Raw genomic sequence first — 63,239 nt, forward strand, 5'->3', positions numbered from 1 at the left:
GAATATCCATGTCGGAATAGCAGTCGGAATAACTATCGAAATAGCTATCGAAATCTGAGGGACTCAAACTGGTTGAGGGATTCATCCCGTACAATTAGATGAAGGATTTTCGATAAGAAATAGATTATAGGATGTAGATTAGTACCCTGCAATACATAATTTACATATGCATATATAATACTAAAATCCCATAAGTTACGGAGGAATCTACAGAAAATGTCAGGCAAAGTTTACAATAACAGATACGCTAAGATATGAATTAGCAGATATGCTAAGATATGAATTTTGTCCATACACTAATCATGCAATCAATGCAATAAGATGTGTTTAGACTAAGGATGATAAGCAAATGATCCTCTAAGAATGATAAGTAGGTAATTTTTGACACGAAGTGACAAGCAAAACTTTTGACATGCAGACACGGTCGAAGTCCAGACTCACTAATGCATCCTAACAACTTATCAGTTAGACACGCTATTGCAGACCTGGTTTGCTAAGACCATCGCTCTGATACCAACTGAAAGGACCCGTCCTAATCCATCCGGACAAAGTCCATATCGATTATAAACGATTCACAACAGTTGATTACATCGCGAGGTACTTGACCTCTATATGATACATTTTACAAACATTGCATTCGTTTTTGAAAAGACAATCTTTCATTTCATCAAAAGTTGACGGCATGCATACCATTTCATAACATATCTAACTATAATTGACTTAATAATAATCTTGATGAACTCAATGACTCGAATGCAACATCTTTTGAAATATGTCATGAATGACTCCAAGTAATGTCTCTAAGATGAGCAAATGCACAGCGGAAGATTTCTTTCGTACCTGAGAATGAACATGCTTTAAAGTGTCAACCAAAAGGTTGGTGAGTTCATTAGTTTAACATAAATAATCATTTCATAATTTAAATAGACCACAAGATTTCATATTTCCATTTCTCATAAACAAACTTCCCATGCATAGAGACAAAATATCATTCATATGGATTGAACACCTGGTAACCGACATTCACAATATGCATATAAGAATATCCCCATCATTCCGGGATCCTCCTTCGGACATGATATAAATTTTGAAGTACTAAAGCATCCGGTACTTTGGATGGGGCTTGTTGGGCCCGATAGATCTATCTTTAGAGTTCGCGTCAATTAGGGTGTCTGTTCCCTAATTCTTAGATTACCAGACTTAATAAAGAGGGGCATATTCAGTTTCGATCATTCAACCATAGAACGTAATTTCGATTACTTGTGTCTATTTCGTAAAACAGTTATAAAAGTTGCGCATGTATTCTCAGCCCAAAAATATAAAGGGTAAAAAGGCAAATGAAACTCACCTAATGTATTTTGTAGTAAAAATACATATGACAATATTGAACAATGCAGGGTTGGCCTCGGATTCACGAACCTATAACATTTGTATATATATTAAAATGTATAATCGTATTCGAACAAGTTTATATATTATAACATGAATTATATATTATACTTATTTAGTTTGTGTATATATTTAAAATGTTTAATATCTATATATTTGGTTATATTAATATATCTCTATATATGTATGGTTAATATTATAGGAAAATATTCTTAATTCGTTATATATAAGTATTTATATAAATAATGTTATTATATAAATAATGTTATTATATTTGATATGTGATATATAAACTATTAATAAAAAATATTTGTTTGTAACGAAAATGATAGTTTTGATAATAATAATTTATTAATAATAATAACTTTCTTAATATTGATAATACTAATATTAATAACGACATTGTTAAAATTGATACTTATGTTAATAATAATAATAATAATAATAATAATAATAATAATAATAATAATAATAATAATAATAATAATAATAATAATAATAATAATAATAATAATAATAATAATAATAATAATAATAATAATAGTAAAACTAACAATTACGAAAATGATATTTATACTAATATTAGTGAGAGTAATAATATCTTGTATTGTTTTATAATAACAATAATAATAATCCTAAACATATTAATAATAATAATAATAATAGTACTAAAAAATGGTACGATTACTAATATTTAACAATAATAATAATAATAATAATAATAATAATAATAATAATAATAATAATAATAATAATAATAATAATAATAATAATAATAATAATAATAATAAGCATAATAATAATAAGCATAATAATAGAAGAAAAAAATAAAAATAAAAGATTTATACCCTTTAAAGCTTTGTGTAAAAAGAATTGCCCACAACGAGACTCGAACCCGCGACCTCCCACTAATCACTAACACCCCTTAACCAATCGATCTATGTTGTTTTTCTGAATTAACTTCTATCTTAAAGTATATAAACCGTGGTTTATCGATTTCATCTTTCCTATTAATCACTTCATCATCATTTATCTCAACCCATTTCAAAAGCCCATCAAACGTTGCAGCCCAAACATATCTTTAGTCCATTAATTAAATGGCCCGACCAATTTTTAATCTGTTATGAGATTTAAGTGGTTCAACACGTTTACAGGGATCGTATGTTACACCAAACGGAAAAGATCACAGAAAAAAATGTTGGGTTCGGTTTCTTTTCCTGGCCGGACAGGAGTGGTAGTAACCCCGCTGTAACAGAAGAGAAAATGATCGAGATACAGTAGAAAGAGAAAAGAAAACAAATTTGCAGGTTGTAGGAGGTTTTCGATGAACATAAGTGGGTTTTGGTGAAAATGGTGATCTGTTATGTTTCTATCGGTAATGGAGTGGAATCAGGAAAAACAATACCAGGTTATTATCTTTATGATTTCATGTAACATTTTACTCATCATCATATGATTCATCAACTCTTCTATTGTTCATCATCATCACACTTCGTTGTAACGTATCATCATTAAAATCATCCTCATCATTCAAATCGTTACCACAGTAATCGAAATAAACGAGCAACAAGCAGTCTGGTTTGGTCGTTTTTAAATAGTAAAAGAGAGGGAAAATGGTACTGTAGCAACAGGAAAAAAAATTGTACAGTAGCAGTAGCAGTTACTCTGTTTACAAGGTGGTGTTTTGAGTGGTTTTGGACAGAAAATAGCGACGGCAGCAATAATGATCAAGAGTAGTGGTTTAGCAGTAAAGTGGTGGTTTACGAAGATGATGATGAATAGTAGTGGGTGTTTGATAATGGTTGAATCTGATCTTGGTTCGAATAGGAGCAATAAGGGAATGGTAACAGTAGCATCATGGTTTGGTTTTTAGTAGAAAACAGAAATATAGCAGCACGTAGTAGTAAGTTGTAAATGGTGGTTGATTGTTCTAAGGTGGCGATTTTGGTTGTTCACGGTGGTCAACATGGTGGTGATGTTGTGCACAAGCTAATGATGATGACAATAGGGGAAAAATTAAGGTGGTCATTCTTGATTGAAAAGAACCATGGTGATGGTGGTTGTCATGGGTTAAAGGTGGTGGTGATGCTTTGGTGTTGTGATTTATAATGAGAAAGAGGCACAAACAATGGTGTCTTCGGACAACTGCATCTCTCGAGTGGTTGGCTCGTTTGGATTGTAACCAAAACAAAAGCATAATAATGATCGTTTCCATGGTCGATGGGTTTTAAATATTGAACTTGAATGGTCATAAGTCAACATGCATATATATATATATATATATGTATATGAAAGGTTCAGTGGAGTTTTAAAGAAAAGAAAAGGAAAGAAACAAAGAAAAAAAAGTGATGATATGAGTTGGTAAGTTTCAACACTCATGTCATGTAGGCATATATAATATAATAGATATATAAATATCGAGTTTGTGAATCAATCAACAAGCAATCAATAACAGTGCAAAGGAACACTAAATCATATTATCAATCAATTTTGAACAGAAATATGTACAATATTAATAATTTAATAATTATAATATAAATATGTAATCGTGTGAACATACAAAGAAGAAAGCAGCCTCAAATTTTGTAATCTTTCTACCGACAATTTTCTCGAACTGTGTATATCGTGCCCCGTTGTTCACTCAGTGGCGAATAAAAAGTCTTCAGAAAAATTTCATATTTTTATAATAATTATCTTTATTTATTTTAGTCATTATAGAATAAAATTCGATCATTAACTTATTAGATAAAAATTACATCAACTGTCCCTCTCAATTTTTGGGTAAAATATAAAGAGTGTTAAAATTTAATAACTAGATCCTAAATACATTTTTAGTAAGCCTAAAATTTATAGAACTCATTTTCGGATCACCGTTTATTTTAAAATCACATAATTTCGAATTAAGTTTCTCTAATTAATAATCGAAACATCTAACGGGTATTACAATCATTTAATATTTATTTTTAATATACTTTATTTATATATATAGATATATTTTAAATAATAATCATTATAATATCCTATTTTTTTCTTATTAATTTTTAATAACAACATATAATACTTCAAATTATATTTCGAATTATTATTTATATATACATACACACATATCTATTTACAATTAATTGTTCGTGAATCGTCGAGGAATAGTCGAAGGGTAGTTAAACTCATGAACATAGTTCCAAAGTTTTCGAGACTCAATATTACAGATTTTGCTTATCGTGTCGGAAACATATAAAGATTAAAGTTTAAATTTGGTCGAAAATTCCCGGGTCGTCACATTAAGGCTAAATGAAGAACAATATTTTTAAGTGTAACTAGTAAAGACTTGTAATCCTAAAATATACTTAGATACATTTAGGATGGTCACTAAGTCCTAACTAGAGATTGCTCTTCCCTTGTGCATGTATTGGACATTAATGTATGCTTACACATTAATCATGAAATATGTTATATTGCAAGTAAGCTTGCTAAAGCTTAAACCATAGTGTTGTGCAAATATTCATATGATTGATTTTAGAATAACTATCTCTTGCTATGTGTGAGTATTACTTGCTACTTGCTAATATGTTTAATACTCATTAATTTGCCAGCTTGATTAACATGTGTAAGACCCTAATCAGTTTGTACAGCAGTGTAAATATGTTACATAGAGTGTGGGTGATGTTGTGCAGTTAAACAGAAGTCACTGAGTGAGCTGAGCCTAGTGCGCGCCGCGCACACTAAAGGGAGCGCGCCGCGCACCCTTACTGTAGCCGGGTTCCAGTTTTTTAAATCAGATATTTTGATGGGCATTTTGGTAATTCACTTATGGACGGGTTAAAGATAGATAGGTCAGTTTGTGGAGCACCATTACTCCATTATCAACAACCTTATCACTTTAACTTTAATTCTAGAGAGAGATTGTGATTTTTGAGAGAGAAAGCTTAAATCCAAGAGGAAGGAGCTTGTTTTGGGTTAAAGTTCAAGCATTAAAGTCATTCATCTTATCTCTAGCTTCGTTGTGGTAGTTGTGGTATGTTCTAATTTTATTTTCCTTACTTTGATTTAGTGTAAGGGTTAGGGTTTGAGTAAATGATGAACACAAAACCCATTATTGGTGATTTTGGGTGTTCTTGGGTAAAATTGAGTCTTGAATACTAATTGGTGACTAGTCTATGGTTTCAAAGTATTAAATGATATTTATGAACCCTAATTGGTGAGTTAATTGCTAACACACCTAGTTATTTAGTAAATGGGTGTTGGTTAGTTAGTGGATGACCCGAAATGGGTGTGTTGTCTTAAAATGGTTATTTGGGTAATAAATTGACCTAGTTTGGAAAGATGGGTATGAATTACCCTAATTATGTATTAGTTGGTGTTGTTGGACCTTAATCACTAGCTTTTAAGTGATTAGTGGTGGTCTTGACTTTAATTGGGTGGCTTTGGTATAAATGGGCGATTTAATACATTAAGTCATTAAATGCTCATGTGTAAGTGTTAGTATTGAGTCCACTTAGCTTGTGTGTTGATCAAGTACTTATTATATTAGGTACTTTGCTTTGAAGCTTGTGGAGGTTGAAATCGTCATCTAATTGTTAAGGTGAGTGGAATAATTATATGCGTATGTATATAATGTATCTATTTGTTGTAGCGTGAAAGGTGTAGTGTCGAGGTGTTAAGACATCACGTTTCACGTGAAGAGTGTAGCATCGAGGTGTTAAGATGCCACTCGGGTGTAGCATCGAGGTGTTAAGATGCCACCTAGGAGTGTAGTGTCGAGGTGTTAAGACACCACTCCGTACAAATAATGAGTGATGCATCGAGGTGTTAAGATGCCACTCGGGGTGATGTGCCGAGGTGTTAAGGTGCCACCCTAGGGGTTAGTGGTGCGAGGTGTTAAGTGCCCTAATGGATGTTATGAACACCGATGGCGTTTTCGCGAGCGCCGTTCCCTTGTACTATTGGTCGACCATGGTTACTTTTGTTGTAAGCATATTATATCATTTCGAGTTATATTATTATGCGGTTGTTGCTAGCTTGTGGTATTAGAGATTATAGCTTGTTAATGTGACGATAAGCTAATTGTGTTGCTAGCATGTTTGTGGTTTGTGTAAGTGTATGCAAGTAGGTATAATTATATATGTATTCGTATAATTATTGCATTCACTAAGCTTTGCTTACCCTCTCGTTGTTTACCATTTTATAGGTTCGGTTTTGGACAAGGGTAAGGGCATCGTATTGGACTAGAGATCCCGCTTGATGCTAGGGGACGCTTTTGGCTTTAGTAGCTCTTGGAGTTTGACCGGTAGTTGGGTATTTTAATCCCAAACGCCATGCTCATTGTGTAATTTGGAACTTAAACTTTTTGGTGGTCGAAACTCTAAACTTGTATTAAACTTGTATTTTGGGTCGTGTGGGCCCTGCTTGTAAAACATCATTTTTATGTTTGATTCGTGTTAGTTTTACATATATAAGTTTGTTGTGAAAAGCGTTCGGTCTAAAAATGTCGGGAAGTGGTCCATCTTTTTGTGTGTTAAAAACAGTTCGGATAGAAGCTGGAGTGCTCTGTGCGCGCCGCGCACTACAGGGGATGCGCGCCACGCACTCCCCTGTCCAGCAGCTTTTAAATTTTTTTTTTTTGGGACTGTTTATGGTCGGTTATCGGGTTGGGTTGTTACAAGTGGTATCAGAGCATGGTCTAAGGGATTTAAGCGACTTGAGATAGGTGCCTAGACTTAGACTTTAATGTGTATGTGCTTTTTGCGGGACTTGTAGGAGACGGGACGGACCGGGGATTTGGTTAGTGCTTAGGTCTATGTGAACTAACCTTGCACTAATCGTTTTGTGTTGTTTTAGCAATCATCAAGCGAGATAGACGTTGTACTAGCAAGTTAATGCGACGTGCTCGCGTAACAATGATTAGCTACCATTGTTACGGGTTCAAGACGTGTCAAACAAGCAATGTACAACGAGTATCAACCAAGATGGGGCGGTGTGGTATATGTATGTCGTTCCTTTTCGTTTCGTTGTTTAATCTATATGCATTCTTTAGAATGAAGACGGAAGATGGAACTTGAACGGACGCGCCTATTCATGAGGGGAAGGATGAGTTAACATTAAGGATTGAGGCAGAGTTCGAACGCTATATCTTGATTTTCACCAACAAGGTTAAGCAAGTTCTCCAAGAGTCGTTCGAGGGAATAGTGACCGAGATGGTTCGAGACCGAGTGCCTAAGGTCGTGAAGGAAGAGTTAGAAAAGAGGTTTCCTAAACCTCAAGGTGACGGTGACGAAGAAGCAACTATGGGGATTGAATCTCATGCTTCAAAATTTGCTGATCACTCTTTGGGTAAGAGAAAGTTAGAATCAAGAGGTGCTCCTAGTAAAAGGGTGAGAAGTACGCCCGGAGGTGTTGAAAAAGTGAAGAAGATGAGTAAGACAGGTTATGGGCCTACGTGCTTTCGGTGTGGAGGACGAGGTCATTTTGCACGGGATTGTACGAGTGTACCTTTAAGCACGATCAAGTGCTTTATTTGCCAAAAGAAGGGACATCGTAAGTCAGAGTGTTCCGAATCATTTGTAGATCGGGTTAGGAGGTTAGAGCGTGGCTATCTGATGATCAGTGGAGCGCAAGGGTCCAATGATGATGTTTCAGGTATTTTCGTCTTTGGTACAAATATGCCTTATTATTGTTTATTTGTGCCGATGGATTCGTGTATGTATTAGGGACTTAAACTTTGCTTCGAGATCTATTTAGACTCAAGTGAACTCGGTGAAGATTCGGTTTGTTGATGGTTTTGATGATAGTGCACCAGGGTAGCGCCTGAGTCGTTGACTCGTGGAAACGCGCCCTGGGGACGAATGCATAGTGGTAATACGTAGTATTGATGCGGGTGACATTCCTAATGGAAACACCCTATGATGACATTTGTATTGACGGACGAGGGCGTAAGACTTGGTGCAACCAAGCATTTCTTAGTGATAGGGTAAATGAATCCACTAAGCCATGAGAACGAACTTTGGCGTTAGGTTGTGAGCGCGTGTTCGCGTTTGTAATGAAGTGGGTGAAACCCTTGAGAGCATGTGTGTATCATTGACCGGATGCTTTCGTAGTGGTAACGGGTAGAAAGGATTTGATAGTTGGAAAAGTCTACCTTGCGGGTAGCGGTAATTTCGTTCTAAAAGGATACGTGTTATGTAGACATTGTGTCATCACTTTAGTGGCGCAATCGGGTGACGGTAGATGTTAGTATTTATTATTATCGAATTGAGCTCTCGAGAATTCAGGAAGAGGGACCGACGCCAAGTATGGTCGTGTACGACGGTAAATGGCAAAATCGTTTGACTTTGTAATCTTGACGATTTGATTTAGGAACGAGGTTCTACGTTGGGAAGTTGGTAGTGTTACATCAAAGAAGTTGTGTCGACTTTATTAGGATTTATATTCCTACCGAGGAAGCGTAATGGGATTTGAGAAAGGGTACGATGCCTCATTGTCGTATACTTTGGGTAGTAGTTACAAAATAGCCATTTTATGTACTACGAGGAAATTAGATATATGTGTTTATTTGGGGTCATCTCTCTGTTGACCGCATTTGACTTGTGATAGGTGATGAGGGATATCCGGAAGGATTAACTCTTCGTTACCACCCTTGGTTGTGATGGATGGCAAGCGGCTCTCGGGAAGAACCGTTACTTGTATATTTACGATTTTAATTGCCCGTAGGAATTGTGCACATAGACGTTTTGTGCACATGGTTGTGAGTAATAGTCAGTTTTACTCACACATTGGTATTAATAGTGCGGTAGCCGTGTTTCACACACATATTGTTGGTAGTGTTGCAATAGCCATTTTTGCGCACTACGGATATATCACGATAGCCGTTTTTGTACACCTTGAGTTTTGTATTGAATAACCTTCTTATTGTTAGTATTGAAAACTACTGGTTGTATACGCCGGTGGTTCGGTCATGAGGACCATGTTGTGTTACTAGTGATACAATAGCCGTGTTCTGATCAAATACTTGTGGTAGATGCGTATTAGCCGTGTATGCGTACTAAGAGGGGTGTTAGGTGGAAGGTGTTATCCGTAAGGATTCATTTTTACTTGGCCTTCATCTTTTGGGTTGTTGACATTAGGTTGAGATTTGGTGGTTTTTAGCATTGTACTTGGTAAGGGTACACTAGGGGATTGATATCTTGGCACGAGATCGGTTAAGTTCTTCCCGATATAAGGGATTGAGCAAACTTTGTACTCGGACTTGTGGACTTTAGTAAATTGCGGGTGACTATTTGGTTATTAATGTTGACTCTTAGAGAATGATTGCCTAGAGAAGTTGGAAGAATACGTGACGACTTCGCGTATTCTAAGTGATCATTATAGACTTCGGATGTTGTGTGTATTGCACGTTTCGGAATGCGTGCAAGTGTGCATTTAGTTATTGGAATAATCTTCGAATTAATGATTAATTGACGATTCGATTTCAATGGCGGTTTTGTGATTGTGTGGCGAGTGTTGTACGCTCTTGACGGCCACTCTTTTCTTTTATGATTTTGGGGGTGTACGCGGTGTGCCGTTCTAGAGGCATTTCCGTTAATCGCGTTCGTGTGCGAGTAGAGTCTTGGTGGTTAACTATCCTTATGTATGTAGGTAACCGGGTTAATGGTTAGGACCAAGTTGGAAAGGTGTAAGCCTTGGTGTTCCAAGCGCCTCCTTAGTGTTGAGATGGAATATAAGTAGACTAGCTATGCGGCCTAGGTGGATAGTGACTAGCAGGTGCCGCTAGGAAGTCATGGGTGTCGAGCCGTAAGGTTCGTTAGATTTGTGTGACCGCGTGTAGTTAGGTGACGTGTGACATCAGGAGTAGACCCCGTAAGGGTCGAGTCTGGGAGACTCGGTGTTAGTAATCGGAGTTGGATAACACAACGTCAGGTGCCTCCTTATACCTACTAGTGTAACTTTTGACCCCGATGATGTGATTGCTTTGATTTTGGGTAACGGTGAGAAACTCGAATTTACAACGGTGGTATAGTGTGATGTTTAGCGAGCGTTGACACTCAAATGATTTGAAAGACCGAGGTTTGAATATCTTATAGCGAGTCCTTGGAAGGATTATTTAGTATGACCAACGCCGGAGAATGCGGAAAAGTTCCTATCTAGTAGACGTGATGAGCGAACGGGTGTCGCTCATTTAGGAAAGGAAAGCTTCGATGGTCTTCGAAAAAGCCCCAAGTTGGACTTTGGAGTTAATTGCGAAGGTAGTTAGCGACGTGACACGGTATGGCGAAGTTCCCGATAGAGGGATACGAGAGATTTTCGAAAAGTGTCGGGATGATTCCCAAATATTCCACGATTTATAGGCTTGACGACAATGATTGTCGGTGGATTGTACTACTTTTAGGATGATTGTGGAGTGTAGGGTACGAGTTTGGATACTCGGCGTAAGAGCAAACGGTTGTAGTTATTGGGTCTCGTGGGTTGGTTACCCGATATCATGAAATGATGGAGTGCTTTGGCTTTTGGAAAGATATATTATGATATTTTCGCGGTGTATTTCCGAGTGAGTGGTGAGAATTTTGATTGAATGGAAGTGTGAAGTACGGTTGTTGTATTATGATGCGTTAGTGTACGAAGTGAGAACCCGGATGAGTGATTGCTACAAGTGTAATTCCGCATTGGAGACGGAAATGTTCAAGGTAGAGTGCTTAACTTCAAGTATTTGGTGCGGATCACGAGGACGTGATCCAATCTAAGTGGGGGAGAGTTGTAAGACCCTAATCAGTTTGTACAGCAGTGTAAATATGTTACATAGAGTGTGGGTGATGTTGTGCAGTTAAACAGAAGTCACTGAGTGAGCTGAGCCTAGTGCGCGTCGCGCACACTAAAGGGAGCGCGCCGCGCACCCTTACGGTAGCCGGGTTCCAGTTTTTTAAATCAGATATTTTGATGGGCATTTTGGTAAATTCACTTATGGACGGGTTAAAGACAGATAGGTCAGTTTGTGGAGCACCATTACTCCATTATCAACAACCTTATCACTTTAACTTTAATTCTAGAGAGAGATTGTGATTTTTGAGAGAGAAAGCTTAAATCCAAGAGGAAGGAGCTTGTTTTGGGTTAAAGTTCAAGCATTAAAGTCATTCATCTTATCTCTAGCTTCGTTGTGGTAGTTGTGGTATGTTCTAATTTTATTTTCCTTACTTTGATTTAGTGTAAGGGTTAGGGTTTGAGTAAATGATGAACACAAAACCCATTATTGGTGATTTTGGGTGTTCTTGGGTAAAATTGAGTCTTGAATACTAATTGGTGACTAGTCTAGGGTTTCAAAGTATTAAATGATGTTTATGAACCCTAATTGGTGAGTTAATTGCTAACACACCTAGTTATTTAGTAAATGGGTGTTGGTTAGTTAGTGGATGACCCGAAATGGGTGTGTTGTCTTAAAATTGTTATTTGGGTAATAAATTGACCTAGTTTGAAAAGTTGGGTATGAATTACCCTAATTATGTATTAGTTGGTGTTGTTGGACCTTAATCACTAGCTTTTAAGTGATTAGTGGTGGTCTTGACTTTAATTGGGTGGTTTTGGTATAAATGGGCGATTTAATACATTAAGTCATTAAATGCTCATGTGTAAGTGTTAGTATTGAGTCCACTTAGCTTGTGTGTTGATCAAGTACTTATTATATTAGGTACTTTGCTTTGAAGCTTGTGGAGGTTGAAATCGTTATCTAATTGTTAAGGTGAGTGGAATAATTATATGCGTATGTATATAATGTATCTATTTGTTGTAGCGTGAAAGGTGTAGTGTCGAGGTGTTAAGACGCCACGTTTCACGTGAAGAGTGTAGCATCGAGGTGTTAAGATGCCACTCGGGTCTAGCATCGAGGTGTTAAGATGCCACCTAGGAGTGTAGTGTCGAGGTGTTAAGACACCACTCCGTAAAAATAATGAGTGGTGCATCGAGGTGTTAAGATGCCACTCGGGGTGATGTGCCGAGGTGTTAAGGTGCCACCCTAGGGGTTAGTGGTGCGAGGTGTTAAGTGCCCTAATGGATGTTATGAACACCGATGGCGTTTTCGCGAGCGCCGTTCCCTTGTACTATTGGTCGACCATGGTTACTTGTGTTGTAAGCATATTATATCATTTCGAGTTATATTATTATGCGGTTATTGCTAGCTTGTGGTATTGGAGATTATAGCTTGTTAATGTGACGATAAGCTAATTGTGTTGCTAGCATGTTTGCGGTTTGTGTAAGTGTATACAAGTAGGTATAATTATATATGTATTCGTATAATTATTGCATTCACTAAGCTTTGCTTACCCTCTCGTTGATTACCATTTTATAGGTTCGGTTTTGGACAAGGGTAAGGGCATCGTATTGGACTAGAGATCCTGCTTGATGCTAGGGGACGCTTTTGGCTTTAGTAGCTCTTGGAGTTTGACCGGTAGTTGGGTAGTTTAATCCCAAACGCCATGCTCATTGTGTAATTTGGAACTTAAACTTTTTGGTGGTCGAAACTCTAAACTTGTATTAAACTTGTATTTTGGGTCGTGTGGGCCCTGCTTGTAAAATATCATTTTTATGTTTGATTCGTGTTAGTTTTACATATATAAGTTTGTTGTGAAAAGCGTTCGGTCTAAAAATGTCGGGAAGTGGTCCATCTTTTTGTGTGTTAAAAACAGTTCGGACAGAAGCTGGAGTGCTCTGTGCGCGCCGCGCACTACAGGGGATGCGCGCCGCGCACTCCCCTGTCCAGCAGCTTTTAAAAATTTTTTTTTTTGGGACTGTTTATGGTCGGTTATCGGGTTGGGTTGTTACAACATGCTTGCTATGTGTTATTAGTTAGAATACTGGGATTCAAGTAACTAGTTTACTTCAATGAATTAAGTGTAAAATGGTTCACAAAGAATAATGGTCAATAATCTATTTGGTCTTGTCTAAGTAACACATTATGTAACATGTCCAAGTATGACTTAACATTTATGTCTTTACACACTTAATGTTTAACTTAGAAAAGACATCTTTCAATTAATCTTTATTTAATCTTGAAATGAATATGATTTGTGATTAATTGAAACTATGAAGTTAATGACATGTTGACTAGTCTTTAGGGTTGAACCAAATGCATTAATGAATCTAACTAAGTCTTGACCAAACTGAGATTACCCAAAATGACAATCAAAACACTTCTCCAAGAATGTTGGGTTTCCCACATTTAGAGTGTTATGTCATTTTCACACAATAAGACCAAATCTCACACACTTAATGCATATAGTACTTGTATATGATATTGGGTCTCTTTTGCAGGTGCTAGATGAAGTAAAAATTCCAAAATGTGGTGTTCAAATCTGAGTCAAATGACTATACAACAGATACATATTTTGGACTGGAATACGCGCGGTCGAACCACGGTCGACCGTGCTTGTGACCGTGTGACAACGACTAGTTTTTAAATTCCACTATAAATAGCAAGCATTGGAGAGCATTTGAAGCTGACCCTCTCGCATATTTCAAAGGTTTATTTCCAGAGATCACAAGGGCTTTAATTACTACTCAAATGTGATCAAGCAAGAGAAGATTCTATGATCTTATATATATATATATAGAATTTGGTTGTTGTAAACTTACTAATCAAAATTGTTTATCTTGTGAGTTTACTTAGTGTGATGTATGTCCTAGAATTGTCTTAGGATCATCATTACTAATTGTATGAGTCTTGTAACTTCAATTAGTAGAAGCATAGACTAGCTTAGTGATCTACTTCCTTAAAGGAATTTAGGAAGTTGATTAATCTTATTTGAAGATTAATACTTGTCCAAGTTGAAGACAAGTTGAGCTAGGTTGGAGTTGGTCTTTCAAAGGGATAGAAAGATTAGGTTTGTTGTCTACCAAAGAAGTCGAAGACTTGTAAATCGGATCTCCACCGGGTTTGGAGAAAAGTGCTTAGTGAAGCAAGAAATCTCGATTAGTGTAATCGGGGAGTTGATTAAAGTGGATTAGTTAACATCTACCCGAACCACTATAAATCCTTGTGTCTATGTTCTTTACATTACTCTACTTATCATTTTGAACATATACACCACACACATCAAGTTTGAGTTGAATTGGTTGATCATAGTTAATCAAATTTGGTGATCAATCGAAATGTATTTTTTTTCTTTTTAGGATTTAAATTAATAAAATTTCTATGTTTTTAATTTATATTTGCTTATTTATTTTATTATAATATATAATGTCTAAGTCTATTGTTTTTATTAAATTTATAAAAAATGAAAAATAAATGACACATCAACACCTGACTGTTATGAAATGAAATCCCGTCCATCTTATTGATAACATTGAACACTATTTATAGACTACATAGAACCCTAAACTCTAATATGACCATACTGGACCAAGCCCGCTACACAATTGGGTCGGGCTATACTAATAATCTAACACTCCCCAGCAGTTCGAATGGCGAAATCGCGAAAGTTCAGACTGAAAGGAAACACAAATATCAAATAAATAAATAGAACATATTGTTATGAAATGAAATCCCGTCCATCTTATTGATAACATTGAACACTATTTATAGACTACATAGAACCCTAAACCCTAATATGACCATACTGGACCAAGCCCGCTACACAAGTGGGTCGGGCTATACTAATAGTTTAACACTGACAATAGCACAACACCACAGCGTCCCCTCAATCCCACAACAATGTCACGTCATCAAAAATCTCCCTACAACACAACAACACGACAACAATTCTAGTTAGCGTAGGGAATGGTCTAAATATTGATCGAAAGGTGGTACATTATCTAATTAAGATCACCATTTTCTACCCAACTCCAATTTTTCATTTTTATCGTGTAAATATTAGAGAGATCAAGAACAAGATGAAAAGTTTCTAGGCTCTCTATTATATAACCCTGATTAAGTTGAATTGAAGTATTTTAAAAGGAATTTTAACAATTAAAAATAGAAAGTACTATTTGTTGTCAAAAAGTAGCGTCATATAAAAAAAGTAGCACTTGAAAGCTACTTTCGGAAATTAAATAAATAAATTGATAAAGTTATAAATAAAGTGTGACAGACAATGTTGTCTTATCCTACCTGCTTTGATTTATTATGGCACCTCTATATTATTCTCCAAATAATTCTTTCAAACAAATCCTGAAAGTTTGAATCGTATTTTGACACAATGTGTCAAAATTCCTGCTGTTTGTTAATGCAAATCCAAACTCTAAATGCTAGTTGCATGTGTAAAGTTAAGTTAACGTAGAAATTATATTTTATTAATAATTTATTATATTAGTTTTCATAAATTCTGAAATCCTTCTATTAAATACTAGAGGAGTATTTAGATTGTTCTCCCGCAACGTAAAAAAATGTTATTTTAACATCGAGCCTTTGGCCGAGTGTTATTAAGGAAAGAGAATTTTGAAGTATTCATGCGGATTCTGGGTTCGAATTCTGGAAGATGCTGGACTTTGTGGAATTGCTTGCAGGGTCCCGGGTTCGAATCCCGCCAGGTGTTTTCCCTACTCGGTTGTCTTCGAGGATGGATGGGTTTCCTCCGGGAGCCTGTGTGGGTAGAATCAGGGGCAGAATTAGTAAAGGACAAGCGAGGGCACCCGCTCCCAGTGAATTCGAAATTTTTATTGTAAAAATTTTAGATTTTTTGATTTTGCCCTTAGTGAATCTTTTTTTATCCAAAAGTCTTCCTATTTTTTCCCAAAGCGTCCATATTTTGTTAAAGTCTCAGTATTTTGTCCAAAAACCTTCATATTTTGCACAAAAACCTTCATATTTTACTCAAAATCATCCATATTTTTTCCCTAAAAAAATTGTTATGCTTTTAAATTTTTTTGCCCCCGGTGAAAAAAAAAATTATATTTCCTCCACTGGTTGAATATGATCGGGTTGGTGGTCATTATCTCCCGGTTCAAAAAGAAAAGAATCTTAATTTTGAATAGTCTTCTCGAGTTAGCGAAAATAGATTTTTCATGTTTAGATTATCTTAGAAAGACTGGTAAGTATAATCAAATGTAGGTGATTAATCTAGGTTAATTTACTCTACCAATCATTTAAGATATTTTCTGTGACCATCTAAAATGTGTTACTAGTGAATTAAAAACTTAATAGATTTTATAATAATAATAATATCAGGTTTGTTAGTCTAACAAGGTTATCTTGTGATAGTTTAGATTAACGTGGAGCCGGCCCTAAATTTAATGAGATACCATGAATATTACGTTAATAACTGCTTTATAATTTGCATGGTCGTCTTTTTTTCTTTTTGTTCTTGTTGGTCAAATACGATTCGTTAGTTTACGTGGGAAAAGGTTTTTGTTGGTTATTGCATGTGACTAAAGTCTAAAGATTTGTGTTGGTAACTTGAAAAGTGATGGTTGTGTAACTACCAAAAAGTTTAACCATATGAAATATTATGTTTCCCCACGTTGTACGTTGGAAGCTATTTTCCCATTATTTAACGATGGCAGTTATAGAACAATAAGTTAAGTGCACTGGGAGAACATTAAATTATTTACTCCGTAATTAATAGTGATATATTGTTATGTTACTTGAAAATTTATCGAACGAAATGCCCGAAAGTACATGTAGTTTAACGTTCAAGTGGGATTTATAGGTAGATGATATAATGTTCAAAGTTACTGTACCAATTAAGTAATGAATTTGATATCAGGTTACATAATAATTCAAAGTGACTAGCTGAAATTTCATTTAATTCATGAAAGATAAAGAAGTACGCCGTAAATTGGTTAATTCCTTAAAAATAAGACATAAATTATGGAATAACGTTGTTTTTAAGAATTTAGTGAATAAAACGGCTGTTTTTTTTTTAGTGCCAGTTAGTATATAAGAGTAATAATTAATAATATAGTTGACATGATGTGAAAAAATAAATATGTAGAAAGCTTAAGAACTTATAATTAACCTATCTTTATTACGGTTTAAACATGTTTTTGTAAGGTTATACCCTTTTGGAAGTTAAGAGTACGTTATGACTTATTTCTCAAGTTCCATAACAAGTGTCATGTTTTGATATTTTAAAGTCTTTTTTTCTCAACTTTGATTTTAAACATATTTGTAGGTGTTTAGTCATCCAAAGAGTTGCTTGTTTTGTTAAAGGTTAGTTGTTTGCTCTTGATGAGCGAAACCATCCCGTTTTATTTTCCGTGTATTTATAAGACTTATTTTTGGTGTTATGTCATCCCGTTTTATGTTTGGCGTGATAAAAAGTCTATGTTTGGCATGAGAGGAACCGTCATCTCTTTAAGAAGGGTAATCGCTCTCCGGTGCAACTTTACGAGAGCATTTATTCTACAGCTCGTTTAAAGCTTATGAGTTTTAGATGGAAGTCTACTCCGAGTGCGCTTAGGCTCAAATCGGATTGGAAAAACTCTTGATTTGTTATTTTTTAATGTAGAGCTTCGGCTCATGTTTGCTTTAATTTTTAAAGCTTGGTTGTTTGTGAGGTTATAGGGCATGTCCTATAACTCTGCGCTTATTGTATCGATTGTTTATTCAATATATTCGTTGGGTAATTACCGTTTTACCCACACAAAAAAAGCTATTAGGGATATTTAAACCTTTTAGACACGTGCGTTTTACAAGAATTATCTCTTTTCCATTGTAATTTCATTAAAAAGTTAGTATAAAGTTATTCACTTTTTCAGGGATTAATTAATTTAATATAAAAAGAAAATATAGTGTCGGATAAATGTCAAGATATAAAACAGAGTAGTTAGGATATACAAAAGTTTAAAGTGTTATTGGAATCCTAGTAATCATCTTCAAGTGACATATGCTGCCCATGTTGCAATCTATATCAAGAGTGATTGATTTAAATGAGTAGACATGTGAGATATTTCTTTTGATGAGGTTATTCCTAAGAAAAGTGAGAAATTTTATTCAAATGTTTGTAGTCTATTTGAGTTATTTTTAGGTCGTTTTGTAACCCTTTTTATCACCTTACAATGTGATGCTAGTGATATTTGAATCAAAACTATTTCTATTAAGAGGACAACCGTTAAGTTATTTTATGATGATTTAAACAATAATATCTTGATGTAAAAAAATCGGAGATGAAAATCAAAAAATAGTGATACTAATAACAAATCAATATTCAAGAATATGAAAGTGGAGGACACATGAAGCTATATTTATTGTTTGGGTGTGTTTAACACACAAACTTAAGGTTAACTACTCCATGAGTTAGAGTGCGAATTGTGAGGGGAATCATATCTTTACCCATTGGTGAACGTCTTAAACTGGTTGAGACAGTTCTCATCGGGGTTGGTAAAGAGGTGATTTGTTGATCCACCTAAGAGGTGACGTCTCGAAGAGGATAAGAGATGATGCTTTAAATAGGTTGTCTCTTACGTTGTGAGAGAGCGAAGAATGTTCTAATCAACATCCCTCGTTATGATGTTTCTTGTCCAAAGTCACCCTTATATTGGGATAGATGAGCAAAACTCATTAAAGTGAACCTATTAATTAAGAGTAGTCTGTGTGCTAATAAAGATACACTAATTCGATTTTTTTCAAAATTGGTTTTGGTTGAGTTTCAATTTTTCAAAATCGGTTTATTCAACAACAACAACATCGGTTTTTTCAAAATCGGTTTTTGTTGTTGTTGTTGTTGTGGTTTATTCAGTTATCAGCCTGTTTTTATCGGTTCGTTTTATTCTTCCGTACTCGACTTCTGTATAAGTATATAACTGAATTATGCAAGTAAAAATTAAATGTAACTAAATACAACTTGTTTGATAAAAGCATGTTTTATTTAAACAACATTATAAAATACAAATACTCATTATAACTTTAACAATCATAACTTTTACTCCGTATTTAAAACCCCACCATCCAAACCAATGTTAGCTTGTGACGGTCTAATAAGTTCGTTTTTTTTTTTTTTTTTCCCCTAAAAAAATCGGGTTTCAATTTTTGGACCAGTTCAAAATACATTTTTCATGTGCATTCTCTACGTGATAAATGAGGATACTGAGAATGAGTAACCTCCTAAAGAAGCCAATTAAGGGTAAAATAAAGATTTAAAAGTGACCCACAATAATAATAGCCACCATAAGTACTATGATCCCTGTATTAAACACACACGGTAAAATTTTTGAAAAGGGTTTAAAGCAATTAACAGAGTTTTTACTAGTGTAGGTGATGCTCTCTAACTACGTGTGATAACTTATAATTAAATATTTAAATTTAATAATGATCTATTAAATTATTTTAAAATAGGAAATGATCAAATCATGCTTGATAGTAATTCTAAATTAAAATAATACACAAGATAACAACTTTATGTATATAAATACAAAAGCTGATAGGGTTATTGGTTCTCTTGGAGACCTAATTTGTTATAGATAAATGAAGTAGAATCACAATTCACAACCCCCATTACAAAGCAAATTTTGGGATCAGAGGAACAGAACTTCATACTTCTGTTAAGGTACTTACAGTTTATATCCTTTCACCTCAATTTTTCTTTCTATATATTCAGGTCAATTAAACAAAAAAAAAAAAAAAATAAATAAAAAAAAAAAAAAAAAAAAAAACAAACAAACAAGTTTTACATCATATCAAGTTGGATTTAGATCCAGATGAATTCATCTTGAAATAATCCAGATTGCGTTTTTGTACGTCTAAGTTATTCTATCATTTCATGCTGCTGATGAAACAGTACTTAATATATAGTGAAGCCAAAACACTATAATATTTCAAATCTGCAAGTATCATTTCAAGAACCTCTCAGATCACTTTCGGTTTTTCTGGATCCGTAATGAAATTACGATCTTTAATATTTCATTAAACTCTTTGTTGTAATTATTTCAGTTTCTTTTAAGTTACTTAATCTTTTTAAACTGAAAAACGAATTCAAAAGTTTATGGTCTAACCATTAGAAATCAATTAAATCGCTTTACAGTTTGCATATGGAGATTTGAATTTTACCTCATTGAAATATTTGAACTCTAAGTTCATATTTCTGAAATAAAATAAAAAAAAAATAAAAAAATAAAAAAAAAAAACATCATGCATCAGCCGATTCCAAAAAAAAAAAAAAAAAAAAAAAAAATTTACATCAACCAAGAAGATATCTCTACCATTAGCTAGTCATGAGATTCTAGAACAGTAGAACCTCATAAAGAAAAAATATATTTTTCATGTTTATAACACTTTGAGAAAGGTATTTTTTTTTTTTATGTGAACTTATGCAAGTCCTTGTTTACTTGCAGCCTAACTTGGTGGTAATCAATTAAACACATTTACCATTCACATACTATAATCCGCAATGGATATGTCTTCGGCATGGCTATCACAACTTGTAAGACATATATATAATTTATATTACCATAAACATTTATATTTACATATATTTATGTCTTGAATATTATGTGACTTAATTACAAGTTTTTGTGGTTTGAAAAATATGTACTTTAGGAAATGCAAGATCATCAAGGGCTCATGAATCAGTACCAGATGATCAAACCTTATCATGTTGTTGGTGACTTCAATAGTACTACACTTGATTCATTTACTTCAGATATCGACAACAAAACCCCGTCTTTATTAGATCAAACTTTTCAAATTCCGTCACGCGTTAAAGAAATGCCTAGTATCAGAAGGATACCTAGCTTTAAAACGACCAACAATGTTATGAAGAAGCTTACACAAGCTGATGAAAACCAAAACATAAAGCCGAATCCAACCCCTCCTCAAGATATTCCCAACACTTTCACCATATCTTTCGGAGATCTAAAACCTAAAGATGAGGATATTACACTAATTAGCGATTCATTTGATTATGCAAATGGCACCAAAAAGGGTCCAACCATGATTAGGAACCGAATCCAACTTCAAGATCATATGTTGGCCGAGAGGAAAAGAAGAGAAAAATTGGCTAGACGGTTTGTTTATTTGTCTTCTCTACTTCCTGGCCTAAAGAAGGTACTACTCATCATCTTACTCGTATAAAATTCGCCCTATTATATCCTTAGCAAGAATTGAAATTAACCTGTCAGTTAAATTAAATTAGTACTCTCTCCGTTCGAAATTAAGTGTCTAGGTTTAAGATATATCAAAATAAATGTTCACTTTCAGTGTCAACCAATCAGAATTAGCTTGAGTGGGTCAAAATGAAATTTGATCAGCCAACAATGAGATCTTTGTATTTTACTTAAACTGTTTACAATTTTCAGTAGACATTTAAATTGAGACGGATGGAGTATCTTATATGCTAGCTAACTAGTTCAATTGAAATTGTAGATGGACAAGGCGACTGTGCTAGAAGATGCGGCTAACTATATACAAGAACTTCAATGTCGTCTGAAAGAACTTGAGGGATCATCTAACTTGAAGACAGATATCTTGAAATCGGATATATCTAAAAAGAAACCTAAACGTAGTTGGTCTAATGATAACGATTTCTCAGTTGATGAACCAAAGTACGTCGAGACACCTAGCTCTAGTAGTCCAGAGATTGAAGTGCGAATGTTCGGAGTCAATGTACTAGTACGAATCTATTGCGAGAAAAACTATTTGTCGTTATTGAAAGTGTTTAAGAAGATGCAAAAGCTTGATCTTTCCGTTACCAGTAGCAGCACTTTGCCATTTGGAAGTTCCAATCTTGTTATCACCATTGTTGCTAAGGTATGGATATGTTGATACCTTTACCATACATGGAAATATGTTAATTAACTTCTAAGTCTGATTTGATCAATAAAAGGTAATTTGAATATCGTTATACATATTTTGTTTTTTTCTGAAATGAAATTAAACTATAATGGTTTATGCAGAAGAAAGATGACTTCTTGCTGACTTCAAGTGATCTTGTGAAGAACTTAAAACTAAGTCTTTCAAATCTAGGGGATGACTTACTATCAGAATATAAAGATTGCAACTCAAAGTTTGTTCACTAAGGCCTTATTTCCTCTTTTTTATTTTTAACCGATCCCAAGATAAGCTAGTGGCTTGAGGTCCTGATATCCTCATGTACAAGAGGTCAGGGTCGAAAACAGACATGGGATAACCCGGTTAGCCAGCGTACATTTGACTAAAAATGCTCCTAATTCTGATCCCATGTAGCGGGAAAAATTTTATCCATTTACCAATTTTATTTTTTCGACGAAATCACACAAAAAGTCTATATTTCTGATTGCAACTTCTTTCTGTTGATTTAAACAGCAAACTGGAAATTGAATATAATGAGCTAGACGAAAACTAGTTTGGAGGAACATAAAAGAAGACTACCTGATGCGGCTAATTATCATATAGAAGACCGAAAACATATTGTGTCCCTAATCTTACACCTGTATGTCAAAAAGGCAAATATTTCATCTTGGACACTACTGTGAAAAGAATACTGCATCTTCTCACCAATATCATTTGGTTTCTATGGGCTGTGACCCGGTCAATCTTACGTTTGGTTCTTCAGAATTGGGAAGTTAGGGTTCATGGAACTATACTAGTTAGGGTTAGATTGCATGTAATTTTATTTGATATATACCAGTTTTCTTCTTTGGTTGTTTCAGTTTCTTTTTGCTCATATTATGTATCAAGAAACCGTGTATTTTTTTAGACTTTTAGTTCAAGCTAGCTATTGTTGTATGCTAGGGAAGGATTATTGGCTTTTAAGAGTATGCTAGTTTTGTGCGTAGCAAAAATTAAGATAAAATGGAGTAGCCAGGGAATGATGATTTTATGTTTGTAACAGATTAAACATATACGATCAGTCTACATAATCAATAATTAAGGTTAAGCGCATGAACTTGGAGATTTAAACCCAAGATTAATTACTAAGATTGTTAAATCTCTAACAAAACTATATATACCCACGAACGATAGTGCCTTATTCTTATTAATCTTGTGTTCAATCATTTATCATTTATCAATATTATATACAGTATATATGTTTTTCACCTTTTAGAATATATATATTTTTTACTGTATTAGCTTTGATACATTAATAAATATATTTATAAAATAATACTGTAACAATGAACCCGTAAAAGCTACTTTAAGGTTTAAAATGTAAGAACATAAAAAGGAACTGTTATAAATAAGGGTTGTAAATGATAATCCCGGATTGATTCTTGAATCGTGAAACACTTTCCTAATTAAGTATTTCGACCCTACTTGCCTCGGGTTACACGAAATCTTAATTGGAATAAGACAAGAACGCAATTTGTCTCTAGGCAAGAAGAGATCAAATTATAGTATTAGTGAGAATGTGATTTTTCTTATTTGTATAATGAAAGCAAAGTCCCATTTATATAGAAAATGGAAAGGTGCAATGAAAGGACACAACTTTTCAATGAAAGTGTGCAACTCTTCATTGACACCTTTATGAAAATAACATCACTTTTCATGAAATGATGTAACCATTCATGGTTATATTTTCTAAGAATGATGTAATTTTCAAGACCTTATCGAATTAACCCGAACGAGCGTGCACTCCGCACTCTCCAAACTCGTCATTGAGCTTAATGCGATAAGCATTTTCTTTCTAGTAAATCTCAATTAACTAAAATGATTGTTGATAACACTAAAATCACCAACAATTCCCCCCATTTTAGTGTAATCCTTGATTTACTAAAATTTGAACAAACAAAACAAACCAACGCATAAATGAAAATGTTTCAGAAATTAAATTTTCATCTTAGTATATTACATCATCCAGAATTCGAGAATCGGGGTGTTTCAGAAATTAAACCCTTCAACCCATATGAAAACGAGAGAGTAATACACACATCAGTTTCTTACATTCGTCTAATACTAACTTGACACTATTATAAGCCATGTGTCCCAATCCTTCAGTGAACATATCGGCAGCTAAGTCCAAAGCTCCTTTGAAGCGGCAAAACTTCATGCTCACATAGGTAGTTCTTTTACATCTTGCACCCGCATATGCAATTTTTCAAAAGAACTATTAAGAAGATAAACTTCAACCTACCTCAACTTACGGGTCTAAACACATACTTTGGGATCAGAATTATTATGTGTTTCAATCTTCAGAAAGTAAGCTTTCCACATTGAAATTCAGCTTCTAGCGTTTTACTAGAAGGAAATTGGGTGTCTCACTTTGGAAGATCTGGTTGGACTTCAATCCCACATCATTAGCCGACTTGTGCGCACTTAAGTCTCGGGCTAATTCCTTTCGTCAAGTGATCCATTCAAATTTTGTTTGAACTCAACAAAATCTATAGATATCACTTCATTCGTGATCAACTCACGAAACACAACATGTCGGGCGCACAACATGTCGCGCATAAGTGTCTAGACTTTTCCTAGTACATTTAACTATATGCCTTAGTCATAGAACATTCCATAACCACGGATCTCCATGAACTTTTAATCTTATTCATTATGACTTCAATCAATTTCACTTTCCAACCCTTTTATCCAAGGAATTATCAAATTCTTATTTTACCATAAGAAACACGCGTGTACTCGAAGTTAACTGATTGATCAGTCATTCACATGCCCACTTTCCATAACTCACCAATGTAAACCCATAATTTGTACACCCTTGATAATGTATCCCCATTATCCTTATGCACACAATTATTACCATTACATTAGATGATGAGATTATAATTATAAACATACCTTAGTCAGTCCATTTCTAGAACCAAGAAGTAATGACAAGTAGTTTATAACGTCAATAGTTTCAACATCCATCTTTTGATCCAAGACACCACATCTATACCAAGTTTAAAATACAACAACTTGTAGATGTATCATCTTAGTGATCAATAGTAAACTTAACACATTTTAATATGCCCTAGGATCACCATTATGAACTAAATCATAACCCATGGTTGACTTCTACAAGTATTAAAATACTTAAGTCACATCACAATAGACTTTGCTTATTCTCTCCAACACATATGCTTTATTGGTCAATTGATGTCATCACATACATCATACCACCACTCTCCAAAGCAACCCGGTAATTAGAAACAATTAAGCAATATCTAATCCTTGTTCCATATCAAAATATATTCGTTTCACTAACTTGCACCATTTTGATATATCATTAAATGATTTGTGGACATATCTTACCAATTACGAAAATATAATTTTGGTTCAATAGCTTACATATATTGGTAGACAATTAAACAACATGGAAACGTAATTCCATACTAATCATACATGGGTGTACCATGTAAACGATGGCCTCTTCAAATTCCTATGGCGTCGTGTCAATATCTCAACATGACCACCCGAATCAGCCACTTTACAATCATACAAACATATAGCCACTTTACAATCATACAAACGTATATACATATATGCATACGTGTACATATTACATAATACAAGTCAACCATTGTATCTTTTTCAATGGTTAAGACATTTATTACCTTTTATTACTAACCATCAAAAAGTCTACCGATTATTAACGACTATGCCATTGTACGACTTACTAACAGTCACAACGTTTAACAATTAACCCATAACTCATAATAACAAACAACAAGAAATCGCTAACCATAAGATAACTGCCATCTTGTGAGTTCTTGTATTTGAATTTAATTTAACGGTGAACAAAATATAACAATCATGCCTATGAAACCAACCTATATAATAATATAGATTTTTGATTAACAAATCATGACTAAAGAAATTGTTACTCACATTGGATGTCAGTTACTTGAAGTAAAATCAAACACGTGAACTCGACGATTATATTTCCATAAAACGTGTTTCCGAGATGATTTGTCCATAAAACATATTTTCAAATATCTAAACACGTGTAAGGATCATATGCTTGTAGATTGATTTTGTAATTTACAAAATTAATGATAAACACGTGTAATTTACAACTAAATGATGATACCCAATGAATACGTGTAAGGATCCACTGATTGATCACAAATTAATTGAATGAATGGTTCATACCAAAACATGTATTCATCAATGGATCCTTGTATTCATTACTTCAACACATAATTCACAATGTATGTATGACCCATTATTCAGTGGATCCTTGTATCCATTATAATGATACAAAATAATTCGTCATACAAAATAATACTACCAGTTAGACGGTTACTTGCATTATGCCCGTGGAATGGTTGAATCTTAAGTTTCCATATCATCATCACGCAAGTAACTCAATTATCACAAATTCATAACATCTATATCACACAAGTTTCATGCATGAAGCATTCCCATATATGTTAATCATGCATGGCATATAAATTAAAAAAAAAAAAAAAAGAGTGAAAGAAATTGCGTACTCATTGGTTGTTACACCATTTAAATCTTTATCAAGTTTTAAGATATCCACAAACTTATCCCAATGATTATTTATTCCTTTTACTCGCTGTACACAAAGACACCACCGTACGGCCATCTTTTCCTCTTTGTAAGATCACGTAAAATCAAAACTTTATCATCTTGAAATACTCTATTGCTTTCATGTCACGTTCTTCACCGATTCGTCATCCATGATTATCTTGAAAATACTTAATTAGTTTGTTAGAAATAAGGGTTGTAAATGATAATCCCGGATTGATTCTTGAATCGTGAAACACTTTCCTAATTAAGTATTTCGACCCTACTTGCCTCGGGTTACACGAAATCTTAATTGGGATAAGACAAGAACGCAATTTGTCTCTAGACAAGAAGAGATCAAATTATAGTATTAGTGAGAATGTGATTTTTCTTATTTGTATAATGAAAGCAAAGTCCCATTTATATAGAAAATGGAAAGGTGCAATGAAAGACACAACTTTTCAATGAAAGTGTGCAACTCTTCATTGACACCTTTATGAAAATAACATCACTTTTCATGAAATGATGTAACCATTCATGGTTTTATTTTCTAAGAATGATGTAATTTTCAAGACCTTATCGAATTAACCCGAACGAGCGTGCACTCCGCACTCTCCAAACTCGTCATTGAGCTTAATGCGATAAGCATTTGCTTTCTAGTAAATCTCAATTAACTAAAATGATTGTTGATAACACTAAAATCACCAACAATTCCCCCCCATTTTAGTGTAATCCTTGATTTACTAAAATTTGAACAAACAAAACAAACCAACGCATAAATGAAAATGTTTCAGAAATTAAATTTTCATCTTAGTATATTACATCATCCAGAATTCGAGAATCGGGGTGTTTCAGAAATTAAACCCTTCAACCCATATGAAAACGAGAGAGTAATACACACATCAGTTTCTTACATTCGTCTAATACTAACTTGACACTATTATAAGCCATGTGTCCCAATCCTTCAGTGAACATATCGGCAGCTAAGTCCAAAGCTCCTTTGAAGCGGCAAAACTTCATGCTCACATAGGTAGTTCTTTTACATCTTGCACCCGCATATGCAATTTTTCAAAAGAACTATTAAGAAGATAAACTTCAACCTACCTCAACTTACGGGTCTAAACACATACTTTGGGATCAGAATTATTATGTGTTTCAATCTTCAGAAAGTAAGCTTTCCACATTGAAATTCAGCTTCTAGTGTTTTACTAGAAGGGAATTGGGTGTCTCACTTTGGAAGATCTGGTTGGACTTCAATCCCACATCATTAGCCGACTTGTGCGCACTTAAGTCTCGGGCTAATTCCTTTCGTCAAGTGATCCATTCAAATTTTGTTTGAACTCAACAAAATCTATAGATATCACTTCATTCGTGATCAACTCACGAAACACAACATGTCGGGCGCACAACATGTCGCGCATAAGTGTCTAGACTTTTCCTAGTACATTTAACTATATGCCTTAGTCATAGAACATTCCATAACCACGGATCTCCATGAACTTTTAATCTTATTCATTATGACTTCAATCAATTTCACTTTCCAACCCTTTTATCCAAGGAATTATCAAATTCTTATTTTACCATAAGAAACACGCGTGTACTCGAAGTTAACTGATTGATCAGTCATTCACATGCCCACTTTCCATAACTCACCAATGTAAACCCATAATTTGTACACCCTTGATAATGTATCCTCATTATCCTTATGCACACAATTATTACCATTACATTAGATGATGAGATTATAATTATAAACATACCTTAGTCAGTCCATTTCTAGAACCAAGAAGTAATGGCAAGTAGTTTATAACGTCAATAGTTTATGTTGGTGATTTTAGTGTTATCAACAATCATTTTAGTTAATTGGGATTTACTAGAAAGCAAATGCTTATCGCATTAAGCTCAATGACGAGTTTGGAGAGTGCGGAGTGCACGCTCGTTCGGGTTAATTCGAAAAGGTCTTGAAAATTACATCATTCTTAGAAAATATAACCATGAATGGTTACATCATTTCATGAAAAGTGATGTTATTTTCATAAAGGTGTCAATGAAGAGTTGCACACTTTCATTGAAAAGTTGTGTCCTTTCATTGCACCTTTCCATTTTCTATATAAATGGGACTTTGCTTTCATTATACAAATAAGAAAAATCACATTCTCACTAATACTATAATTTGATCTCTTCTTGCCTAGAGACAAATTGCGTTCTTGTCTTATCCCAATTAAGATTTCGTGTAACCCGAGGCAAGTAGGGTCGAAATACTTAATTAGGAAAGTGTTTCACGATTCAAGAATCAATCCGGGATTATCATTTACAACCCTTATTTCTAACAAACTAATTAAGTATTTTCAAGATAATCATGGATGATGAATCGGTGAAGAACGTGACATGAAAGCAATAGAGTATTTCAAGATGATAAAGTTTTGATTTTACGTGATCTTACAAAGAGGAAAAGATGGCCGTACGGTGGTGTCTTTGTGTACAGCGAGTAAAAGGAATAAATAATCATTGGGATAAGTTTGTGGATATCTTAAAACTTGATGAAGATTTAAATGGTGTAACAACCAATGAGTACGCAATTTCTTTCACTCTTTTTTTTTTTTTTTAATTTATATGCCATGCATGATTAACATATATGGGAATGCTTCATGCATGAAACTTGTGTGATATAGATGTTATGAATTTGTGATAATTGAGTTACTTGCGTGATGATGATATGGAAACTTAAGATTCAACCATTCCACGGGCATAATGCAAGTAACCGTCTAACTGGTAGTATTATTTTGTATGACGAATTATTTTGTATCATTATAATGGATACAAGGATCCACTGAATAATGGGTCATACATACGTGGTGAATTATGTGTTGAAGTAATGAATACAAGGATCCATTGATGAATACATGTTTTGGTATGAACCATTCATTCAATTAATTTGTGATCAATCAGTGGATCCTTACACGTATTCATTGGGTATCATCATTTAGTTGTAAATTACACGTGTTTATCATTAATTTTGTAAATTACAAAATCAATCTACAAGCATATGATCCTTACACGTGTTTAGATATTTGAAAATATGTTTTATGGACAAATCATCTCGGAAACACGTTTTATGGAAATATAATCGTCGAGTTCACGTGTTTGATTTTACTTCAAGTAACCGACATCCAATGTGAGAAACAATTTCTTTAGTCATGATTTGTTAATCAAAAATCTATATTATTATATAGGTTGGTTTCATAGGCATGATTGTTATATTTTGTTCACCGTTAAATTAAATTCAAATACAAGAACTCACAAGATGGCAGTTATCTTATGGTTAGCGATTTCTTGTTGTTTGTTATTATGAGTTATGGGTTAATTGTTAAACGTTGTGACTGTTAGTAAGTCGTACAATGGCATAGTCGTAACAATGAACCCGTAAAAGCTACTTTAAGGTTTAAAATGTAAGAACATAAAAAGGAACTGTAAGAACCAATGCTGATCTGTACTTGATTAGTTAGTTAATTTATTAATTACTTAAGTAATTAGCATATTGTTATCCCTCTTTTGACTTGTTACCCACGTCTCTATTATCCTGACAGCTAACTAGAATAACTTTTTGAGACAAATTTTCAAAATGATAGTTACTCAAACCCATAAAGGTACGTAGCTACTGTAAAGTGGTGCAGAAAATTACAAATTTAAATTCTGTTTACAGAGAATTAACAAAATCCCTAAATTTCAGCACATGTTCCTGCCCTCTAGCTAATTTAATAATAATTATAAAATAATTACATAATAATCATCTTTATTTAACAATGTTTCATTGCTTCTTTTATTCACCTTGTATTTATTATTGAAATTTGTGTGTCGTGATTTTCTTCGTAACTCGGTAAAGTTACTAGATTGTTAGTAACCACTCCATATTGGTAATTGTGTATCCTATTTTTAAACTAAGGCTTCATGTAATGACGTAATGTTACGATCGTTAGCTATAGTTACCAACTAAATATTCTGTTGTGTATCCTATGATAAAGAAAATAATGTATGTATGCGCGCATTACATGATAGTAACTTTATCGAGTTTAAGGGTGGTCATTAGCTATTTACAATCATACATTGCATATCTTAATATCTTAAACATAGCTTTAAGAATTATGTTTAAAAATTCATATTATTTATATTTATATTTATATTTATATTTATATTTATATCCAACGTTATATGAAGCACTTAGTGTATAGGATTCAAGCAAAAAGTTGCATCACATGTTTAAAATCAAAATATAAATGAAAAAAAGTATATATACTAATATGAAGGGCATATATTCTACATACATATTACACATGTTGATGTAAGTTAATTGATTTAATTTATCTCTGTTTGATATGAGTTTCTAATTAGGCCACTCCCTATCGTAACTAAACTATTCATCATCTTAATCTTCCACATCAGCGCCACATCAACACCAATATCCTATAACTAACTCGTAATTAAACACTCCCTATAATTGCTAAAACAATACTCCTCTTAATATACAACGTACAAGCAATAAAGCATCAAGTCCAACAATAAAAATACACTGGACCCACAATTCCTATAACTAAACTTAAAACTTCCGTTAAATCCATGGTGAATGCGGGTAACTAAAGCGGGTAATGAGCCCGTGCCTATGGTTAGTTACGGGTAATGACGGGTAATGTGCGGGTAACGGACGGGTAACTAACGATAGAGGGTGGTCTTAACTTTACCCTAAGAAGCATTGATAGTCGAAAATGAGTGGGCCACCAACGGATGAATCAAAGGGGCGAGTTTAGTGTGTGATGAGTGGGGTCCTATGACTCCACTAGTGTAAAAAAAATTTATACAATGTATATTTCAAATTGTGTAAGACACCACTAAATTTAAGGATAGGACCCCGCATATTTTTAAAATTTATTGTTTTTAATGATACCGCAGCCCGCATGCGCATGTAACATACACACGGGCATGCGCTATGGTGCGTATGCGGGGTGCTCTCATGCGTAATGCGGCATGCGGATCCGTATCTGGTCCCTTTACGGCGGTTGCTTAGCTAACAAGCAAATATCTTTTCCATAATTATATCCGTGATTCGGGGGAGATGGTTATGGAAACGATTATCACTATCCTATGACGGTTCTAGAATTAGGGTTTGCCTATAAATACAAACCCTAATCGTCGTTAGCAACATACCACGTTACGTAGCCATCTTCTACCACACATCCTACGTAACTTACATCCTCTATCATCTTCTAAAGGTTAACAGGTTAGTTCTTTATTAACTGGTACCTACAACCTTGCTTGGGGCCTTCTGATCGACGGACGTCATCGAAGGTGGACTTAATCACTTGGCCACCCCGCCGACATCATCATGTCGGCCAGGGTTATTCACGGTAGCCGGACCGGAGAGCCACGTTCTAAGATCCTTAAACCCCTCCTTTACGTTGAGCAAGCATGTTAAGGCCCCTCGGTTAAAATATGCATGATCAAGTGGTGCTTTCATTGAGAGTCGAATTAATTCAAAACTGTTTAATTGTTCTTTTTTTTTAGGTTTTGAATTATGATTCGCTATTTACTGAATTTTTTGAATTTTTTCTTTTTAACAGTATCATGACTTCCGAGGAATCATCGGAGCATACTCAAACAACAATTCAACACGCGCCGTCTGGTAGTCAGCAAACGCCAGTTTTGACTACGGAGGCGGCTGCTCAAGCAGGGTACACAATGTACCCCCCACCTGTATCCGGCGAACCCTTTCAGCGGTTTAAGCCGATATATCCGGATGGGGTTACACCGCCAAGAGCAAACTCACCAGTCACAACCACGCGGTTGGATTTTTCATCGGTGGATCCAAGGGTTATCCCGATAAACGCTGGTGGCGAAACCATGGGACCACATGTAGTTTGCTGCGGCCAGGTACCTATTTACAGTACCACTGTTTCGATACCTCTGCAGACGCAGACTATTCAGCAAAACTCGTCGTTTACACCCCTGCAACCTTGGCAACCACCGCGCCCAGTTTCTCAATTCTTAACCCCTGCGGATGCGCAGGCGTTACTTAACAGCTGGGGATTTGGTGTCATTCCAGACGCAAACTCTCATTGGGCGCCAATAACAGCGCAACAACAAAGCACAGCGCAAACGGTTGGGCTCTTGAGTGTGTATCCTCAGTTTTCGCAGGCATCTGCGCCACAGGTCTCGCTCCCCTTACAACCTGTGTATTCGGCATCTTCAAGTAATCCCTCTTTTCCAACACCGCAGCCGTGGGTATATCCGCAGATGCAGGGTCAACCTTGGCAAAATATTCAGGGGCAGGCTAATCTTGCAGGGCAATTTATGCAGGCCGCACCCCCTGACATGGTTCACTTATTTTCGCAGCCTGACTTCGTTCAGGACATGATGCGGCGTTTCTTTGCGGGTTTAAAAGGGGATCCTGTTAAACCACCTTTCGAGCTACCGACTACTTTTGACAAATTTCCTCCACACATAACTGCATATCCGTTTCCAGCAGCACCAAAGATACCTGGTACGCTAGGTACTTACAATGGTTTGTCCGATACGGATGACTTTTTACAGCGCTTTGAGGGTGCAATGCGCACTCAAGGTTGGGTGGATCCGGTTGCGTGCCAAATATTTCCAATGACCTTGCAGGGCATTGCTCGCGAATGGTTCAATAAACTCCCGGCGGGCAGTATTGCCGGATTCATGGATCTGCGAACAAAGTTTTTATTGCAGTATCAGAATCAAAGACCACGCAAGCGCACTCACATTGAATGCCATGATATTACGCAGAAATCCAAGGAATCTTTGGGAGAGTATCTCACAAGGTATACTAATGAATGTTTGCGCATTCCAGATCTCAAGCCAGAACAACAGATATCAGGACTCATACATGGCATCAATTCAGAACGGCACCCAACGCTAGTCAAGCGTTTGCGTCATACGGTGCCAACAACTTACGCTGAGGCGCTTAAAGAATGTCACGATTATATGCGGAGTGGCGAAGATAACGATGTTCCCACAAGCAGCTCGCGAAATGAAAAAAAGGATGATGATGACCGCTCACGAGATCAAAACCGCGGAAATAATTCTCGCGGGCGTTACCATAGTGGCGGTCCTATCAGAAGTGAAAAGGGGAGATCTAATGGCAATTATCGAAGCAATAATCAGCGCGGCATCAACAATCCGAACTATGCGCTTCTTAAAAGCTTATCCAAAACGCCCAAAGAAATTTTGGCGACGGAGCCAGTATGCGCGACCTTCGCGGTCCCAACTCCGCTTACAGAATTTGGTAAGCGGGATAAGACAAAGTATTGTGAATTTCACGATGATTACGGGCACGATACGAATAGGTGTAAAAACTTGATGGAACGGGTACTGGAGGCGCTCCGTGCGGGTAAGTTGGATCACCTCAAACCGCCAAAGAAAGATAAAGGGAAAGCCGCAGAAGAGGGGTCAAAAACTAAAACCTTCGCGTGGCAGAAAGTGGATAAGGCCAAAAATGCTGATTTAACCATTAACATGGTTGACGCAGAGAAATTAGGTCAGCGAAGAAAGTATAACGATCATCAGGATTGGGAACTTCTTCCAATCACTTTCCCTCCTGTGATGTCAATTGACAGGGTGAATGAACCTATCATTATCAAGTGCCGCATTCCTTCTTGCGGGGTGCAGGTCAAGCGCATGCATGTCGACACTGGGAGCGGCGTTGACATTATGTACGAGCATTGCTATCAATTTCTTCCCGCACACGTGAAGGCGCAGCTACGTCCGTCTGATATCACGCTGTCTGGTTTTTCCGGAGAAAGCTCATGGCCCGTGGGACGGATAGAGTTATTAATAGAGCTCGAAGATGACAAGAATCCGCAGTTAATAAGGAACGAATTAGTTGACTTTTATGTGGTTCGCTTGACTTCGCGATATAATGCGTTACTGGGAAGAAATTTCATACGGCGTTTTAACATCATACCTTCGGTAGTGCACGGTTTGATTAAGTTTCCTACTAAGGGAGGAGTTGACACAATGGCGTCACATCAAACGATTGAGATATGTGCGTCAGTTGTGCAAATTAACATCCCTAGCGTCGGGGAGCAGATTGCAAGCAGTGCGGTCATTGCTAATCGCTTGCATCCAGATAAGGGTATAAAAATCGGCGCAGGTTTATCAGCTGAAACCAAGGCTAAGTTACATGGTATATTGTCCGCAAACGCAGATGTTTTCGCATGGCGCGAATCAGATATGACAGGTGTCCCGCGGGACATTGCGGAACATAAATTGAATGTTAATCCATCGCTCACACCTGTTAGATAAAAGAAGCGGCATATGGCTTTAGACCGCAGTGATTGGCTATGCGCAGAAGTAGACAACCTTGTCAAAGCAAACATTCTACGCGAAGTGCGTTATCAAACATGGGTTGCCAATCCGGTGTTGGTGAAAAAGGCTGATGGTAACTGGCGAATGTGCGTTGATTTTAAAGACATTAACAAAGCATGTCCTAAAGACAATTACCCTCTCCCGGAGATAGACTGGAAGGTTGAATCTTTGTCTGGATTCAGATATAAGTGCTTTCTGGACGCATACAAAGGTTATCACCAAATTCTAATGGCTGCGGAAGACGAAGACAAGACTGCTTTTCATACGCCGCAGGGTATTTATTGTTACACAAAGATGCCTTTCGGCTTGAAGAACGCGGGCGCGACCTATCAGCGTGTAATTGACGCAGCATCCAAGCCTCAAATTGGCAGAAATCTTGAAGCGTATGTCGATGACTTGGTAATCAAAAGCAACACCGAAGAAGACATGCTCGCAGACATCCTAGAAACGTTTGCGTCTCTGCGAAGGATCAACATGAAGCTTAATCCGCTTAAATGTAGCTTTGGAGAGGAGGAAGGCAAGTTTCTAGGTCATGTGGTGACAGCGCGGGGTATCAAGGCTAATCCCAAAAAGATTGAAGCTATTGATAATTTACCATCTCCGAAAACAAAGAAAGATGTGCAGAGTCTCACTGGGAAGCTCGCAGCAATCACGCGGTTTTTGTCAAAAGCCGCAGAGCGTCAGCTACCATTCTTTAACACTTTGAAAAATTGTTTGAAGAAAAAGGATTTTGTCTGGACTCAGGAAGCAGAATCAGCCTTTCAGGAGATGAAAAAGGTGCTTGCAGAGTTACCAACACTTACTGCGCCAGTCCCTGGGGAGACGTTAACGCTGTACCTTGCGGCATCAAAGGAAGCAATCAGTTCAGTTCTCATCGCAGACCGCGAAAAGGTAACCTATCAATTTACTTGCATTATTTATTTCGCAGAACTTTAACGCTGAGGTTTTCTCAGACACAAATGCCGGTCTACTTCGTAAGCAAGACGCTGACATCAAGCGAAGTAAACTACTCGCCAATAGAGAAGCTAGTATATGCGCTTGTCCATACAGCGCGGCGTTTGCGCCGATACTTTCAAGCACATCCGATTGTGGTTCTAACTGATCAGCCAATCAAACAGGTTGGTACATGATTACTTTGCGGCAATGACCGGGGTTACCGCATTGACTAACGCAATCATTTTATTTCATTCAGGTACTGTACAAGCCCGAGATTTCTGGCCGAATGGCCAAGTGGGCAGTCGAATTGGGAGAACATGAAATAAACTTTTCTTCACGCAGTGCGGTTAAGGGTCAAATACTTGCTGACTACCTAGCAGAAATACCTGCGGATGTCGAAGCGTCAGCAGAACATCAAGATCCGCCCGCACCTGTTCTATCACCATGGGAATTATACACCGATGGTGCGTGTAGCGCATCTGGCGCAGGCGCAGGTGTAATTTTGACAGGTCCAGGCGGTGAGGAACATACGTACGCACTGCGGTTTAATTTTGCTGTCACAAACAATGAAGCAGAGTATGAGGCTCTGCTAGCAGGTATGCGCATCGCGCATAAGTTAAATGTTAAAATCTTGCACGCTTACGTGGATTCAAAGCTAGTCTGCAATCAAGTCTGCGGAGACTTCGAAGCGCACGACATTGCTATGCAGCAATATTTATCGCTTGTTCATAATCTCGCTGACCAGTTCGAGGCTTTTCAAATCTCGCACGTAATGCGGGGGCAAAATAAGAAGGCGGATGCGCTAAGCAAACTAGCTGCCTTGGCTTTTGATCATATGGGTAAGAAAATTCTAATAGAGGAACTCAACGCAAAATCTATTGTCATGATGCCTCTAGTAGCATCGGTTGAGGAATCAAGCCCAACGTGGATGACGCCCATCATCGCTTTTTTACGGGACGGTACTTCACCCGCGGACTCCTCTGATGCGAAGAAAGTCCGCACAAAGGCACCGCTTTATGCCCTTGAGGGTGACGTCTTGTATCGAAAAAACTATTTGGGACCGCATTTAAGGTGCATAGGTCCGAAAGAGGCAGAGGAAGTTATACGCGAGGTGCATGAGGGTGCATGCGCCCTTCATTCGGGACACAGGTCCATTGTGTCAAAAATCATGCGGTTAGGTTATTATTGGCCTACTATGTACGCAGACACGGCGCGTATTGTCAAGCAATGCAAATCATGCCAAATACATGCACCTATCAGCAGGGCACCTGCGCATCCAATGATACCGGTCTCCTCACCATGGCCATTCTGCAAATGGGCGATCGACATAGTCGGACCATTCCCCAAAGGCCAAGGTAATATTGCCATTCATTTGCTAAATATGCTACTTACGTCATTATCTTACGCATACTCTGCACACGCAGGAAATGTCAAATTCTTAATTGTTGCAATCGATTACTTCACGAAGTGGGTCGAAGCGAAACCGCTGGCAACAATTTCAGGGAAAAGAGTGCGGAATTTTGTATGGGAAGACATTGTCTGTCGATTCGGCATACCCAATGAAATTGTTAGTGATAACGGCACACAATTTGCCGGCGATCCTTTTCGCAGTTGGTGTGCGGAGCTTAATATTAAGCAAACTTTTACTTCAGTTGCGCATCCGCAGGCGAATGGCCAGTGCGAAGTTACCAACCGAGATATAGTTGCTGGAATCAAGGCAAGGTTGGGTCATGACCGTGTTGGTTGGGTGGATGAGCTTCCAAAGGTTTTATGGGCACATAGAACCACACCCAAAGCAAGCACTGGTGAGACTCCGTTTAGTTTGGTTTATGGGTCAGAAGCTGTTGTACCCGCAGAGATTGGGGTACCAACGTTCCGCATACAAAACTTTGATGAGCAAAATAACTCTGAAGCTCTGCGGGAAAATCTTAATCTGCTTGAAGAACGCAGACTCTCTGCGGCTGTTAACGAAGCAAATAACAAGCAGAAAATCGCAAAGTATTACAATCAGCGTGTGCGTTCACGCACTTATAAGTGCGGTGATTTGGTTTGGCGCCAGAACGATGCAAGTCATGCGGAAGATACTGGGAAACTGGGACCTCGTTGGGAGGGCCCATACAGGGTAGCAAAAGCAAGCAACACCGGGGCATACCATCTAGAGACATTAGATGGCAAACCTGTGAAACGCACTTGGCATGCGACGTTATTGAAAAAATGTTACATGTAGCTAGATGGACTTGATCACTCCAATTTGTTTAGCACATTATTTTTTGTATTTTTCATCCTTTCGGATATGTCGCAGTTGTAATCATAATTAATGCCAAATAAAAATAATTACATGCGCATACTTTTGTTGTCCATTTATATTTTTTGTATGCGGTTCCTGCCTACTTAAGGGGTGTCCTCTAGCCCCCGTGCGGCAGAAGCCTGTTTGGTTACAAGGCTAGACAATAACGGCAGGCGAAGGGAATTGGTTTTCCCCTAGCCAAGCGCCACGCAGACTAGATGGCTGCAAAGTCGACTTTAAAAAAAAAAAAATACAAGCATTGGTTTGCTTGTGCGTAATCGCTCTCGCATTGGTTTGCTTGAGGAACTCCTAAGCATAAAAACATTGGTTTGTTTTTAGTTGCGTTTGCTTACCATACAACTAATAGTGCACCTCTAGTACATGACAAAGCAATAGCGCAGTAGCTTTTGAGTCTAAATTATTAAAGGTAAGTTAAAATATTGGTTTATTTTACGCAGTACCATCCGCATACGCATAAGTTGTGGTTAACTATGCGCATGCGCATGCGGTTCATAATTTGTTTTGATTCGCGATATATAAACAAGGACATCACGCATGCATAACAGACAAACATATATACACATCCAAATAAATTATTACATAAGTAATTGTTTCACATGCCTGCCCAACATGGGACTTAGGGCTCCAAAATACATTTACAATTACCTGCCTAAGATTAGGGCTTACGGCACAAACTACTCTAGTAATCCTCCTTCAAAAACCCATCAAGCGGCATCGTCGGGTCAGCCGCAAACGCATTGATCAAAGGGATAGGGATGGACTTGATTGCCTCTTCCGCCTCCAGCAGCGCCGCGGCCGTTCCCTCCTTTAATTTCTTTTGGACAATGTCGGGGAACGGTGGAGTTAGGCCGCATGCCTGGATCACTTCCCGCACAGCCTTGTTCACCTCATGGTCCTTGACCGCATCGACATAGGCATTAAACCGGTCGGACACGGGCTCGGAGTCCATCACTTTCTGCGCAATTGTGGGGAGTGCGGTGCGCAGCTTTGTCATATCTGCCTCGGCCAGCTCGCGGTTGGTAACCGCATCGTCCCTCTCCCTCGTCACCTTTTCCAACTCCAGCCTCACTCGCTCAGTTTCCCCCTTTGCCTGATCAACCGCACCCACAAGCTCTTGATTATTTTTTCTTTCTTGAATCAAGAGGGTCTTGGTTTCGGCCGCAGTCAATTCAACAGCTTTGCGGGCCTCCTCAGCAGCGTCCCTGTCCTTCTTGACCTGATCTACACCCGCCTGCAGCAAACCCAACTCCACCTCTTTGCGCAGTGCAACATCGTATAGGCTGGAGGATCGACGGGCTTGATCCGCAAACATCCCAAAGAATACCAGCCCGTTCTTGACAAAGGCGTTGAGCGCCTGGTTAAACGGCAGCGCGGCCAGTTGCTCGCGGAACTCTGCTGGGAAGATTTGCTGCAAGAATGCAGATTGCTCCGCAGCATTTTCTGCGGAGGACTGGCAAAGTTGGCGGAGGTTGGCAACACGGAAGCTGCCTTGCGGAGGAGGTAATGTAGACTCAGACTCGACGGGTATCGCCTTGTCTTTGGATGTGGCAGTGGCCTCCAGCTCGGGGTTGACCCGCGGTGTTGTTAGCTGCGTCTCCTCCACATGCTCTGCAAAATACTCAGATTAGTACGCAGATTTTTCTACGCGGTATACATGCGAAAAAATAAACGCTCACCATTAATGGGGGGAGGTAGGTCTGCGGACCGCGGCTCGATGGCAACAAAATTGTCGTTGCGCATGTCCTCCAGCTGCTTAGGAGTCATCTTCTTCTTCTTCTGAGCCTCGGACGTCCCAGCCGCCTTGCGTTTATTGCCTGACTCCGCCGGCGTTTCCTCCACATGTTCGCTAGCAGCTGCCTGCTCTAGCTGTTTGTCCACATCCTGCTTGCGGAAAGAGATCCCAGCAATCTCCTCCGCGGTAAGCACCTTCTTCATCCTCATCTCTGCAAACAATAAACGCCTGCGTTAGAAAATATACAAAAATTTATGTAAGTACGCGTTTATGCTATCCCTACCCTTTCCATCGGGGCCAACTATGGCCGGCCGCACATCCTCCCAAGGCCAATACGCGGAGATCTTCCCCAACCGCAGCATAACATTACCATACGAACGGTGCACCAGTTGTGCGTTGACGCACTGCTTCAACAACTTTTTCTCCTCGTCATCCAACGCTGGCATCTTGTTCACATCTTTTTCTACCTTCTCGCACCAAATGAGCGTCTGCGGGAAGCCAGTGCCTACTACGGTCTGGTCGACGAAGAAAAAAGTTTCTTTCCAACTTCCCGCATTCGATTTCGGGGTTTTTGTGAAATTTTGGCGTGCGAAGAAGGTGAACCAAGATTTATGGTGGTTGGCTAAGCGGAATAGGTGGCAAAAAACCTTCACCAATGGTACTGTGTTGAGTGCAACACACCACATCTCGAATAGAACGATTTTGCCTATAGCATACGGGTGCAATTGCCCTAGCCCTACTTTGAAATGATCTAGTACGCCTAAAAAGAAGTCGGAGGGTGGAACCCTAAAATTACCATGCTTAAAAGCATGTTCGTAGATCGCCACCTTATTCTCTGGTGGCTGATGGGCTCGCTGGCTAGGCAGTGGTGGTACCGGATTGTAACCCGCTAGAGGGGGGTATTGCTTAACTAAGTGGTCGATGTTTTTCTGGCCTATGTTGGACTCTACATTCTCTACGAAAGTTTCATTAGCTTTGGTCATTTTTAGATGAATGGAGAACGACTGACCTTTAAATGACGATCGGAATATGACGGAGTTGATCGGAATTGATAGGATTTGGAGGCGAGAGTGTATTTGGGAAGCTTGACACCGGAAAAGTGAAAATGTGTGTGATTTGGGGCTATTTATAGGCAAGATTGGGGGAGCGTGGGTTGGAATGGTGTGATCGTGGCCATACACGTGTAATGCAATCGACGGGTAGCATTTGCTGATCGCGCGTGGTGTCAGTTAAGAATGATTACAAACACGCGCGTGGTTCGCACGCGCCTGCGGCACTGTTACTTTATGTCTTGTCAGCCGAATGGGCTTCTGCGATTGTGACAGGCATCGAGGCGCACGCGAGGACATTAAATGCTCGTCGTCCTTTTGTTTTCTCTTTTTCGCTTAATAGTTTGATATCATATGACTTGCGTCATATAACATCAAACTGGGGGGACTTAATGATACCGCAGCCCGCATGCGCATGTAACATACACACGGGCATGCGCTATGGTGCGTATGCGGGGTGCTCTCATGCGTCATGCGGCATGCGGATCCGTATCTGGTCCCTTTACGGCGGTTGCTTAGCTAACAAGCAAATATCTTTTCCATAATTATATCCGTGATTCGGGGGAGATGGTTATGGAAACGATTATCACTATCCTATGACGGTTCTAGAATTAGGGTTTGCCTATAAATACAAACCCTAATCGTCGTTAGCAACATACCACGTTACGTAGCCATCTTCTACCACACATCCTACGTAACTTACATCCTCTATCATCTTCTAAAGGTTAACAGGTTAGTTCTTTATTAACTGGTACCTACAACCTTGCTTGGGGCCTTCTGATCGACGGACGTCATCGAAGGTGGACTTAATCACTTGGCCACCCCGCCGACATCATCATGTCGACCAGGGTTATTCACGGTAGCCGGACCGGAGAGCCACGTTCTAAGATCCTTAAACCCCTCCTTTACGTTGAGCAAGCATGTTAAGACTCCTCGGTTAAAATATGCATGATCAGTTTTTATTAGGTAAACAACCACTAAAGTGCCCTTAAAATATAATTAGTTTTGAAAAAAATTCCGGAGACCCCATTGGATTTTCGTTCTGGATTCACCACTGATCAAGTCTGTAAAGTGTAGCGAGGACGCTTATATATATATACTACAATGAAAGCATTTGATATCATTTTAGGAATTGATACATACTCGGATACTCCACTCGTAATGTGTAGAACAAACTTGTATGTGTAAAACATGTTAAAGAGCATCCATAGACGGGGTTTTTTCTAATTTATGTTTAACATAAGTGCTCAATCATACAAAGTGATTCTGCACAAGTGGCCGGGATTAAGTTAGAATCTAGGCCTTGCAAATCAGCCAAGCCCGTGAAAGGCCCATTCAAATTTAAATTCCAAAAAGAGAAAATTGTGCGGATAGTCCCTGTGATTTGTACCATATTGTATGAATAACTGTAGTTGTTGTTTTAAGTGTGAATAGCAAGGGCGGACCTACTTTATGTCCAGTGGTAGCACGGACTACCACTGAAATACGCGATGCAGTGAAAATTATTTTGGACTTTTCACTAGTGATACCACTAGATTGTGTAATTTTTTTTTTTGTGTAACACCATTAGATAGTGTAATTATTTTTGAACTTTTAACTAGTGATACCAGTGACTACGATTCCTATATCTGCCACTGGTGGATAGTCCTTGTGGTTTTGTAGTCGAGCAAGGATAGCCCAGTTCACTAACACTGTTAATTTTTTTTCGTTAAAATTGAATCATGTGTACGTCAAACATATGAGGGTATTTTTGTCATTCACAAATTTGGACTATCCACGCACTTTCATCCTTTTCCCTCTTTCATCGATTCATCATCCTGAGATCAATTAAGGGAAAATAAAATTAATACCATTCCATTCCATATAAATTTAACAAAAACCCACCACCACAAATAAAATAAAATAAAATTCGTTGCAGCTTGCTTCTTTTACGAATCAGATAATCCGCTTTTTCTTTATCCATCACCGGAGTAACTATCACCGTTGAACATCCCTTATGAACAACCTGTCGGCGTTTTAAAATCGGATCTGGAAGGTGGTGACCGGCGGTATGAAATCAGATCGAGGTTTGTGGGTTTGAAATCAAATTGAGGCTTGTGGGAACTCGCTTATTTCTGATCTGTACCAAATGGATCTTTATTTTGAGATGTGAAAATTGTGTAAAGTACAAAGATAAATTAAACCTGAACGAGATCTAATTCTTGAATGTGATGGTGGATTTGAATCGAGTAACGGGCTGTGGTCAAAGCCAGTTCTGAAACGAGAGTTTTAATCGAACAAAACATGTTAAAGGGCATATGGGTTTCGTAAACAAAAGCATATGGGTTTGAATCTGAACGAGATCTAATACACTTGAGAATGGTGGCGAGCTGCAACTCAAATTGAAACATCTGGTTGAAAAGATTTATGTTTGTATTGAGTTCAAGTGCTTCACGAGTTTCTGAAATTTTCCTCCTAATATAGGTTCAGAGATGTCTGCTCTTGTGTGTTGAAGGTTAATCAAAAAATGGGTACGTGATTATAAGTTCAATATAAGTATTGTTGCACCCTTAAATTATTCATTTTTTAGTGAAGACGATGAAGATGGAGATAAAATACCAAAAATACCTCACACGCTTGTCACATGATTCAGTTTTAACGGAAAAAAATAACAGTGTTAGTGAACTGGACTATCCTTGCTCGACTTCAAAATCACAAGGACTATCCACACTCAAAACAGCAACTATGATTATCCATGCAATATGGTATAAAACACATAGACTAATCGCGCAATTTTCTCTTCCAAAAATGAACCCGAAAAGGCGTGTTTAGGGATAAAGGACTTAATAAAGTTCTAGTCATAATAATAAGATCAAACCCAATAAAGAATAAGGACTATCTTTAAACAGCTTTTAAATAATTTATAATTAATTATTATTAATATTCATGATCCATTGAACATATAGATAATCAATAATGTGAAAACACAAAAAATGACCTCGGTTTCTAATCAGAATACCATAATTGATAATCGATACCAAAAAAATAAAACATGTTTATAAAATGAGTGAAACTTATAATTAACGTATTGGGATGTGCTTCAATTTAGTTTACGTTTTAAATTAAATATTTATTTATTATTTAACCATTACTTTGAAATGATTTGATATAAATTACTAAATCGATAATATAAATTGCGTTTAAGAGGTGGACATGAGTACATGAGCTGATGAGCACAAAGAGTGCACCGACAGACACTTAAAATGTCGGAAACAACTAACCGGGTGTCACCGGTAACTTAACAACGGCTGTGGCTCGGCTACTTATTTCTAAGTGAGGCCAAAGATTTATTCATGTGGACATAATCAACTTTGAGAAATAGTCCATCCAAAATGTTCACTTTGAGAAATCCCCGTAAGCTACACCCGCTGCATGAGAAGTTCAATTTACTAACGTGCGTTAGTTTGTCAGTTAATCTCATCACATGCTAGGCATATAAGGGTAAAGTTGTCAATTTATCCTTTTTATCCCCAATTTCATCTTCTTCCCTATTTTTTATTTGAGATGAAAAAGGTTAGATCGGCGGGGAACCTTTAACCCCGTGCACCCTTTAGATGCCAACTGCCTACCGGGTCGTGTGCAGTCTCAAGCAAGTGTGGTCAGAACCCAGCACCAAGCACAAATGGTGGCCGATTCAAGAATCGAACCTTCGCCTTATTTGAGATGAACAGCCATTTGACTTGGTCAACTGGACGTTTGCGGGGCACCCTGGCCACCCAGGCTATGCCCGGATGGTTTCTTCCCTATTTTTTTATACATGAGACATACCCATTTCTTCCTCATTATACACTTCCAGGTGCAGCATATGATTTTTCAATAATCTGATCTCTTTAACCTTTGTGATCTTTCTATGATCCCTAAATAAATAAATACTATCAATCGGAATATAATACGAGAAATTCAGTCATCAAATTTTGCACATAATAATCAAATACTCAGTACTATACTACTTTAATATCCTCCAACACGGAAAACATATTAAAATGGAAAATAAAAGGAAAAAATGATCATTTTGCTCACACATGTTTGCACATGATGTAATATAACATATTAAAATTGACGATCGTTAATAAATTGAAGTCTATGTGCAAATGTGCAATGAGTGTAAACTACAAGGATTCCATGTGCGAAAAATCTTTTGGACCTCATTTATGTTTTTCAACATCCCACAAATTATAGTTATAGCTATACATAGAACATGTGTGAAAGTTATTCAAAGTTAATAATAGTAAAAAAAAAAAAAAAGTAGTATTTTTTTATCCTAACAAATTGTTGTTATATTTATATTTTGATAAGCGTTAATTTTGACTTTATATTTATGATACGTTTGAATAACTTATTTAAGAATTAAATGATTAAAAGTGATGAATTGATTAGATTGACGAGTCTAATGTTAACACACGAAATAAATCGAGTGCCCTACACATAAATGACTTATAGTCACAAAAGAATTTCCGCTCATCCTTGTACAAATGGTGGCTGATTCAAGAATTGAACCTTCGTCTTATTTGAGATGAACAGCCATTTGACTTGGTCAACTGGACGTTTGCGGGGCACCCTGGCCACCCAGGCTATGCCCGGATGGTTTCTTCCCTATTTTTTATACATGAGACATACCCATTTCTTCCTCATTATACACTTCCAGGTGCAGCATATGACTTTTCAATAATCTGATCTCTTTAACCTTTGTGATCTTTCTATGATCCCTTAATAAATAATACTGTCAATCGGAATATAATACGAGAAATTCAGTCATCAAATTTTGCACATAATAATCAAATACTCAGTACTATACTACTTTAATATCCTCCAACACGGAAAACATATTAAAATGGAAAATAAAAGGAAAAAATGATCATTTTGCTCACACATGTTTGCACATGATGTAATATAACATATTAAAATTGACGATCGTTAATAAATTGAAGTCTATGTGCAAATGTGCAATGAGTGTAAACTACAAGGATTCCCTGTGCGAAAAATCTTTTGGACCTCATTTATGTTTTTGAACATACCACAAATTATAGTTGTAGCGACCCGACCAAATCGTCATTGACGGCGCCGTCTACTTAGGTCCCGTTACGTGGTCATAAGTCTTTAAAACAACGTTTGACCAAAAGATATGTCGCATTCATTTCAAATGTAAAGGTTGTTCAAGTTTACAAGAATAGTTCCACCACAAGTTACGATACAAAGTTTTAAGTACAAATGAAACTTATGCGACACAATTTAAAAGTATCCAAAAGACGCTCCATGTATGCATATATACTCGACATCCAATGCAAGTATCAAAATAATGAGCGGAAGCATGTATCATGTATCGTTCAAGGACCTGAGAAAAACATAGAAATCTGTCAACGAAAACGTTGGTGAAATCATAGGTTTAAGTAAGTAAGTACAAGTGAACCACAAGATTTGCATCAATGAAATAATAGTAATACATTCCAAAAGTTTGTTTCACGAGCACCCAATTATCAATGCTTAACATTCCTTCCATTGAACCCCATCACTTAGTGCTAGAACATACACTGTTTCTCGAAAATATATTTCATTCGTAAACGGTAGCGAACCGTTTGAATGAGGGTTTGTCAAACCCATATGGATCCATACAACATAAGTTCTCGCTTACACCCGGCAAGTGTAACTAATGATAATCGAATTGAGGATTTTGTTCTAAACTCGTATGTAGAATGTTTGTTTTCCTGTACTTGTGTTCACTTAGTAAAAGAAATGTTTATGTTTTCTCATCCCAAATGTAAGTTCAAAAAGAGTAAAAGTGGGACTATGATCTCACCTTGAATGCACGAGTAGTAAAGTACTTCAACAAGTAAATGTGTGCAAAGAACAATGCTAGTCTTGACCTAAACAAATAGGTTGTATCAATAACGATAGTCACGATTGGTCAAAGATGTTCAATTAGTCCTATGGCTCGTTACGACTCGATTATGTAGCATGTGAAATCAAATTGTCAAGTTTCATGCAAGGTACAAGTATATAAACAAGTTAGGAAGGTTGCATAATCATTTGGTTAAGTTTGACAAAAAGTCAAACTTTGGTCGGTCAAAGTCAACGAAAAAGTCAACACGTTCGGGTCGTGTCCCGAACTATTTTTCTGAGGTTTTTAATCATGTATGAGCATGTTAGGACAAGTTACATGTGAATCGGAGGTGCGTAGCATAGCAAACATTATTCGAAAATTGACAAAGTTGGACAGACCATAATGGCGCGCCGCGCCATTACCTGTGCAGAGAGTTCTGGCAACTTTTAAGTTTTATGCACGAACCTAACTTCAAACAATCACCATTTATGATCCGTAAACAATCAAGACAAGTATCTTATACCGTTGGGAAGGTAATTTGACGAGAAAAACAACTAAACACATTTCATCAATCAATCTACCTATTACAACAACCAAAACCGCATCTAATGCTTAACATTAACCGCATACAAGTTCATAAATGCAATTCAATGATTCGGGCAACCCATTTACATGAATGATATGCCGTTTCGAAGGTAATCAAGCATACAATCCAACTAAACACTTACCAATAATAATCCATGGCATTCAATGCATCAAAAGTCCATTTCAAGTTCATCAAACCCTAACCCAAATTCACCAAAATCAATAATCAAGTTCATGAAGTTTTCTAAGGCAACCTACACATCAAATTGAAGCTAGTGATACAAGGAACACAATTAGAACATGAACTTTTAACATCTAACAACATATGATCATCCAAAATTCAAGAACAACACACCAAAAGTCAAGTTCATGCTAGTTACACTAAAACAACGAGATCGAGCATATAAATTACACACACGACATCACAATGAGCCATAGACACTAACTAACACCATTTCAAGTCAAAAACACGAATTTAGAGAAATCTAGAGTTTTAGAAATGTTACCCAAACGAGATGAAGTTGGTACCAAAATGAAGAGGATGAAGAGAGGATCACGAATATGTAATTTATTTTGTTGTAAGCCTCCTAGATCGAATTTAGATGATGATTGAATGAATTTGGAAATTGGGTGTGTGTTCTTGCTAGAGAGAAAGAGAGAGAGATGGAGATGGTTGAATGGTGGTGATTGGGGTGGACTAGGTGACCTAGTCAACTAGTTTGCCCCGTGTCAATTTTAGTCCCTCAAGTTTGAATCGGGTGCGTGAATTACCTAATCGAGATAATTTAAAACGCGTATTAACGAAAGATGTTATAAATATATAACGGAATTTAAAATAGTTAAACGGAAAGTAAATGGAAAAAGGCGGGATGTTACATTACCTACTCCTTAAAAGAAATTTCGTCCCGAAATTTAAGTAGGCGTAGTAGTCGTTGTTTCTTCCTCGAGATCTTGTGTTTCCGAATTCACGAATAGATGAGGATACTTCCTTTGCATTTGATCTTGTCTTTCCCAAGTAAACTCGGGTCCCCTTTTGGCGTTCCAACGGACTTTAACAATCGGGATTCGGCTTTGTTTCAATGTCTTGACAGAGGTGTCCACAATTTCAACCGGTTCCTCCACAAAATGAAGTTTGTCATCAATAGTAAGTTCCTCGAGAGGGATGACGATATCGGGTTCGGCAAGACACTTTTTCAAGTTAGATACATGGAAGGTAGGATGAACGGAGTTCAATTGAGGCGGAAGATCTAAACGATACGCAACGGTTCCAATACGCTCCAAGATTTCGAAAGGACCAATATACCGTGGATTTAGCTTCCCACGTTTCCCAAAACGGATTACACCCTTCCAAGGTGCGACTTTTAACATGACGCGGTCACCGACTTGAAATTCAAGGTCGTTGCGTCTTTTGTCGGTATAGCACTTTTGACGACTCCGGGCCGTCCGAAGCCTATCTCGGATTTGAACGATCTTCTCGGTGGTTTCGTGAATGAGTTCGGGTCCGGTGATTTGTACGTCGCCTACTTCGGCCCAACAAAGAGGTGAACGACATTTTCGGCCATATAGCGCTTCAAAAGGTGTGGCCTTTATACTCGCGTGATAACTATTGTTGTAAGAGAACTCGGCGAGAGGTAAGTGCTTGTCCCAAGCTTTTCCGAAATCAACCACGCAAGCTCGTAACATGTCCTCTAAGGTTTGAATTGTGCGTTCGCTTTGTCCATCGGTTTGAGGATGATATGCGGTGCTCATGTCTAAACGCGTTCCCAACGCTTCTTGCAAAGTACGCCAAAATCTAGAAACGAAACGGCCATCTCGGTCGGAGATAATCGATAAAGGTACACCGTGTCGGGCTACGATCTCCTTAATGTAAAGTTGTGCAAGTTTCTCCATTTTGTCCGTTTCTTTCATGGCCAGGAAGTGTGCGGATTTGGTGAGACGGTCAACAATAACCCAAATGGTATCATAACCGCCCGTCGTTTTTGGTAGTTTGGTGATAAAATCCATCGTTATCCTTTCCCACTTCCATTGCGGGATCTCAGGTTGTTGAAGTAGTCCGGACGGTCTTTGGTGTTCGGCTTTGACTTTGGAACATGTCAAACACTTGGAAACATAAGTAGCTACGTCCCTTTTGATGTTCGGCCACCAATATAGTTGTTTAAGGTCGTGGTACATCTTATTGGCACCGGGGTGAATCGAGTATCGTGACTTATGGGCTTCATCTAAAATAAGGCTTCGTAGATCCCCATAACTAGGCACCCAAATTCTTCCGGCGAAATATCGGAGTCCGGTTTCTTTAACTTCGAATCGAGAGGTGAGGACGTTCAAGTGTTCGAGAGAGATGTTTTCATCCTTGAGAGCCTCATCTTGGGCTACCCGAATTTGGCTATTAAGGTTGGTGTGAATGGTGATGTTTAAAGCTCAGACACGGAGAGGCACCGCTCTTTCTTTTCGACTTAAGGCATCGGCTACTACATTTGCCTTCCCGGGATGGTAACGAAGCTCGCAATCGTAATCGTTTAAGGTTTCAATCCACCTTCGTTGTCTCATGTTTAGTTGCTTTTGATCGAAAATGTGTTGGAGACTTTTGTGGTCGGTAAAGATAGTACTCTTGGTTCCATAAAGATAGTGTCTCCACATTTTAAGTGCAAAGACAACGGCTCCGAGTTCGAGATCATGTGTCGTATAGTTTCGTTCATGAATTTTGAGTTGTCGAGAAGCATAAGCAATGACTTTCGTTCGTTGCATCAATACACACCCAAAACCATGTTTCGAGGCATCACAATATACAACAAAGTCATCATTGCCTTCGGGAAGTGACAAGATAGGAGCGGTGGTTAGCTTCGTTTTCAAGATTTGGAATGCGGATTCATGTTCGGTCGCCCAAATGAATTTCTTTCCCTTGTGAGTCAATGCGGTTAGAGGACGTGCAACCAAAGAGAAGTTTTCGATGAATCTACGATAGTACCCGGCGAGACCCAAAAATTGACGAATGTGAGTAGGAGTAGTAGGAGTCTCCCATTTGCTAATGGCTTCGATTTTCGTTGGATCGAATTTAATACCTTGGTCACTTACAACATGTCCAAGAAATTGAACTTCCTTTAACCAAAATTCACACTTGGAGAATTTGGCATAGCGTTGTTCTTGTCTTAAAAGTTCAAGCACAAGTCGGAGATGTTGTTCGTGCTCTTCTTCATTTTTAGAATAGATCAATATGTCATCGATGAACACAATAACGAATTTATCGAGATACGGTTTGCACACGCGGTTCATAAGATCCATGAACACCGCCGGTGCGTTAGTGAGACCAAATGGCATGACAAGGAATTCATAACTACCATAACGAGTTCGGAAAGCGGTTTTGGAGACATCTTCCCCCTTAACCCTCAATTGATGATAACCCGAGCGGAGATCGATTTTCGAATATACACAAGACCCTTGTAGTTGATCAAAGAGGTCATCGATGCGAGGAAGAGGATATCGGTTCTTAACCGTCAATTTATTTAGTTCACGATAATCAATGCACATTCGTAGGGATCCGTCTTTCTTTTTAACAAACAAAATCGGAGCGCCCCAAGGTGAATGGCTAGGTTGGATAAAACCACGATCAAGTAGTTCTTGGATTTGACTTTGCAATTCTTGCATTTCAGATGGAGCGAGTCTATATGGTGCACGTGCTACGGGTGCGGCTCCCGGAATAAGATCGATTTGGAATTCAACCGGTCGATGAGGCGGAAGACCCGGCAATTCGTCGGGAAATACATCGGAATAGTCACTAACAATTGGCACATCATCGATGTGCTTCTCATCGGACTCGACTTTCTTAACGTGAGCAAGGATCGCAAAACAACCCTTACGGAGTAGTTTTCTAACTTTAATACACGAAACGAGGTTGAGTCCGGTGCAACTCTTATCGCCATAGACGATCAAAGGTTCACCATTCTCGATAGGAATTCGGATTGCGTTAAGATCACAAAGAATGTGAGATTTCGTTTTGACTAACCAATTCATACCGATTATTACATCAAAGCTTCCTAGTTCCATGGGTATCAAGTCAATTTCAAATTCCTTACCCAAAATGTTTATCGTACACCCTCGGTAATATGTGTCGGCACTTAATAGTTTCCCGTCAGCCACTTCAATGGTATAAGTGGTATCTAATGGAAGAGGTGAAGTGCTAAAAGAATGAGTCAAAGTCTTGGATACAAAGCATTTATCGGCACCCGAATCGAATAAACAAGAGACATAAGAATTGTTGAGAAGAAACGTACCCGTGACTAGTTCAGTGTCATCCCGGGCTTCCTCGGTGTTGATGTTGAAAGCTCGGCCGCGTGTGTTGGGGTTATCTTTCTTCTTTGGGCATGCATTTCTATAATGACCCGTTTGACCACATTCGTAACAAGTGCCCGTCTTTGGTGCATTGGGCCACTTTCGAGCAACGGGAGTGGCACTTTTACAATCGTTGGCCTTATGACCAACTCCTTGGCACCGGTGGCAAATTAACTTGCCACATTCACCAAAGTGATGTTTGTTGCATTTGTTGCAAAGAGGTAGGTTCCCGGCATAACCCCTCTTGCCGTCGGAGGTGTAAGGCTTCTTAACAAAGTTGTTGTTGCTTGATTGGGAGGGTTCCCACTTTCTTTTGTTGCCGCCCGATTTATCCTCGGCCTTAGGTGCCGGAACTACGATTTCGTCAACCGTTTCTATCAATTTGCGGGCCATGTTCAAAGCTTCTTGATGATTAGTGGGTTTGGATGACATTACTCCGTGTTTGATGCTCTTTGGAAGACCATCCATGTAAAGTTCAACCCTTAAAGCTTCGGGGTTCACAAGATTTGGGCACATCAAGGCTAGTTCAGAAAATCGTTGATTATAAGCCTTGAGATCATTTCCGATCGCCTTTAAAGTTCTTAGCTCTTGTTCGAGCCTTTGGGTTTCTTCACGAGGGAAATATTCGACAATCATCTTTTCACTCAAGTCGGCCCAAGAGAGGGCGTGAGCTTCATCGGTACCCACCGATTGTACATAAGTATTCCACCATGTAAGAGCGACACCGGCGAAGGTGTGAGTGGAGTATTTGACCTTGTCTTGGTCCCGACAACCGCTTATGCTAAAGACGGCTTCCGTTTGCTCAAACCATCAGGTGAGCACGACCGGTCCCCCGATTCCATCAAAAGTGTGAGGTTTGCACCCCATGAAAGCTTTATAGGAGCATCCCTCGTTTGAGTTTCCGGCTCCATTGTTGTTGTTGTTGTTGTTGTTGTTGTGGTTGTTATTATTATTGTTGTTGGATGAGTGACCGGCCATGGCCGCATCTACGGTGGTGGCTATCATCCGTTCGAGAGCTTGTTCGGGAGTTTCATTGCGGCGTACACGACGAGGAGCCATTGTTCCTTCAAGACACAAGAATATCATTGATTAGTATTCTCAATAATACTAACCGTGATATAGAATAAAGATAAAGAGAAGTTTTTCCTCGGCTCGCCTTAAATTCTTTATGTCATAATGTCGGAACGTTCATATGAGTCACCGTAATATAATCCCGGAAATTATATTACCCTGATTCATATGTGCATTCGACATCATTTCATATAGTCAAGGTGGCGCGTCAATCAAATTAAACAACGTGAGATTAAGATGAACTAAGAGTAGATATGAGTAGAAGCGTTCGAGTATAAATGCACAAGTAGTCAAGTAATTCCTACTTCAAGTCTATATGCCGGTTGTAGTCTAGACTCACCAATGTACCCTATGACTCGAGGTTGACACCAATGAACTCTAAATCCCTACAACCAACGCTCTGATACCATCTGTAGCGACCCGACCAAATCGTCATTGACGGCGCCGTCTACTTAGGTCCCGTTACGTGGTCATAAGTCTTTAAAACAACGTTTGACCAAAAGATATGTCGCATTCATTTCAAATGTAAAGGTTGTTCAAGTTTACAAGAATAGTTCCACCACAAGTTACGATACAAAGTTTTAAGTACAAATGAAACTTATGCGACACAATTTAAAAGTATCCAAAAGACGCTCCATGTATGCATATATACTCGACATCCAATGCAAGTATCAAAATAATGAGCGGAAGCATGTATCATGTATCGTTCAAGGACCTGAGAAAAACATAGTAATCTGTCAACGAAAACGTTGGTGAAATCATAGGTTTAAGTAAGTAAGTACAAGTGAACCACAAGATTTGCATCAATGAAATAATAGTAATACATTCCAAAAGTTTGTTTCACGAGCACCCAATTATCAATGCTTAACATTCCTTCCATTGAACCCCATCACTTAGTGCTAGAACATACACTGTTTCTCGAAAATATATTTCATTCGTAAACGGTAGCGAACCGTTTGAATGAGGGTTTGTCAAACCCATATGGATCCATACAACATAAGTTCTCGCTTACACCCGGCAAGTGTAACTAATGATAATCGAATTGAGGATTTTGTTCTAAACTCGTATGTAGAATGTTTGTTTTCCTGTACTTGTGTTCACTTAGTAAAAGAAATGTTTATGTTTTCTCATCCCAAATGTAAGTTCAAAAAGAGTAAAAGTGGGACTATGATCTCACCTTGAATGCACGAGTAGTAAAGTACTTCAACAAGTAAATGTGTGCAAAGAACAATGCTAGTCTTGACCTAAACAAATAGGTTGTATCAATAACGATAGTCACGATTGGTCAAAGATGTTCAATTAGTCCTATGGCTCGTTACGACTCGATTATGTAGCATGTGAAATCAAATTGTCAAGTTTCATGCAAGGTACAAGTATATAAACAAGTTAGGAAGGTTGCATAATCATTTGGTTAAGTTTGACAAAAAGTCAAACTTTGGTCGGTCAAAGTCAACGAAAAAGTCAACACGTTCGGGTCGTGTCCCGAACTATTTTTCTGAGGTTTTTAATCATGTATGAGCATGTTAGGACAAGTTACATGTGAATCGGAGGTGCGTAGCATAGCAAACATTATTCGAAAATTGACAAAGTTGGACAGACCATAATGGCGCGCCGCGCGGGTATATGGAGCGCCGCGCCATTACCTGTGCAGAGAGTTCTGGCAACTTTTAAGTTTTATGCACGAACCTAACTTCAAACAATCACCATTTATGATCCGTAAACAATCAAGACAAGTATCTTATACCGTTGGGAAGGTAATTTGACGAGGAAAACAACTAAACACATTTCATCAATCAATCTACCTATTACAACAACCAAAACCGCATCTAATGCTTAACATTAACCGCATACAAGTTCATAAATGCAATTCAATGATTCGGGCAACCCATTTACATGAATGATATGCCGTTTCGAAGGTAATCAAGCATACAATCCAACTAAACACTTACCAATAATAATCCATGGCATTCAATGCATCAAAAGTCCATTTCAAGTTCATCAAACCCTAACCCAAATTCACCAAAATCAATAATCAAGTTCATGAAGTTTTCTAAGGCAACCTACACATCAAATTGAAGCTAGTGATACAAGGAACACAATTAGAACATGAACTTTTAACATCTAACAACATATGATCATCCAAAATTCAAGAACAACACACCAAAAGTCAAGTTCATGCTAGTTACACTAAAACAACGAGATCGAGCATATAAATTACACACACGACATCACAATGAGCCATAGACACTAACTAACACCATTTCAAGTCAAAAACACGAATTTAGAGAAATCTAGAGTTTTAGAAATGTTACCCAAACGAGATGAAGTTGGTACCAAAATGAAGAGGATGAAGAGAGGATCACGAATATGTAATTTATTTTGTTGTAAGCCTCCTAGATCGAATTTAGATGATGATTGAATGAATTTGAAAATTGGGTGTGTGTTCTTGCTAGAGAGAAAGAGAGAGAGATGGAGATGGTTGAATGGTGGTGATTGGGGTGGACTAGGTGACCTAGTCAACTAGTTTGCCCCGTGTCAATTTTAGTCCCTCAAGTTTGAATCGGGTGCGTGAATTACCTAATCGAGATAATTTAAAACGCGTATTAACGAAAGATGTTATAAATATATAACGGACTTTAAAATAGTTAAACGGAAAGTAAATGGAAAAAGGCGGGATGTTACAATAGTTATAGTTTTTTTTTTTGGCAAAAATATTAATAATATATATATAAAAGAACCGAGGTTCCGGTGGTACAACATTAAACAGATCATAACGATCTCTAGAAAAACTATGTTCGTTCTAAACAATATGAACGACACATAAGTACTATAAGAATTACAACTGAAAAGTCAAACAAATACAACCCACCAAACCTAAGTCTAAAACATAAACACATAAACCCGATCCCGAATTCAACCCCGCAACAGCACTCCTCAGAAACCGCAAATCCAATCCAATCACCGGGCAACCCAAGAACACCTAACCCGAGGCCTATTTACCGAAGTCACCTAAGTCAACTACGCCGGCAACAACATCGAACCCGCAAACGACCCGACGACGAGAAAGATGGAATGAATGAACTAAACCAGCAGCTACCGAACAGAACCAAAAGCCGAATCAAACCATGAAGGAACCAGTCATCTTCGCCAATTTTCTAACGACATTTACAAACCCCCGGTCCCAAACGGACAAACAAACAACGACCAACTATGGCTAACAACCACCAGCACCACCTAGTGACTACCACCCGCAGTCCACCACCATAAGCCACCACCCGCGGTCACCTGAAAACCAGCCACTACTGTGAACAGCCACCTAAAGCCGTCAACAACAGCTACTAACACCCGTCACCGTCGGCGAAAGAAGACCACCGGAAACCGCCGAATTTCACACAAAAAACACGCACCACCGCATATCAGCCCAAATCGCCCCCACCCAATCCCATTACCGATTACCGACTGAAATGTCCCGTTCTTATTGATTAAAAACGTTCCATATTAATTGATTTCGTTGCGAGGTTTTGACCTCTATATGAGACGTTTTTCAAAGACTGCATTCATTTTTAAAACAAACCATAACCTTTATTTCATAAATAAAGGTTTAAAAAGCTTTACATAGATTATCAAATAATGATAATCTAAAATATCCTGTTTACACACGACCATTACATAATGGTTTACAATACAAATATGTTACATCGAAATCAGTTTCTTGAATGCAGTTTTTACACAATATCATACAAACATGGACTCCAAATCTTGTCCTTATTTTAGTATGCAACAGCGGAAGCTCTTAATATTCACCTGAGAATAAACATGCTTTAAACGTCAACAAAAATGTTGGTGAGTTATAGGTTTAACCTATATATATCAAATCGTAACAATAGACCACAAGATTTCATATTTCAATACACATCCCATACATAGAGATAAAAATCATTCATATGGTGAACACCTGGTAACCGACAATAACACGATGCATATATAAGAATATCCCCATCATTCCGGGACACCCTTCGGATATGATATAAATTTCGAAGTACTAAAGCATCCGGTACTTTGGATGGGGTTTGTTAGGCCCAATAGATCTATCTTTAGGATTCGCGTCAATTAGGGTGTCTGTTCCCTAATTCTTAGATTACCAGACTTAATAAAAAGGGGCATATTCGATTTCGATAATTCAACCATAGAATGTAGTTTCACGTACTTGTGTCTATTTTGTAAATCATTTATAAAACCTGCATGTATTCTCATCCCAAAAATATTAGATTTTAAAAGTGGGACTATAACTCACTTTCACAGATTTTTACTTCGTCGGGAAGTAAGACTTGGCCACTGGTTGATTCAAGAACCTATAACAATATATACATATATATCAAAGTATGTTCAAAATATATTTACAACACTTTTAATATATTTTGATGTTTTAAGTTTATTAAGTCAGCTGTCCTCGTTAGTAACCTACAACTAGTTGTCCACAGTTAGATGTACAGAAATAAATCGATAAATATTATCTTGAATCAATCCACGACCCAGTGTATACGTATCTCAGTATTAATCACAACTCAAACTATATATATTTTGGAATCAACCTCAACCCTGTATAGCTAACTCCAACATTCACATATAGAGTGTCTATGGTTGTTCCGAAATATATATAGATGTGTCGACATGATAGGTCGAAACATTGTATACGTGTCTATGGTATCTCAAGATTACATAATATACAATACAAGTTGATTAAGTTATGGTTGGAATAGATTTGTTACCAATTTTCACGTAGCTAAAATGAGAAAAATTATCCAATCTTGTTTTACCCATAACTTCTTCATTTTAAATCCGTTTTGAGAGAATCAAATTGCTATGGTTTCATATTGAACTCTATTTTATGAATCTAAACAGAAAAAGTATAGGTTTATAGTCGGAAAAATAAGTTACAAGTCGTTTTTGTAAAGGTAGTCATTTCAGTCGAAAGAACGACGTCTAGATGACCATTTTAGAAAACATACTTCCACTTTGAGTTTAACCATAATTTTTGGATATAGTTTCATGTTCATAATAAAAATCATTTTCTCAGAATAACAACTTTTAAATCAAAGTTTATCATAGTTTTTAATTAACTAACCCAAAACAGCCCGCGGTGTTACTACGACGGCGTAAATCCGGTTTTACGGTGTTTTTCGTGTTTCCAGGTTTTAAATCATTAAGTTAGCATATCATATAGATATAGAACATGTGTTTAGTTGATTTTAAAAGTCAAGTTAGAAGGATTAACTTTTGTTTGCGAACAAGTTTAGAATTAACTAAACTATGTTCTAGTGATTACAAGTTTAAACCTTCGAATAAGATAGCTTTATATGTATGAATCGAATGATGTTATGAACATCATTACTACCTTAATTTCCTTGGATAAACCTATTGGAAAAGAGAAAAATGGATCTAGCTTCAATGAATCCTTGGATGGCTAGAAGTTCTTGAAGCAGAATCATGACACGAAAACAAGTTCAAGTAAGATCATCACTTGAAATAAGATTGTTATAGTTATAGAAATTGAACCAAAGTTTGAATATGATTATTACCTTGTATTAGAATGATAACCTACTGTAAGAAACAAAGATTTCTTGAGGTTGGATGATCACCTTACAAGATTGGAAGTGAGCTAGCAAACTTGAAAGTATTCTTGATTTTATGAAACTAGAACTTTTGGAATTTATGAAGAACACTTAGAACTTGAAGATAGAACTTGAGAGAGATCAATTAGATGAAGAAAATTGAAGAATGAAAGTGTTTGTAGGTGTTTTTGGTCGTTGGTGTATGGATTAGATATAAAGGATATGTAATTTTGTTTTCATGTAAATAAGTCATGAATGATTACTCATATTTTTGTAATTTTATGAGATATTTCATGCTAGTTGCCAAATGATGGTTCCCACATGTGTTAGGTGACTCACATGGGCTGCTAAGAGCTGATCATTGGAGTGTATATACCAATAGTACATACATCTAAAAGCTGTGTATTGTACGAGTACGAATACGGGTGCATACGAGTAGAATTGTTGATGAAACTGAACGAGGATGTAATTGTAAGCATTTTTGTTAAGTAGAAGTATTTTGATAAGTGTATTGAAGTCTTTCAAACGTGTATAAATACATATTAAAACACTACATGTATATACATTTTAACTGAGTCGTTAAGTCATCGTTAGTCGTTACATGTAAATGTTGTTTTGAAACCTTTAGGTTAACGATCTTGTTGAATGTTGTTAACCCATTGTTTATTATAACAAATGAGATGTTAAATTATTATATTATCATGATATTATGATATATAATATATCTTAGTATGATGTATATACAGTTAAATGTCGTTACAACGATAATCGTTACATATATGTCTCGTTTCGAAATCATTAAGTTAGTAGTCTTATTTTTACATATGTATTTCATTGTTAATACACTTAATAATATATTTACTTATCATTTAACATAATTAACCAAGTGATTCAATATCTTAATATGATTCATATGTACCTAGTAAGACGTTGTTATAACGATAATCGTTATATATATCGTTTTCGAGTTTCTTAAATTAATAGTCTCATTTTTATGTATATAACTCATTGTTAAAATACCTAATGAGATACATACTTATAATAAAAACATGTTAACTATATATATAACCATATATATGTCATTGTATAGTTTTTACAAGTTTTAACGTTCGTGAATCACCGGTCAACTTGGGTGGTCAATTGTCTATATGAAACATATTTCAATTAATCAAGTCTTAACAAGTTTGATTGCTTAACATGTTGGAAACATTTAATCATGTAAATATCAATCTCAATTAATATATATAAACATGGAAAAGTTCGGGTCACTACAGTACCTACCCGTTAAATAAATTTCGTCCCGAAATTTTAAGCTGTTGAAGGTGTTGACGAATATTCTGGAAATAGATGCGGGTATTTCTTCTTCATCTGATCTTCACGCTCCCAGGTGAACTCGGGTCCTCTACGAGCATTCCATCAAACCTTAACAATTGGTATCTTGTTTTGCTTAAGTCTTTTAACCTCACGATCCATTATTTCGACGGGTTCTTCGATGAATTGAAGTTTTTCGTTAATTTGGATTTCATCTAACAGAATAGTGAGATCTTCTTTAGCAAAACATTTCTTCAAATTTGAGACGTGGAAAGTGTTATGTACAGCCACGAGTTGTTGAGGTAACTCAAGTCGGTAAGCTACTGGTCCGACACGATCAATAATCTTGAATGGTCCAATATACCTTGGATTTAATTTCCCTCGTTTACCAAATCGAACAACGCCTTTCCAAGGTGCAACTTTAAGCATGACCATCTCTCCAATTTCAAATTCTATATCTTTTCTTTTAATGTCAGCGTAGCTCTTTTGTCGACTTTGGGCGGTTTTCAACCGTTGTTGAATTTGGATGATCTTCTCGGTAGTTTCTTGTATAATCTCCGGACCCGTAATCTGTCTATCCCCCACTTCACTCCAACAAATTGGAGACCTGCACTTTCTACCATAACGTGCTTCAAACGGCGCCATCTCAATGCTTGAATGGTAGCTGTTGTTGTAGGAAAATTCTGCTAACGGTAGATGTCGATCCCAACTGTTTCCGAAATCAATAACACATGCTCGTAGCATGTCTTCAAGCGTTTGTATCGTCCTTTCGCTCTGCCCATCAGTTTGTGGATGATAGGCAGTACTCATGTCTAGACGAGTTCCTAATGCTTGCTGTAATGTCTGCCAGAATCTTGAAATAAATCTGCCATCCCTATCAGAGATAATAGAGATTGGTATTCCATGTCTGGAGACGACTTCCTTCAAATACAGTCGTGCTAACTTCTCCATCTTGTCATCTTCTCTTATTGGCAGGAAGTGTGCTGATTTGGTGAGACGATCAACTATTACCCAAATAGTATCAAAACCACTTGCAGTCCTTGGCAATTTAGTGATGAAATCCATGGTAATGTTTTCCCATTTCCATTCCGGGATTTCGGGTTGTTGAAGTAGACCTGATGGTTTCTGATGCTCAGCTTTGACCTTAGAACACGTCAAACATTCTCCTACGTATTTAGCAACATCGGCTTTCATACCCGGCCACCAAAAATATTTCTTGAGATCCTTGTACATCTTCCCCGTTCCAGGATGTATTGAGTATCTGGTTTTATGAGCTTCTCTAAGTACCATTTCTCTCATATCTCCAAATTTTGGTACCCAAATCCTTTCAGCCCTATACCGGGTTCCGTCTTCCCGAATATTAAGATGCTTCTCCGATCCTTTGGGTATTTCATCCTTTAAATTTCCCTCTTTTAAAACTCCTTGTTGCGCCTCCTTTATTTGAGTAGTAAGGTTATTATGAATCATTATATTCATAGATTTTACTCGAATGGGTTCTCTGTCCTTCCTGCTCAAGGCATCGGCTACCACATTTGCCTTCCCCGGGTGGTAACGAATCTCAAAGTCGTAATCATTCAATAATTCAATCCACCTACGCTGCCTCATATTCAGTTGTTTCTGATTAAATATGTGTTGAAGACTTTTGTGGTCAGTATATATAATACTTTTGACCCCATATAAGTAGTGCCTCCAAGTCTTTAATGCAAAAACAACCGCTCCTAATTCCAAATCATGCGTCGTATAATTTTGCTCGTGAATCTTCAATTGTCTAGAGGCATAAGCAATCACCTTCGTTCGTTGCATTAATACACAACCGAGACCTTGCTTTGATGCGTCACAATAAATCACAAAATCATCATTCCCTTCAGGCAATGACAATATAGGTGCCGTAGTTAGCTTTTTCTTCAATAACTGAAACGCTTTCTCTTGTTCATCCTTCCATTCAAATTTCTTCCCTTTATGCGTTAATGCAGTCAAGGGTTTTGCTATTCTGGAAAAGTCTTGGATGAACCTTCTGTAGTAACCAGCTAGTCCTAAAAACTGGCGTATGTGTTTCGGAGTTTTCGGGGTTTCCCACTTTTCAATAGTTTCTATCTTTGCCGGATCCACCTTAATACCTTCTTTGTTCACTATGTGACCGAGGAATTGAACTTCTTCCAACCAAAATGCACACTTTGAAAACTTAGCGTACAATTCTTCCTTCCTCAATACTTCTAACACCTTTCTCAAATGTTCACCGTGTTCTTGGTCATTCTTTGAGTAAATAAGTATGTCATCAATGAAAACAATGACAAACTTGTCAAGGTATGGTCCACACACTCGGTTCATAAGGTCCATGAACACAGCTGGTGCATTAGTTAAACCAAACGGCATGATCATAAACTCGTAATGACCGTAACGTGTTCTGAAAGCAGTCTTTGGAATATCATCTTCTTTCACCCGCATTTGATGATACCCGGAACGTAAGTCAATCTTTGAATAAACAGACGAGCCTTGTAGTTGATCAAATAAGTCGTCGATTCTCGGTAGTGGGTAGCGGTTCTTGATGGTAAGTTTGTTCAACTCTCGGTAGTCGATACACAACCTGAATGTACCATCTTTCTTCTTGACAAACAAAACAGGAGCTCCCCACGGTGATGTGCTTGGTCGAATGAAACCACGCTCTAAAAGTTCTTGTAATTGGCTTTGCAGTTCTTTCATCTTGCTGGGTGCGAGTCTGTAAGGAGCACGAGCTATTGGTGCAGCTCCTGGTACAAGATCTATTTGAAATTCAACGGATCGATGTGGGGGTAATCCTGGTAATTCTTTCGGAAATACATCAGGAAATTCTTTTGCAATGGGAACATCATTGATGCTCTTTTCTTCAGTTTGTACTTTCTCGACGTGTGCTAGAACAGCATAGCAACCTTTTCTTATTAGTTTTTGTGCCTTCAAATTACTAATAAGATGTAGCTTCGTGTTGCCCTTTTCTCCGTACACCATTAAGGGTTTTCCTTTTTCTCGTATAATGCGAATTGCATTTTTGTAACAAACGATCTCTGCTTTCACTTCTTTCAACCAGTCCATACCGATTATCACATCAAAACTCCCTAACTCTACTGGTATCAAATCAATCTTAAATGTTTCGCTAACCAGTTTAATTTCTCGATTCCGACATATATTATCTGCTGAAATTAATTTACCATTTGCTAATTCGAGTAAAAATTTGCTATCCAAAGGCGTCAATGGACAACTTAATTTAGCACAAAAATCTCTACTCATATAGCTTCTATCCGCACCCGAATCAAATAAAACGTAAGCAGATTTATTGTCAATAAGAAACGTACCCGTAACAAGCTCCGGGTCTTCTTGTGCCTCTGCCGCATTAATATTGAAAACTCTTCCGCGGCCTTGTCC

General features: G+C 37.4%; 2 protein-coding genes across 2 annotated transcripts; one reads left to right on the top strand and one right to left on the bottom strand.

Annotated features, from left to right (window-relative positions):
• Positions 1–20,687: 20,687 nt before the first annotated feature.
• On the top strand, positions 20,688–22,314 carry LOC139859174 (transcription factor bHLH18-like). Its single transcript, XM_071847972.1, has 4 exons — positions 20,688–20,720; positions 20,837–21,343; positions 21,662–22,045; positions 22,192–22,314. Exons 1-4 carry the CDS (start codon positions 20,688–20,690, stop codon positions 22,312–22,314), a joined length of 1,047 nt encoding a protein of 348 aa, XP_071704073.1.
• A 17,627-nt stretch (positions 22,315–39,941) lies between these two features.
• LOC139859175 (uncharacterized) lies at positions 39,942–41,082 on the bottom strand. The gene is made up of 2 exons (XM_071847973.1): positions 40,316–41,082; positions 39,942–40,243 (listed from the first exon to the last, which is right to left on the bottom strand). Exons 1-2 carry the CDS (start codon positions 41,013–41,015, stop codon positions 39,942–39,944), a joined length of 1,002 nt encoding a protein of 333 aa, XP_071704074.1. The 5' UTR covers positions 41,016–41,082.
• Positions 41,083–63,239: the final 22,157 nt, after the last annotated feature.

This window comes from Rutidosis leptorrhynchoides, chromosome 7 (genome assembly GCF_046630445.1).
Source record: "Rutidosis leptorrhynchoides isolate AG116_Rl617_1_P2 chromosome 7, CSIRO_AGI_Rlap_v1, whole genome shotgun sequence".
Taxonomy (NCBI): Eukaryota; Viridiplantae; Streptophyta; class Magnoliopsida; order Asterales; family Asteraceae; genus Rutidosis; species Rutidosis leptorrhynchoides.

Coding starts and splice junctions, on each gene's coding strand:
- LOC139859174 (XM_071847972.1), top strand. CDS start 20,688: ATGGATATGTCTTCGGCATGGCTATCACAACTT. Junction 20,721..20,836: donor CGGCATGGCTATCACAACTT/GTAAGACATATA, acceptor TATGTACTTTAG/GAAATGCAAGATCATCAAGG. Junction 22,046..22,191: donor TTATCACCATTGTTGCTAAG/GTATGGATATGT, acceptor TGGTTTATGCAG/AAGAAAGATGACTTCTTGCT.
- LOC139859175 (XM_071847973.1), bottom strand. CDS start 41,015: ATGACCAAAGCTAATGAAACTTTCGTAGAGAATGTAGAGTCCAACATA. Junction 40,244..40,315: donor AGTTGGCCCCGATGGAAAGG/GTAGGGATAGCA, acceptor TATTGTTTGCAG/AGATGAGGATGAAGAAGGTG.